Source organism: Danio rerio, chromosome 8 (genome assembly GCF_052040795.2).
Source record: "Danio rerio strain M-AB ecotype USA chromosome 8, GRCz13ab, whole genome shotgun sequence".
NCBI classification, from domain to species: Eukaryota; Metazoa; Chordata; class Actinopteri; order Cypriniformes; family Danionidae; genus Danio; species Danio rerio.
In genome coordinates, this window is record NC_141028.1 from 59100389 (window position 1) to 59172477 (window position 72089).

Genomic DNA, 72089 nt, shown 5'->3' on the forward strand with positions numbered 1-72089 from the left:
AATACAATGCAAAAAATGCTTAGTTTCTGGCTTCTTAAGGAGATAGTTAAAACCTGAAGTGTACATACACTGTATAAAAAGGCACATAACCAACAGAAAATTGTCAGATGTTAATGTGAGTAAACTTTCTCTTTTAGGTAAGTTAGGAATATCAAATGTGTTTCTGTCATGCTTAATAGCAGAATAATGAGAGAAATATTTTTTGAGAAATTGTTATGACTTTTCTTAAAAGTCAAGTTTACACACAATAAGATTATTCTGTCTCTGAAAAAGCTCAGATGATGATGTCAAGGTTTTGGAAGTTTCTGACTGATTTCTGATAGTATTGCTACACTGCTTTCTTATATGACAACATGAGGAAAACAACAAGCCAGAATCAACAACAACAAAAAAATAATAATGAAATTGATCTGAACCAATTTTGACTATTAGCTTAGCTTAGCATAATTAATTGAATCAAATTAGACCATTAACATTTTTAAGCAAAAAAAAAAATGCTAATGGTCTAATTCAATTCATTCGATTAAAGCTAGGCTAATAGTGACTCTACCAGAACAAAAAATCTAAACATCTTTTTTTAATAAATAAATAAATGAATAAATAAAAGACTCAAGCTTTAAATAGGCAATTATCAAAACTTTTTTATTTTTTATTAAACGCTATTTTCAGCTGATTTCTTGTTCTAGTGGGGTCATTATTAGCTTAGCTGAGCATAATGGATTGAATCGGATTGGACCATTATCATTTTATACGAAAACATTTTAGTAAGAAGACTCGAGCTTTATATAGGTAAATTATCAAAACTAATTTTTTATTTTTATTTTTTACAAAATCTTAATGGTCTAATCCAATTAAACTCATTATGTTAAGCTAAGCTAATAGCGATGCTGCCAGAACAAGAAAACGGCTGAATAATAGCATTTCATTAAAAACAAATTAATAAATAGAAGACTCAAGCTTTAAATACGAAATTATCCCAAAACAAAACAAATTAGGGGGATGTAAGTCAATTGTTAAGCTGATTTCTTGTTCTGGCGGAGTCAATATTAGCTTAGCATAATGCATTGAATCGGAATAGACCATTAGCATTTTGTTCATAAAATAAAAAAATGTAAAAAATCGAAGGCTCAATCTTTATATAGGAAAATTATCAAAACGTTATTTTTTTTAATCTGTTTTTTACAAAATGCTAATGGTCTAATTCAATTCATTGAGCTAAGCTAAGCTAACCCCGCCAGAACAAGAAATCTACTGAAAGGTGGAGTTTTCTATTATTCTATTTAATTTATGTAGATTTTATTTGTTTGTTTATTTATTTTTAATTCAAATGCCTTTACGAATGAGTTTTGGGTTAGGGTCAGTGCTATGGTTTGATTTTCAATAGAGGAACACTGATCTATTGAGCATAAAATAAAAGATGAGTGAAAGATTTTTTTTTTTTTGGGATGAACTAACTCTTTAAGACACTAAATTCCATTAAATTGATCAATTTCACCATGAATTGCGATTCCGCATTTCTGTAATTTATGTATGGCACATTCAATTGTCCCGAAACAACAAATATTATTAGAAAATACATAAAAGCAACAGCACATTCAGTGTGCTAAAACGCATATATTTATAATTAAGGAGCTTCAATGTGATTTTTGAACACTTCAGTGGATTTGTAAACAGCACTATTATTATTATACTCTATAATTCAGCCTCATGAATGGAAATTTGGCGTGTGACTGTGTATTTATGGTCTATTGTAAATGCTTTATTGCAAGCAGTCCAGATATCAGCTTCATGTTAAGCAGCCGACCTCAGGCACACAGCACTCGTCGTGGCCAACAAAATAACACTGAAAATGAGAAAGAAAATACAAATATTGATTCACATAAATAGCTCAAAGCAATTTTCCAAAAGTGTAGCTTGCCGGCTACCCTGTCAATAACCCTCTATGTAATTATACAGTGAGAAGGAGATGGTACAGAGCAAGAAATACACCGTATTACATTATAAATCACTTTTTAATAACTTTTTGTTTTTGAAAAAAGTGTTTTTGGGTGGTAATAATGCTTTCGACTCTTCAGAAAGTATAATACAACCATGTTTTTGGAAGCTACAAGCTAATATCTTCCCACAGTCAGGTTCTGAAAACATTTGAGACAGCTATATGTGTCAAAAGTGGTCAATGTGCTATCAGATTTGATGATCAATCAAATGATAAGAGCAGTGTGTGTGTCTCACTCTCGGTATGGGGTAATAAGAGGTGGGCGGTGCACTGAAAACAGTCATGCCTGTTAAAGTGTTGCAAACAATTTAAATGTATTCAATTTAAACAAACAAATTAAATGTAGTAATTTTCCACTTAATTTGTTTGTTTAAATTCAATAAAAATGAATGGTTTACTACCAGTTAACTTAAAAAATTTAGTAAAACCAAGGAATCATTTTTAATAATTTTTTTTCCCAGTGTGGGATCTAAAAACTTCTTCACAAAATGACTAATTTAATGTAATGGAAACAATAAAATTCACAAAAGTCGATATTTAAATGACATTTGTTGTTTGTTCAAACTACTTTCAACGAGCTGAAACAACACAATTCTCAAATTTAGAGAGGGTTCAACCCATTTAAATTTGCCAAAACTAATATGTTAAGTTAATTCCTTAATGTTGCCCTAACACAAATCAAACGTGTGGATTTTTAAGGGCCCACGCAATTTTGGGGCACCTAGAGTTATTATTAAGGGGCCTAACCGAATTTTCCTCCTTCAACTTTGTCCGCAACACTCCGCTTTTCACTTTCGTCTATGACCCACAAACACCCATGTCTGCCCTTCCCACCACCCCAGGACTTTACTTTCATCCGTGACGCCTGTCATAGCGCCCGTATCAGCCAGCGGCACCACTGATCTCAGATTTTTCAAATCAAGATGCATTTTCTAAACAAACATTAAATGTAGTTTTGTTTTCAAAAATAAGTAAAATCTAGTTTTTTTACTTTGCTCACCCCATTATCAGATTATTGCGTTTTAAGGAAAAAACATTTTATTTTGACTTTTTATTTCTGAAATCAAGACAATATACTTTTAAAGAAGTAATAAGAGATGCATTACTTTTAAAAGGAACCAGCATTTTTCTTTTCCTGTCTTGTTTCTTGTCCAAATATCTTACATTTTAAAATCAAGAAGCATTTTCTAGAAAATCAAAACTTATATGGTAACACTTTACAATAAGGTTCATTAGTTAATGCATTTACTAACATGAACTAATCATGAACAACAGATGTACAACATTTATTAATCATAATTGAACATTTACTAATGCATTATCAACATCCAAGTCCATGCTTGATAGCAGTAGTTAATGCAACGTGAGTTAACATGAATCAACAATGAACAACTGTATTTTCATTAACTAATGTTAACTAATATGAACAAATACAGTAGTAGATATATTGTTCATTGTTTGTTCATGTTAGTAAATGCATTAGTTAACATTAACTAGTGAACCTTATTGTAAAGTGTGACCACTTATTGTCTTGTTTTCAGAAATGAGTTAAAATTAAGTGAGTTATTTAAAACAAGCACAATAATAAGCTAGTAGACTAAGTAAAATAGTCTTGTTTTGGCTTTGAAACAAGATAATTTTGTTTACCTCATTGACAAATTGGATTGGGTTTGGATTATTTTGCTTGTTTTAACTTATTTTGACTCATTTGTTTCATTTATAATTATGTGGACTTAACAGTCGGGTGTTTTGTTTTGCAATTTGTTAAATGCCAAACTAAGAAAACCTAATGACTAAGTATGATTTTATTTATTTATTTATTTATTTTTATTTATTTATTTTTTTGTTTAGTTTTTTAGGGCAACAATATTTCCAGCAGAAAAGATGCCTTTTTAAAAAACAAATGAAGACAGCAGACGTGAATAATCCATTTGGCCTGACACGTTTACTGTCCTAAAATAGTTTAAATGTTTCTCAAAATATCATATTTTGTGTTCAAAAGGGAAACAAGTTTTTTTTTTTTTTTTTTTTTTACCCAGACATTTAAAAAGAATATATAAATATATATAGAGATAGAGAGAGAGAGCAGCAATCACAACACCGCGAAACCGTGATGTTTTTGTTCAAGGTTATCATACCGTCAGAATCTTATACCGGCCCATGCCTAATTTACAGTATTCATTACTTAATATTTATAAAAACAAAAAAAGACAATTGCTCTGTGTTCAAACGATTTATTTAAAATGAGCTGAAAATCACAATTCTTGAGTTATTTTTGCAGAAACTCCGTGTTATGTTCAATCCACTTAAATTTGCCAAAACTCATAAGTTAACTTAATTCTTTAATATTGTCCAAACACAACTCAATTGTGTGGAACCAGCATTTCTGTCTTGTTTCTTTTCCGAATATCTTACATATTTTAAACAAAAAGCATTTTTGACAATCAGATAATATTGTCTTGTTTTCAGAAATAATGAAAATTAATAAAGTCAAAATTGGGTGAGTTTTTCCCTTAAAACAAGCACAATAATCAGCCAGTGGACTAAGTAAAATAGTCTTGTTTGTGCTTTGAGGTATAAGAATATTTTGCTAATCCCATTTGCAGATTACTTAGCTTGTTAATCAAAACCTCACTTAATTTTCACTTTTTATTTCTGAAAAAACACGGTGGCTCAGTGGTAAGCACTGTCTTCTCACAGCAAGAAGGTCACTGGTTCGAGGCCTACAGTTTGTATGGGTGTTTCCCAGCATTGGGTTGCACCTGAAGGGGCATTTGCTGTGTAAAACATATGCTGGAATAGTTCATTCTGCTGTGGCAACCCCTGATGAATAAAGAAACTAAGGCGAAGGAAAATGAATGAGTGAATTTTTAAAAACGAGACAATATATATGTTTAAAGAAGTAATGGGAGATTGTAATACTTTACTTTTAAAAGTAACTTTCTCTGGGGACTGAACTGTGACGGAACTGAACAGAGAGGAAATAAACAACTGATTATTACTATCAATGAGGTCTAAACGTTGCTCTTGATATGGACCTGCAATCTTGTGGCTTTCACTTGCATTAGTTCTGCCTGTTATTAGCATGCAATCAAATGCATCTCTTGTGAGAACTTTTAACTTCATTGCAACTCTTTAATGTTCTTACACTTAATTCCACTTTTCACATTTGAATGAACAAACTCATATTGATTGAGTGCATTTATTATTTGTCAAGCACTCGAAAAAAAAATGTAGCTGCTTGTTCAAACTACTCATTTAAAATGAGCCGAAATAACACAATTATTGGGTTTTTTTAGACAATTTAATTGTTTTATGTTTAATCGACTTCAATTTGTTAAAATGATTAAGTTAACTTAATTGATTTATGTCGGGACAACATGAAGGACTTTTGTGCAACTCAGCATTTTTTACAGTGTATTTATTCACTGTCAAGAGGTTTTAAACCTTTATAATTGTCTTTTTTCCCCCAATGAACACAAAAGAAGATATTTTGAAGAATGTTAAACCCCTGATGTCCACAGTAACAAAAACAAATACAATAAAAGTCAATGGGGCGGCACGGTGGTTCGCACTGTGGCCTCACAGCAAGAACGTCGCTGGTTCGAGTCCCAGCTGGCTCAGCTGGCATTTCTGAGTGGAGTTTGCATGTTCTCCCCGTGTTGGCGTGGGTTTCCTCCGAGTGCTCCGGTTTCCAAACACATGCGGCATATATAGGTGAATTTAGTAAACTAAATTAGCCAGTGTATGTGTGTGAATGAGTGTGTATGGGTGTTTCCCAGTACTGGGTTGCGGCTGGAAGGACTTTCGCTGCTTAAAGCATATGCTGGAGTAGTTGGCGGTTCATCCCACTGTGGTGTACCCTGATAAATGAAGAAACTGCACCGAAAGAAAATGAATGACTGAATAAATGAATAAAAGTCAACGGCAAACCAAATGTTTCAAAATAACTTCAGGATGTGTTCAACAACAGTAAACAATGACAATTTTCATTGTTTTGCAAGAGCTATCAAGACAACTTGATGGTTTTATACATGTGACAAGACTTTTGCAGACTGTTTCAAAGTGTTATTGTTCTAATAACTAGTGACATCATAATGTTTTGGCCACATAATATGGATACACTGTTTATTTATTTACAGATACTACTCACAGCATGCTTTTTGTTTGGTGAATAAGCAAATGAGGCACTGAGTCTACACTGCAAAAACAAAATGCTTTTCTTATTTAGTTTTTGTGCTTGTTTCTATTCCAAAATCTAAGATTAATTAAATCAAGAAGCATTTTCCACACAAGTAAAAAATGTAAAGCTTGTTTTCAGAAGTTATTAATCACAATTACGAGAGATTTTCCCCTTAAATCAAGTAAAACTATTTAGTTTTTCTATTTGAAATAAGATTTTAAATTATTTGACTCAGTAGCTCAGTGGTTAGCAATGTCACCTCACAGTAAGAAGATCAATGGTTCGAGTCCCGGCCGGGCCAGTTGGCATTTCTGAGTTTGCATGCATCTCGGTGTGGGTTTCCTCCGGGTGCTCTGGTTTCCCCCACAGTCCAAACACATGCGCTACAGGTGAATTGGATGAACTATTGAGAGGAGTCTGGATGCAGACCTGGTGCAGTGCAATCTGAGCTGCATCCAATGCTTTTTAATGGGCTTACCTAACCCCACCCCTAACCCTCCCCCTCAGTGACATCACTCGCTCCATTTGAGTGCATTGTGTCTGACGTTGCATCGTTGAGTGATGCAATCTCAGCTTGCATCACAAAGGCTGCATCCAGATACTACTGACTAAATTGGTCGTAGTTTATGAGTGTGTAAGGGTGTTTCCCAGTACAATAAAGTTGGCAGATCATTCCCCTGATAAATAAAGGGACTAAGCCAAAGAGTATTAATAAATTGAATAACTTGTTGTTTAAGAAATAACTTGTTTTAACGAAATACTAACTTAATTTTGACTTATTATTAAAAACAAAGCAATATTTTTAGCTTTAGCTAGAAAATGCTTTTTGATTTATGATTTTTTTTTTAAATATTTGGATTATAGAAACGAGACAAACTCATAAGAAAAGCATTTTTATACTGTGTTATACACTTAGAAATGAAAACATTGTATTAATAATGAAATTAATGACATTACAAAGCAACAAAATATGCAAATTGGAGCATCAATCAGACAGAAACGGCAGATCTTCTATCTCTAATCAAAGACAGAATGTGCTTTATATATATTTATATATAAATGAATGTGCTGATGCTGCATTGTAACTACTGTATAAGAAATAGCTATAATACATGTTTTAAATGTACATGCTATACACGTATTGCTAGTTCTAGAATGTTTTCCCAATCATTTACTCATCTTTATGCCGTTCCAGATTATTATGACTGTATTTCCGCTGTGAAACACAAGAGAATTGCATTGTTGGTCTTTTTTAGGGATTTTCTTAGGATATCCACTTTGACTTAAAAATCTACATAGGCTCATTCTGAAAATGTGCCCACGTATACATTTCTGGAGAGCGCGAATTATGTAGCCAGAGCTACTTATGGCTGCATTTCTTCTTTTAAACGAATGCTACAGGTCGGTATGATGGCGTTCCTTTTCGGGCTACCAGCTGATCGCTTACCGGTTGTCTGCTGCCAGTTGTCCAGTGGCTTGCCGCCAACGTTGGCGGATTTGAGATGCAAATCTGAGTTAATCATGATGATGGGGTTCGAGTCTGGTTAAGAACAGTTCCAGAATGCAAGCAAAATTTAAAAAAATAATACAAACAAGCGAATAACAGTGTAAGAATGTGGAAAAATCTGAAAATGTGGTAAATCAGGCTGGATTACTTTTGAAAACACTATCGGTTGGGTTTTGTGAAGGAGGTGGGTGGGGGGATTGGTCAGTCGGTCAGTAAGTTAGACAATAGCGGCCTCTGGTAGATTTGTGCGAAAACAGCAGGTGCGAATGGCACTCGTGAGAGAAATTTAAGATTTGAAAAAGTGTACACAGTGGCAAAAACAAAAATCGGGCATGTATTTGGCGCTCTCCCGAAATGTATACAGGGGTACGTATTTAGAACGAGTTGATGGATAGTTCAAAATAGACAAAGTACTATAAAAGTAGAGTCATGTGCTATATTTAATGTGTTTCAAAGCCATACACTGCTTTTTTCTTCATCTTTTTTGTTTTGTTTATAATCCAAATATCTAAAAAAATCTTAAATTATAAAGCATTTTATATATAAGTTAAATATTTTGTTGTGTTTAAAAAAAATAATGAGTCAAAATAAAGTGAGATTTTCCTTAAAACAAGCAAAATTATCTGCAAATGAGGCAACCAAAACTATCTAGTTTTCTTATCTGACAATGTCGTCTTACCATATTGTCAGACAAGTTTGCCTGTTTTAAGGAAGAACTCACTTCATTTTGACTCATTATTTCTGAAAACAAGACAATATTTTGTACTTTAGAAAATGCTTCTTGTTTTAAGAATTTTTAGATATTTGTACTATAAACAAGACAATATTTATGTAAGAATATATTTTTTGCAAGCTAACAGGCTCTGTCAAACGCATTTACATTGAAAAACTACAGAAAAGAAGGGAATTGGAATAGAAAAAAAAACATTCTGTGTCAATAACCGAATCTGTTTATACAGAAAACAAAGAGTTAAACAGTACTGGAACAGCATGAAGGTGAGTAAATTATGACGGAATACATTTATTTTATCAGTTTTCCCAAAATAGTCCATTTCTTTGCAGTTAGTAAGACACACACTGGACAAAGACAATGAACAAAAAGTCCTTCAGCATTTCATTATGCCGTCTCTCAAAGAAAAAACCTTGCTCTAAATTGGCAAAAAGGCTTTCTGTGCCATTAAGGACTCACCATATAATGACCACAAGTCCGGCATCATTTAATTGGCCGTAGTCATTCCAGCGGTGGATAAAACATCAACGCAATTTACAGAGTCGTCCTCTGGAGAGCCCAGACAGAATAAATCTTTCCTTAATCAGTTTCAGTCCATTTTGGCTGCAAAATGCATTTCCTCCTTGGAGTTTTTGTCTTCTTTCAAGTCCAAATATTCAAAATCAAGAAGCATTTTGTAGACAAGAAATTTCTATTTAATTTTTGGTCAAAATTATGTAAGCTTTTCCTTAAAACAGGGTGAATAACCTGCCTGGGCTAAGTAAAATAATCTTCTTTTCAGTTTTTAAATTTACCAACCTCACTAGCACACAATTCATCTTCTTTTAAGGAAGAACTCACTTAATTTTAACTCATTATTTCTGACATCAAAACAATATTGGGTCTTGATTTAGCACGCATAAAATCAAAACTAACCATAGTGATTTTTGTTCAATCACATTGCTAGTTTCATCATAAACAAATTATGTGTGCATGTTATTAAGACAAAAAACAATTCTTTTCCCTTGTCATCTAAAACTAAAATCCGAAAAGGCACATCCTGATTGTTTTCAGTAAAATTTTCAGATTACATCTGTCCGAGGTATTGGGCGTGGCTAACTTACTTAACCACGCCCCTCCATTAGTCAGTTTTGACAATAACAAACAGAAGAAGGGAGGAGATGGAGTCAGTTAGGTTGTAATAAAACCTTTCTAAAAACCCTTTTCCAGATCTTTCCAAATGAAATGCCTAGTTTTCTACATCCAAGCTCACAGTGGAAAAAAGCAAGCCACACCCACTGTTTTCTCATTTAATATTCAGTTTTTCTAGTAACTGCGTTACAATATGCAATAAAAAATGGTCGCAGCTTCTGGTTTATGCGGACTTTGATTTCTTAGACTGCGTCTGTCTGAGGTATTGGGCGGGGCTAACATACTTAACCACACCCCTCCAGCAGTCAGTTTTGACAATAACAGAAGTAGTGAGGTGGAGGAGTCTGTTAGGCTGCAATAACTTTCCCCAAATTCTTTTCCCAATCGTTCCAAATGAAACGCCTACTTTACTACATCCAATCAGCTTGCAGTAGAAAAAAACAAGCCACGCCCACTGTTTTCTCATTTAATATACTGTTTCTCTAGGAATTGAGTCACAATATGAAAAAAAAAAGTCACAGCTTCGGGTTCATGCAAATTTTAAATCCTTAGATTCTGGCTGTATGAGGTTTTGGGCGTGGCTAACATACTTAACCACGCCTCCTCTAACTGTCAGTTTTGACAGTAAGTAGTGAAGAGGAGGAGTCTGCTAGGTTGTATTAACTCATGGTAACGTCTAGATTGGATGCGCGGCCGGCCGGAAGTCAATATAGCAGTGTTTTTTATGACACTATAACAATAAATAATATTTTACGATACCATGACGGTTGGGTTTAGGGTTGGGGTGGGCATTAAAAAATACAATTTATTGGGTAATTTAATAGATGGCATAACTAATACTCAGTACAACTACTGTTTTTACGTTACTGTGACGGTTGGGGTGGGGGTAGATATTAATAAAATACAAGGGGAAAGTTCTTGTTAACTTCTGGCCACAATCGTATCTGGTCTAGCAACAGCCATAACTCTCCCCAATCCCTTTTCCCAATCTTTCCAAATGAAATACCTACGTCCAATCAGCTCGCAGTAGAAAAAAAACTAGCCACGCCCACTGGTTTCTCATTTAATATTCTGTTGCTCTAGGAACTTCGTCACAATTCAAACAACAACAAAAAAAAGGTTGCAGCTTATGGTTCATGCGAATTTTAAATTCTCAGATTACGTCTGTATGAGGTTTTGGCCGTGGCTAACATAACCACGCCTCCTCTAAGGAGGAGTCTGCTAGGTTGTATTAACTCTTGGTAAAGTCTAGATTGGATGCGCGGCCGGCCAGAAGTCAATATAGCAGTGTTTCTTATGACTGTATAACAATAAATAATATTTTACGATACTGCAACGGTTGGGGTGGCCATTAAAAAATACTATTTATCGGGTAATTTAATAGATAGCATAAATAATACTTGGTACAACTACTGTTTTTATGTTACTGTGATGGTTGGGGTGGCGATCGACATTAATAAAATACAATAAATGGGAAATTATATAAATAATTCTCGTTAACTTCCAGTCACAACCGTATCTGATCTAGCAACAACCATAACTCTACCCAAAATCCTTTTCCCAATTTTTCAAAATGAAACGCCTACTTTACTACATCCAATCAGCTCGCAGTAGAAAAAACAAGCCACGCCCACTGTTTTCCCAGTTAATATTTTGTTTTTCTAGTAACTGCGTCCCAATACGCACAAAAAAAACGATCGCAGCTTCTGGTTCTTGCAGACTTTAAATTTTTAGATTGCAGCTGTCTTAGATAATGGGTGGGGCTAACATAACCACGCCTCCTCTAAGGAGGAGTCTGCTAGGTTGTATTAACTCTTGGTAAAGTCTAGATTGGATGCGCGGCCGGCCGGAAGTCAATATAGCAGTGTTTTTTATCACACTGTATAACAATAAATAATATTTTACGATACTGTGACGGTCGGGTTTAGGGTTGGGGTGGGCATTAAAAAATACTATTTCTTGGGTAATTTAATAGATAGCATAAATAATACTTGTTACAACTACTGTTTTTAAGGGAATTTTTAGATATTTGGACAAGAAACGAGACAAAAACTCAAGTAGGAACCATATTGTTTTGTAGCATTCTGAGTTAAAGAAGACAAGTGGACATCTAGTAGAGCTTGAAACGTCCCATATTAAGTCAAAAAAGTACTTTAAATGCTCTCTTTCTGTTCCAAACTGTTTTTCTTGTGTGGCTGGTAGGTGCTAGCCGAGCCGTTGCTCAAGATGGAGCCTTTAGTGATGCCCGTACTGACTGTAGACAAAGGGAAACTCTCGTAACTCTCTGCCGGCCCCCAGCAGCGGCATCTAGAAAGCAGCGACTTCAGCTCCTTCTGGAAGTTGTTGTTCAGGAATCCGTAGATGACCGGATTGACGCATGTCGAGGCCATAGCAGTGAGGTGGCAAGCTGAGAAAATAGCGTCGTGCTGGCAAACGGGAATCGCTTCGTGGTTCCAGTCGAAAATGGTGTTGAAAACATTGAGCGGGAGCCAACACAAAGCGAACGCGGCTACAATGGAGGCCAGCATGGCGTTCACTCGCTTTGAGCCTTTGGCTTTCTTCTGTCGTCCTCCGCGAGCCCTTTCAACCATATCTTTACGTCGACTGAGGCGTAGGAAAATGCGGAAATAACACACCAATATAAGCGCCAATGGTAGGCAATATTGACACAGCAGTAGAGTCGTAGTATAAGTCAACCGATTCCCCTCAGACGGCCATTGCTCGATGCAAATAAAATGATCGCTGAAGGGATTAAAAGGGAGACTTAGGTTGTGAAAAGGCGAGTTTGTGAGGATGTTGAATGATAGGAATGGCAGCGAGATGAAGCAGGCGATGATCCAGATTACTGCTACGGCCAGGTATGAGTGTCTCACGACAGGTTTCCATCCGGTGGGATGAATAATAAGCTGGTGTCTTTCCAATGCAATGAGAACCATTGAGAAAATGGAGACGGTGACCGACATGCACTGAACGAACGGTGTCACTTTGCATAACGCTTCGCCCAAAATCCAGCGATCCATTAGAGTGTAGATTATAGTGACTGGCAAGCACACTAAGCAAACGAGGATGTCGGAGCATGAGAGGTTGACGATGAAGATGTTGGTTACGTTACGCATCTCTTTCTGTCTGGTTATGACGACCACTAGGCATGTGTTGCCTACCAGACCCACTGCCAGCATTGTGCTGTATGCTACGATGAGAAACGTGGTGCTGCTGAGAGACGCTGGACAGGTCGGATCCTCTAATAACCAGGAGCTGTTGTTTAGATGAGAGCGCTCCATGTTGTAGTATCTCTTGTAGGCTTATAATCTCCCGGGAGGAAAGGAAATTGGAACTGTCCGGCCGTAAGATTGTGCTTCTTCCCAACAACAATTTTCTTTTTAGTTCCCAGGTCGTCTCATCTTGCTTTCTTGCATCACACAGAAGTGGAGATCTGTGAAACCTGTGGATAAAAGAACAGAAAACAGATCAATAAATAAATGTCTTTCGATACCTCTAAAAGTTTTAAGACACACACACACACATATATATATATATATAACAATGTGAAATTGTCGCTACTCGGTTGCATCATGTGTATCTAGGCCTGGTATGTGCTTTCAAATGTTTTAGATGTCATAACTAACTCTCTTTAAAATAGACTTATTTTTTGTGACCTTTTAAAACGGCAAATTTAATAGTGATATTGTGGTTCTCCTTGTTATAGACTTTGTAATGTGTGTAATTTGTGGATGTGTGTAAATGAAAATGTATGGGTGTTTCCCAGTGATGGGTTGCAGCTGGAAGGGCATCCGCTGCGTGAAAAATATGCTGGATAAGATGTTGAAAAGTAATTTCACAATCCCTTTATGATACAGCACGTTTTGTGCACAAAATTTATAAATTCAAAACTGTTTCTGAATTCACAAGTAAAAATCATAAATATTTTCCCAAATTAGTTGGATTTGCATATTTATAAATTGTGTTTTGAATTTATGAATTGGATTTGCATATTTCTGGGTTGTGTTTTGAACTTATTAATTGGATTTGCATATTTATGAACTTTTTTTATTTATGAATTGGATTTGCATATTTATGAGTTGTGTTTTGAATTTATGAATTGGATTAGCATATTTATGAGTTGTGTTTTGAATTTCCAAATTGGATTTGCATATTTATGAGTTGTGTTTTGAATTTATGAATTGGATTAGCATATTTATGAGTTGTGTTTTGAATTTATTAATTGAATTTGCATATTTATGAGTTGTGTTTTGAATTTCCAAATTGGATTTGCATATTTATGAGTTGTGTTTTTAATTTAAGAATTGGATTAGCATATTTATGAGTTGTGTTTTGAATTTATGAATTGGACTAGCATATTTATGAGTTGTGTTTTGAATTTATTAATTGGATTTGCATATTTATGAGTTGTGTTTTGAATTTATGAATTGGATTAGCATATTTATGAGTTGTGTTTTGAATTTCCAAATTGGATTTGCATATTTATGAGTTGTGTTTTTAATTTATGAATTGGATTAGCATATTTATGAGTTGCGTTTTTAATTTATGAATTGGATTAGCATATTTATGAGTTGTGTTTTGAATTTATGAATTGGACTAGCATATTTATGAGTTGTGTTTTGAATTTATTAATTGGATTTGCATATTTATGAGTTGTGTTTTTAATTTATGAATTGGATTAGCATATTTATGAGTTGTGTTTTGAATATATGAATTGGATTAGCATATTTATGAGTTGTGTTTTGAATTTATGAATTTTATTAGCTTATTTATGAGTTGTGTTTTGAATTTGTTAATTGGATTTGCATATTTATGAAGTGTGTTTTAAATTATTGAATTGTGTTTTGAATTTATGAATTAGATTATAATATTTATGAGTTGTGTTTTAAATTTATGAAGTGGATTTGCATATTTATGAATTGGATTTGAGCAATTATGAATTTTGTCTAGAATTTATTAATTGGATTTGCATATTTATTAATTGTGTGTTAAATTTTCGAATTGGATTTGCATATTTATGAATGGTGTTTTGAATTTACGAATTATATCTGCATATTTATGAATTGTGTGTTGAATTAATGACATTAATTAGCATATTTATGAATTATGTTTAGAATTTATGAAATTGATTTGCATGTTTAAGAATTGCGTTTTGGATTTATGAATTGGATTTGCACATTTACAAATTGCATTTTGAATTTACAAATGAAATTTTGTAAACGTGAATTGTGAATTGTAAATGTATTATTTTTGAGACTGATCTGGCTTCGGAAAATTAAGTTGCCCGGCAAAAAAACTAAAGAATTGTGTTGTTTCAGCTCATTTATTATAAACAGTTTGAAGAAACAGCAAACATAATTTTTTAAATGTACAAAAAAAATTTATTTTTGGGAGTCCACAGCTGTGTTAAAATAGGCGCAAGAAAACAAGAGAGAAACAAGCAGTACACTGTTATAAACTACAACAAAACACAGAGCTTTTCAAGTGATCTCCATTAAAAGCAAAGCAGACTGCTTATCTCAGTGTTCACAAAAATACCCTTTTAGAGAAATGGAGGAGCGCTGACAGACTGAGGCTCTTGCTCTCTTCTTTCGGGTTTCCTTTTGTTCTGCTTTTGGTTTCATAACTCGAGTGCATTCTCTTCATCTCCCTCTTTGCATTCAGCACATACAACACCACACTAACAGTGAAGTATGAAACATGCTAAATCTCTTTTTTTGGACAAACTACCTAACACCCGCCAAAAAAGAAGAAGACGTCACCCCGGCAACAAATGCCTCATACATTTTAATCCTGATCGCAGCCTGCATCATGCATTTTTAATGCAGCAACAGTGAACGTCTGATGAGTATATATAGAGTTGAAGTCAGAATTATCAAACCTTTTTAAAATGATTTGCAAAGTGTTACTACTAGGAGAGAAGTTTTTTTTTAATGCTTAATAGTTTTAATTTCTAATTACTGATATATTTTGTCCTTGTCATGATGACAGCACATAATGTTTTACTAGTTGTTTTTCGCTAGTATTCGGCTCAAGGTCCAACCTAAAGGCTAATCTAGGTTATTAGGTTAACTAGGCAAGTTAAGTTAATTAGGCAAGTTATTGGACAACAGTGTTTTTTTATTTTTTATAGCCAAGCAAAACAATCTAAAGGGTGGAAAAAGGGTGATTTGTTCGTTAGTTAGTTAGTTAGTTAGTTAGTTTGCTCGTTCGTACGTTCGTTTGTTTGTTCGTTCGTTCGTTTGTTCATTCGTTCATTCATTCATTCATTCGTTAATTTTCCTTCAGCCTAGTCCCTTCCCAGCAGGCATTCAACATGAGAAGACGTTATCGTTATCATTAGGTTAGATTTAGGTCATTACGTCAGGCGACCAAAATTCAATGTCTAGCCAGCGTCAAAGGACAACGTTAATTTGACGTCCAATTACGATGTCCGATTACGTTGCTATTTGGTTGATTTTTAGGTTGTGTTGAATAGTGACCAGGCAGCACGGTGGTGCACTGGTTAGCACGATCGCCTCACAGCAAGAAGGTTGCTGGTTCAAGGCCTGGCTTGGCATTTCTGTGGGGAGTTTGCATGTTCTCCCCATGTTCGCATGGGTTTTCTCCGGGTGCTCCGGTTTCATGCGGTATAGGTGAATTAACATGCGGTATAGGTAAATTGAATAAACTAAAATGGCTGTAGTGTATGTGTGAACGCAAGAGTGTGTGGGTGTTTCCCAGTGTCGGGTTGTGGCTGGAAAGGCATCCGCTGTGTAAAACATATGCTGGATAAGTTGGCGGTTCTTTCTGCTGTGGCGACCTCTGATTAATAAAGGGACTAAGCCGAAAACATAATGAATAAATGGATAGTGACCAAAATCCAACGTCTGATAGACATCATAGTGGTAACGTCCACACAACGTCAAGGTGTAACGTGATTAGACGTTGATATTTGGTTGATTTTAAGTTGATTGGACGTTGGACATTGACGTTGGCTCGACAATGGGCTCTGACGTCAAGCCACTTTTCATTTCCAAACAAAATCCAACAGCCCCACGACATTGGGGTACGTTGGGGTACAACGTCAATATAACGTCATGTTGACGTCCTGTGACTGCAGGGTTATTTATCAGGAGTCATGAACCACCAACTATTTCAGCATATGTTTTATGCAGCGGACGCCCTCCCAGCCGCAACCCAGTCCTGGAAAAGACCCACAGAAATATCAAGATTTTGACACTCTGCTGAAGTCTGTGAAAAACTCAATCCAAGCTCATTCTGGAAACGTAGCCCCACGGACGTTTCTGGAGACTGTAAAATACGTCATGGGAGGTCCGTATTTGTGCAGTTTTTGTTTTTGCTAATCCACGAGATGCCGCTGTGTGCACTTTTTTTGCATCTCAAATGGTTCTTGCAAGCGCGCACCAGTCGCGCGTTAAAGCCGCCAGAGGCCGCTGTCGAGCGACCGTCTGTCCGACGGAATGACTGAACGCTTGACTGAACTATTGACCGCCCAAGCCACCCTCCTCCTCCTCCTCCTTCTTCCCTAAATCCAAGCGACAATTTACAAAAGCCGTCTAGAAAAAGAAAATCCCTCGTCCGATTTTGACCCCAGATTTCACTTCATTCTCGCCCCGTTACAAACTCGTTCGCTTTGTTCTTTGGATTCTGTTTTTAGTCTTAATTTCTGAAACCGCTCTTCCCTGGACTCGAACCCAGTCATCACCGCGGCCAGCTCCTCCTCCAGGCCTCCGCTCCGCCGACGTAACACGACAAGCTAACCGGACAACCCGGTTGCAGCCCTCCACATGGAAGAGGTGAGCCGTCAGCCGGCAAGTGCAAAGAGGAGTGGCGTCACACAGCCCCATAACGTTCGCTTGAAAAAACGAAATGCACCGTACGTATGTCCGGCCATGTAAATCACGGTCTCCAGAAATGTCCGTAGGGCTACGTTTTCAGAATGAGCCTCCGTTGAGAAAACTCACACCTGAGCAATGCATGTGACTTCAGTCTCCGTATCAGAGGTGTCTTTAAGCCGCCATCACCAAAAAAGATCCTTTTATAGAAAAAATTTAATAAATTTGAGTAGTTCAGCACTTTCTCCTTGTGCCATTCCATTGTTAGTACACATAACTCATCGTTCATATTTTTATGTTTGTATTGTTTGGGTTTTTACTTTTACATGCTTCATTTCCATGTCAACAGCTCCTTTAGAAATATTATTCACAGGAAAAACAACATGACCTGTTCAATACGTATTTCCCCCGCTATAAAATCCCGGTAAACTGTCTGACAATTTGAGCAGAAAGCTGATAATTAAAGCAGCCCTCGCTCGTCCTCCTTCTCTCCATCTGTCTCGCAGATTTCCAGCATCCACTGACGCTTCTTGATGATTCCTTAAAGTGCTCTGTTTTTGCAGTAAGAGCTACTGAGCATGAACGCGCACTGGCAGATGATGAATAACCCAGGACGGTTTATCAATGGGTGAGAATGTAATTAAGAGCAGAATCCTGCTGCGTTAAACCCATCTGATTTCCTCAAGCCCGAGTGAGACTTCAACACAGCCCAAATACAAACAGCTACTGAGAATAAATCTGTTCAGTTCAGCCCCCGACAGTCCCTCATCTGGCTAATGCTATGATCAGACTACACATTAGTTCTGTCTGTTACCATAGTCACTCGGTGGCTCAGTGGTTAGCAATGTCACCTCGCAGCTAGAAAGTCGCTGGTTTGAGTCCTGGCTAGGCCAGTTGGCATTTCTGAGTGGAGTTTGCATGCTCTCCACATGTTGGTGTGGGTTTCCTCTGAGTGCTCTAGCTTCTCCGGTCACACTTTACAATAAGGTTTATTAGTTAATGTTAAATAATGCATTTACCAACATGAACAAACAATGAACAATGCATTTACTACTGTATTTGTTAAAGTTAATAAATGTTAGTTAATGAAAATACAGTTGTTCATTGTTAGTTCATGTTAACTGATGGTGCATTAACTAAGCATGGACTTGGACTTAATAATGCATTAGTAAATGTTCAATTATGATTAATAAATGTTGTTCATGTGTTGTTCATGATTAGTTCATGTTAGTAAATGCATTAACTAATGAACCCTATTGTAAAGTGTTACCACTTCTCCTACAGTCCAAAGACATGTGCTAGAGGGGAATTCGATTAACTAAATTGGCCATAGCAGGGCTCGAAATTAACTTTTTTACTTGGTAGCACTGGTGCTCCCAACTTAAAATATTTAGGAGCACCAAAAAAATTTTAGGAGCATCAAAAAAAATTTAAGAGCACCCACCAAAAATGAATGAGCACCGCTGCAAATTGTTTTTTAAGGGATTTATTGTATTTTAAAACAACATTAATAGGACTGACAAAAACCAGAAACAACTATCTAACTAATGCTGCGAAGACATTGATATTTGTGTGCAATAATTCCCAAACGAATGTCTAATAATTAGGCTATAGAATATTAATGATGATGAAAATGACAATAATAGTAACAATGAATTCCATTTCTCATTATGATACTGCCTTGAATGTGCATGAATGTAGGTTATCTGCTATAAAAAGTCTGTTACTTTATGAAAAATAATTGTATAGTTTGCATCAAACAAAAATGAAGCATTGCAGTAAGAAATATTTATTTGTACTGCTGTTTATATATGCATGTCAATTTAATAAATAATATTTCTGCTACAAAACAAAAAAAAGATTATAATAAATCATTCAATTCAATGATGAAAGCTGCAAAGCAGTCATCAGTACATACATTTTAAAAATAATAAACACCTCAAAAAAGAATAGACAAAAGAAAGTAAGTAAAGTCTCACTTCTATCACTCTTTAAAAGTTTTGGTTTCAGTTTGTGTCATTTTAAAGGTTCAGTCTGAGATGATCTTCATTTTTCTGTGATAGTGGAAAGGTGGCGAGTCAGCCGACCCAATTTATGAGCAGGCAGAGCAGGATTCTTGCGCTAACCATCGGCGCAATACTGGTCTTTGTTATGAGCCGCAGTTTCAGTGTAAACTTAGTAAAGGCGAGCTTCTTTGGCGATGATATGTACAGTATTAGATTTGACTTTTAGCGGACATTTGCGCTGAACACGCAGTGAATGCAACGCATGGAGATTCGGGCACCTTCTCCAAGAAGCGCGTACTCGATTGATCTCAGCTGGCGGATCATTATTCACCATGTGACGTGTCATGATCGCTCTCATCTGCACCTCAACTTTAGGTGGGGTTTGCAAACCTGTGTGCTTTAAGTTTTCACTCTTCAGCCGTTTGCATTTACCGTGGTCATAAAAGCTCCTTCCCTGTCATCTGACAGCTGAATACCTTGTTGGAATGACAGCTAATATGAACCAATATAGCGGCAGGGAAGAGCGATTCAGCTCGTTTTTACAAAAAATCAAAACAGGTCGCACTACAACCATTATCAGCAGTCGCACTAATGCGCCCAGATATATTATGAGGTCGCATAGATTAATTTTCGGGCGCATATGCGACCAAAATGGTCGCAATTTCGAGCCCTGCATAGTGTATGAGTGTGTGTGTGTGTGTGTGTGTGTGTGTGTGTGTGTGTGTGTGTGTGTGTGTGTGTGTGTGAATGCCAGAGTTTATGGTTGATTCCCAGTACTGGGTTGCGGCTGGAAAGCCATCATCTGCGTAAAACATCTGCTGGAATAGTTTGTGGTTCATTCCGCTGTGGTGACCCCTGATTAATAAGGAACTAAGCTGAAGGAAAATGGATGAATGAAAAACGACCCTGCGGGGATTAAAAACAGTAATTACACAAGGGTGAGAAACTGGAATGGAAACGCCAAACATGTGGGAGATACAATGACAAAATGGTGCAGGATTGAAAACAAAAGGAGAATAAACAAGAGTGCACAAAAGCTGAATAACAGGTGGCAAAAGGTGTGGGTCAAGACAATAGACAGAAGAGTCTAAATGAAAGAAAGCCACATGCTCATGCAGAACATCAGGATCGTTTCAACAAAACAAGAATAAACAATACAGAAAACCTGACACTGTGGGCTATATTTTATATTCTAAGCGCAATCCATTAAGTGAAGTTTATATATAAGGTCTTAGCTGGTCAGGCTGGAAAATGACCAACTAAATCCAGCCTGGTTTAAGTTGGACATAGCTGGTTTTGGCTGGGCTCCCAGCCTGGCTAGGCTGGTCAAGCTGATTTTAGCTGGTCATCTCCCAGCCTAACCAGCTAAGACCAGGCTGGAAATGGCTGGAAACCAGCCTGGAAGTGGCCAAAACCCCTCTAAAACCAGCCTGGTTGACCAGCTAAAACCAGCCAACCAGCCTAGCCTGGTTTAAGCTGGATTTTTCAGCAGGGGTATAATAGGACTTTGTGACACACAAATCATCTTTGATCAGAGCTGCAGCATGCAGTCCGTGATAGTAGATAAACTGCAGGTCGTAATTCAGCATGAATATTCAAAACAACACATAACCTAAAGGTTAATTGTGCAATTTCTGCATCAGATGGAACTGCGAAAAACAACGGCTGTGTCACAAATGACTACAAAACTTACCATTTTAAACACGACACCCTTCAGGAGAAGGTGTGTTAAATCAGAGAAGCGCTTGTGATTTCACCAAATGAGCCCCCGAGGCTTTGGTTCGACAGGAGAGGAATACGATTTTAGATCGCAGCTCTGCGTTCAAACAGCCGAATGACATTTAAACAGCAGACACCAGCTGCAATTATTGCATAAAGCCTGAGAGATTACATAATCACCATAACAATAATAGCTGCGATTGCCATTAATGAATAATTCACTCGATTGCGTGCATTTACATTTATTTATGATTGCAGGCTCTGTAATTTTGAGGGCATTTCGAGAAAGGCTTTTTTATTCGGTCGTTTTTTATTAAATCCACACACACACACACACACAGAGTAAAGTCAGTGTTTTGAAAGAGTCGGATCTGAGACTTTTTATAGAGAATATTTATCACATCTTATCTAATAGTTATTACTTATATATTTATACTAATTAATACTTATAAAAATGAATAATGAGAGCATAAATGAGTACACCACCTTTTAAAAATAAATGTTTTTATCTATTTTCAGTGAATATGCAATTATATTTGGTGTATTTGAACAAGTTCTAAACAATTACATCCATCAAAATATGAGTTTAGTCACCTAACATATTTAGGAATATAAATAAAATACATTTACATTCTACATTTACTATGTTTCTATTGATTTTTCCTGTTTATTAAAGAATGTTTCCCCTAACATATTCAATTTCATGTACTCAGTAATTGGGATAATACTGTGATATTCAGTTTTTTGGTTAGATTAATGTACGCTCACCGGCCACTTTATTAGGTACACCTTACTAGTACCGGGTTGGACCCCCTTTTGCCTTTAGAACTGCCTTAATCCTTCATGGCAGAGATTCCTCAGAGATTTTGCTCCATGTTGACATGATAGCATCACGCAGTTACTGCAGATTTGTCGGCTGCACATCCATGATGTGAATCTCCCGTTTCACCACATCCCAAAGGTGCTCTATTGGATTGAGCTCTGGTTACTGTGGAGGCTATTTGAGTACAGTGAAGTCATTGTCATGTTAAAGAAACCAGACTGAGATGATTGGTGCTTTATGACATGGTGTGTTATTCTGCTGGAAGTAGCCATCAGAAGATTGGTACACTGCAGTCATAAAGGGATGGACAGGGTCAATACTCAGGTAGGCTGTGGTGTTGACACGATGCTCAATTGGCACTAATGAACCCAAAGTGTGCCAAGAAAATCTCCCCCACACCATTACACCACCACCATCAGCTTGAACTGTTGTTACAAGTAAGTAAGTGGTAATTAAAGTATATTTATAAAGCACACTTAACTTCAGTTTGCCACTGACTAAAGTTATGAACAAAACCATAACACATTCTAAAACCGTAAAATAACAATAAAAATAATAAGAAGAATAATAGTATGACAGCAACAATGCACAATAATGATTAAAAGCCAGGGAAGGCAATATAATAAAAAATAATTAATAATTAGAAATAAAAATAAGCCTGGACTTAAAAATAGAGAGAAATCCAGTGGCAGCTGGTTCCACAAACATGGAGCAGCGACTCCAAAGGCTCGATGTTCTTTCAGTTTAAGTTGTGACCGAGGAATTGGAAGTAAAATTGTATTAGACGACCTAAGGCAGTGGTTCTCAAAGTGGGGGTCGCAGGACAATAAAGGGGTGGGTGGGGGGGGGGGGGGGATGTTCACTTAATGATTTTCAAAAATCTATTTATTTTTATTAAACCATAAGAATTACCATATTTTATCCATAACCAACTGAAAAGAAAAAATAGTCGTTTTTAGTTACTATATACTACTGTACTATAGTAGCTTATGGTTACTAGTTATATTGGATTGCGACCCCTGGGGTAATTACATTATATTAAAGACACAGCAATAGTGTCTCAAAACTTTCTGGCACATTTACAGCACTGACATACATTAAAAAAAATTCAACGAAGAATAGATTTGGGTCTATTGGTGTGTGTGTGCCATTGCAGGAAAGCTTTCTGTTTTAATAACCACCTCAGAAGTGTTGTGTGTCGCGAATCACTGGCATTGTTATTTTGGGGTTCGCAGGCTGAAAAGTTTGGGAACCCCTGACCTAAGAGACAGAGGAGCTGAATGTAAGATTATAAGTTTATAAATCATGTTGTTGATAAAAAATTCTAATGCTAACATTCGAATGTGGCAGCAGAAATGGAGACTCATCAGAGCAGCAACGTTTCTCCAATCTTCTATTGTCCAGTTTTGGTGAGCCTGTGTGAATTGTAGCCTCAGTTTCCTGTTGTTAGCTGACAGGAGTGGCACCCGGTGTGGTCTTCTGCTCCGAGATGCTCTTCTGCAGACCTCAGTTGTAACGAGTGTTTTATTTGCTGTTGCTTTTCGATCATCTGGAACCAGTCTGGCCATTCTCCTCTGACCTCTAGCATCAACAAGGCATTTGCGCCCACAGAACTGCTGCTCTCTGGATATTTTCTCTTTTTCGGACCATTCTCAGATGGTTGTGCGTGAAAATCCCAGTAGAAAAACAGTTTCTGAAATACTTAGCCATGCCATGTTCAAAGTCACTTAAATCAGCTTTCTTTTCCATTCTGATGCTCGGTTTGAACTGCAGCAGATCGTCTTGCCTATGTCTACATCCTTAAATGCATTGAGTTGCTGCAATGTGATTGGCTGATTAGAAGTTTTTGTTAACAGGCAGTTGGACAGGTGTACCTAATAAAGTGGCCGCTAAGTGTATATGGACAAACAAAATATTGTAAACAATCCTCAGGAGTTAACTTAAAACTTATAGCTGTGAGGAGTGTACTTGTTTCTGCTTTTTATGCACTGTACAATATATTACACTTTATGTTTGTAAAACAATATTATACAGCGAAAAAGAATAAACAACACTAAGAAAATTGAATAAATATATCATCCTGAGTGTCTCAGTAATGGACACGTTTGTCTAAATAGAAATACCTAGCTTCAGTATAATTAATAAAGATCCCAAATGGTTACTGGAGTTAACACAGAAGTGACAGTAAATCAATGAGGGAGTCTCAGGCCAGATGCGGCTCACACACGGCTGATAATAAAGCTCATTATTGCCCACTCGATCCCCTGTCTCTAACCGGCCCGCTCTAAAGAACGCTGATTGTTTTCAATTAGGAGGCGAGACTTTGTGAATCTCCTCCTGGGCGAGAGTGTGTTGAAATGAAGCAGATAACCTGTTCTATATCCGAGACAAAGAGCAGACGATGCGCCATTGGCTGCGCACAAAGGTTATAATCAGCACAGCATCTTCCCCTCAGTTCAGTCTCCATGACTCTGCGTTCACAGAGACAGACATGCTGAGGGTTTATGTCAGGCACCTGCGACACATTGATGAGGTTTTAATTGTTCTATTTGGTTATTTGCTGTGTTTGTTTTGGTTTTGACGCCTGAAGGAAAATGTTGTGACTTCTGAAGCTTCGATCTGATTAAAAAACAATTATAAATTTCATTAATATGAATGAATAGTCTGTAATGGGAATTGGACTCAGGAATGTAATGCTCTAAAACACTTTGTGTGTGTGTGTGTGTGTGTGTGTGTGTGTGTGTGTGTGTGTGTGTGTGTGTGTGTGTGTGTGTGTGTGTGTGTCACAATCCCAGTTCTGTATTTTTTGACTTTTATGACTTGTTTGGTGCCCTAGGCAAAATGCTCCTTGCAGACAGTTGTGGAGGATATTACTGTCCACAGGGATCAATGAAGGTGGAGCGAAAATGGAGCACATCCACCATGGACTTATCGGCCCACACTGAATGACTGATATCCCTGTCTTAAAGGACTAATATTGTTGCTTGAAATGACTGATAGTCCCACCTTAAAGGACTGATTACCACGCCCTAAAGTACTGATAGTCCCGCCTCAAAGGACTAATAGCTCCACCTAAAAAGACTGATAGCCCCGCCCTTAAAGCTGATAGACCCGCCTTAAAAGACTGATAGCCAAGATCTAAATGACTGATAGTCCCACCTAAAGGACTGTAGCCCTGCCCTTAAAAAACTGATAGCCCTGCCCTAAAAGCCTGATAGACCCGGCTTAAAGGACTGATAGCCCTGTCTTAAAAGCCTGATATACACGTCTTTAAAGACTGATGGATCCGCCTTAAAGGACTGATAGCCCTGTCTTAAAAGCCTGATATACACGTCTTTAAAGACTGATGGATCCGCCTTAAAGGACTGATAGCCCCGCCCTAAAAGCCTGATAGATCCACCTTAAAGGACTGATTGCCCCGCCCTAAAAGACTGATAAATCCAACTTAAAGGACTGATAACCCCGCCCTAAAAGCCTGATAGATCCACCTTAAAGGACTGATCGCCCCGCCCTAAAAGACTGATAGCCCTGCTTTAAAGGACTGATAGCCCCGCCCTAAAATATTGATAGACCCACCTAGAAACAAATTGCCTCGGGGGCCAGGTTCAGCCCGCGGGCCGCCAATTGAATTTAGTATAGTGAAAAAAATACTTGAAGTCAATGGCCATTTTTTACCCAGCATTCTTCAGTAAATCCTCCTTTATATTCATCAGAAGAAAGAAACTCAAGTAGGTTGAGTAAATGACAGAATTTTATGTTGGGGTGAACTGTCCCTTTAATAAAGTCTTTTTTTTTTCTTTTTCTTTTTTTGATTGCTGTTACTCTGATTAGTTGAAAAAAGAGCAACATTATTGTCTTATAAAGTAAAAAAATGATGTGCATAATTATAAAAGTTAAATCAAAGGGTTTACAACCCAGCAGGCACAGGACATCAACATAATGACAGACTGACGATATAGCCCAACGTCATGAGGACATTGCTTTATGCTTGGAAATGTGGATCGGTTTGACGTCAGAACCCAAAAACAGGTTAATCTCCAATGTCTAACCTACAATCAACCACATATCAGCTTCTAATGATGTTCCAGCTTGACGTTGTGTGGACGTTACCACTATGATGTCTATCAGAAGTTGGATATTTGTTGCGATACCTGACTAGTAAACATCAGTATTTGACGTCAATATGACATTAGTTTAAGATGTTGGCTCGTTGTTGGATTTTGGTCACTTTCTAACACAACCTAAATCAACCAAATATCAACGTTATTTGACATCATTATCGGACATCAAAATAACATCCTTAGACGCTGGCTAGACATTGAATTTTGGTCACAAACCTTATCAAAACCTAAATCTAACCTAATTGTCACAGCTTGACATTGTGTGGACGTTACCACTATGACGTCTATTAGACATTGGATTTTGGTTGCCATACCTGACAAAACAAATGTCAGTATTCAACGCCAATATGACGTTGATATTGGACCGATGTTGGATTTTGGTCACTTTCCAAAACAACCTAAAATCAACCAAATATCAACGTCATTTGATGTCAGTATTGGACATCAAAATAACGTTGTCCTTAGACGCTGGCTAGACACTGAATTTTGGTCACCTGACCTCACAATCTAAATCTAGCCTAATATTAACGTCTGATGATGTTGTGTGTCTGCTGGAAAGTAACCAATCGCTTTTTACTGTGTACTTTTTTACTTTCTATGGTTTTTATATGATCATCAGTCACACAACTGATTATTTTCATCTTCGTAACCTCCTGTGGTTCAGTCATGCTTTGTTAGTCATTGTTTGTATTTTTCTTTTTGCTGTTTTGTCAGGGTTCCTCGGAGGTCTTGTTTTTCCTGGTCTGGATCACCTGTGGTTTCGTCTTTTTTTAATTTAAGTTGTGTGTGTGCTGTTGGACTCGCTCTCAGCTTTGTCCCTTTGCATCGGTACAATAACAAATGCTTTTTTCTTCTTCAGTGGTTCAATGTAACTGTAGTATAATCAGCTTTGATACATTTTCTTCATTGAAGGCAATTATAAGTAACATGACAAAAAAGAGGAAATGTTTTTGCTGTTATTAAATGATGAATTAATAAGTTTTAAATATTGTTTTTAATTTAGGAAAAATACATTAAAATAATGAATAGTAGGATTGTTATAAAAAAAAAGTGCTATTTTAAACTTTTCATTCATCAACAGAATCTTGAAAAAAAGTTTCCATTCTTTTTTACCAAAATTTTCTTTATTAAAACACTTTTTATGGCTTTTATCATAAAAATTATGGTTTTAGTGTATTTTTTGCAGATATAAATGCAGACATGTAAGATACTTTATATATATATATAACCCTAACCCTAACCCTAACCCTTATTATATATATATATATTACAGCATCTTATCTTAATCAAAAACATCTTAAATAGTGTATATAAAAATAATTTATTTATTTACTTACTGCTTTAATTACTTACTGAGTTACTGACCTAATTACCTTTGGACTTAAATACTAACTTACTGTCTGACTTATTTTCTTACTGACTTACTGACTGACTTAATTACTTACTGACCTACAAAACACAATTACTGACTGATTTACTGACTTAATTACTTACTGACTTACAGACTTGCTGACTTAGTTACTGACCTACTTAGGACTGACTTACAGACTTAATTGCTTACTTACTGACCTAATTGCTAACTGACATACTGACTTAATAATTTACTGACTTATAGATTGATTTACTGACTTAATTACTTACTGACAGACTTGCTGACTTAGTTACTGACCTACTTAGTACCGACTTACAGACTTAATTGCTTACTTACTGATCTAATTGTTAACTGACTTACTGACTTAATTATTTACTGACAGACTTGCTGACTTAGTTACTGACCTACTTAGTACCGACTTACAGACTTAATTGCTTACTTACTGATCTAATTGTTAACTGACTTACTGACTTAATTATTTGCTAACTTATAGACTGACTTAATTACTTACTGACAGACTTGCTGACTTATTTACTGACCTACTTAGTACCGACTTACAGACTTTATTGCTTACTTACTGACCTAATTGCTAACTGATTTACTGACTTAATTATTTACTGACTTACAGACTTGCTGACTTAATTACTGACCTACTTAGAACTTACTGACTTAATTGCTTACTTACTGACCTAATTGCCTAATGACTGATTTAATTTCTTACTGACTTATTTAACTACTGACTTTCTGACTTAATTACTTACTGACTTACAGACTTGCTGACTTACTGACCTACTAAGTTACTGACTTAATGATTTAAATACTTACTGACCTAATTACCTACTGACATAATCCCTTACTCACTGACTTAATTACCAACTTATTTATTTACTTAATTACTGAATGACTTACTGACTTAATTACTTACTGTCTTAATTAATGACTTAATTCCTTACTGACTTGTTGAGTGACTTACTTATCTACCAAGTGATTTACTGACTTAACTACTGACTTATATATAGCTTATTGACTTTATTACTTATTGACTTGAGTGACTTACTGACTTAATGATTGACTTGCTGACTTAATTATTACTGAATACTGACTTATTTACTTACTGACTTACTATATTTACTTACTGACTTATTTACCTACTGACTTAATTACTGACTTGCTGATTATTTACTTACTGACTTAATTACTTATTGACTTAATTTCTTATTTACTTACTGACTTACTATATTTACTTACTGACTTATTTACCTAATGACTTAATTACTGACTTACTGATTTTTTACTTACTGACTTAATTACTTATTGACTTAATTTCTTATTTACTTACTGACTTATATGACATATTAAAAGACTTTTTAGAAATCACAGTTTGGCTGCAAAATACAAAATTAGTCACTTTAAATTAATATTCTTGGTTTCTATCTATTAAGTTTTGAATCATTAAATAAGAATAAAACGTAAAATTTTTGCTTATACTTATATTTGATGTTTTCCCAGTAGGGTCGCGGGCATCCGCTGTGCAAAACATTTGATGGAATAGTTGGCGTTTCATTCCGCTGTGGCGACCCCTGATTCCTAAAGGGACTAAGCTGAAGGAAAGGTAAAAAATGAATATTTAATATGCTGAATTATATTTATATAAGCTGAATCCTGGGTTATTTCAATCCAGTTCTGGGTGTAATATGGTCTGAACCAACAGCTTAATTTGTTAAGATTAAGTAAAAGGACCAATGATTAGTTAGTCCGTGTGACCCATTTTGGGTTTAAATAACCCAGCATTTTACTTTCACAAAAACCTATCTGTGCATATAAAATCACTGCATTTAGAGCTCAGGCGATTGGCTTGAGAAGTTGTGAAAAGCTGTCAGATTTCTCAACTCGTGCAACTGTATATAGCGAACGACAGCCATTGAAATGAATGAGAATGCTAACAGATCTCTCCAGGTCTTATCTAGTTTTTAGAAACGAGCTGCCACGCTGCAAACAAACAAACAAACAAACAAAAAAAACATGAATTTTCCAGCAGTTTTCTGAACTCATTTGTGGATTTGCTGGCGCAGGAGCTAAAACTGCAGCTCCAGGGTGTCTATGGACTTCTGTTCCTCCAGAAGCGCAGGTATGAATTTTTAAGAGCGTGGCTTCATGACTGAGAAAGCAAAATGAAGTAAGCCGATGTGCTTGTGAGCAGTCACTGGTGTCAAAAGTATTCACATTCATTACTTGGCTAGAAGTATAGATACTAGGGTTTTAAAAAGGCTTCTGCAGAAGCACTACAAAATTTGATAGATGCAATGACAAGTTGCCTGTAAGTATTTTAATGGCGCAAAAAGTTTTCAGAGGTGATTATTGGAATGTAAATGTAAATCCAAGCTCACACTGTTAACGTAAGTTACACAGTATTTAACGGTATTTTAAACTGCATTTTACTGTAGGACTGTTATGCAGCAGTGTTTATTTTCTAGTGGCATTGTGAAAATTACTGTATATGTTGCAGTAAAGATATACAATACTGTAAATAAAGTGGGTGACACTTTACAATGACCATTACCGCCGTGTGTGGCGCCGCCGCAGCACTAAGGGATTAAGAACATGTTTTTAGGTGTAACAGCAGTTTGCGACTATGCCACCAGGGGGCACAAAGGCTCAGAAAGAAATATACAGTAGCTGTAAATACCCTGCTACTTGTAAATGAACATGAAAGAATTAAGCAAAGCATTATAATTCCTTTATTAATCATTAAAAACTTGATAACAAGCTTTATAATCATTGTAAGCTTGTTAAGTGCATTCATTTTGGAAAATAAAACTAAAGAAAGGAAAACTTAAGTGAAAGCACAAACATACATACATACATACATACATACATACATACATACATACATACATACATACATACATACATACATACATACATACATACACAGACAAATAAATAAATAAATAAATAAATAAATAAATAAACAAATAAATAAATGAATAAAACAGTGTTTAGCCGAAATATAGAGAGATGTACAGCGTTTGTTACTTTAAAATGATAGGACTAGACAGTCAATAAATATGCTTTTTCATTTATGTTTTCATTTACAGTTTTCCTTTACATTTTCTTTGTTGATTATATTTTACTTTTTCATTTTATTTCTTGATTATTGTACATAAATAATAAATGAATAATTAAACAGGCCTAAATAATTATTTATTTCAAGACATCACCAGCGAAACACAAAGAAATGGTCCGGCGCATATTCTAAAGGGCTCTGACGTTGAATGCTACTTCATCAGAAGCATATAAATAATTGACCTACCCTTTACTATGGTATAATATAAAATACATTTCATGGGATGTCTATTTCTAACAACATAATTTTGCAAAAGCAATGAATCAAAAGCAAAGTTGTTTCACATGTCCAAGACTTTGATGAAAGGCTAAAAAAAAATCCAGTCCACAATTACTTTTTATACTGAAAATATGTCATTTAGTAATCAGGGATATGATTTGTGAATTTGGTGATTAGAGTAAAAAAATTTTTAGATTTTCTAAGCAATTTAGTGGTTTTGATCAGGACTGAGGTTGATTAACAGATTTATGCAAAAATAAAAATCTGAAAAAAAATATCTGATGCATTTTAACAGCGATTTTAGTGAATGTTTTCATCCCGAATATAACAAAAGGGTAGTAAATTGTAAATTTCCACAGGGGGAATCGTTGAGTGTTTTTTTTTTATTCAAAGCATTTTCCTTTAAAAAAAAACAAGTGTTAAAATAAGGTTTGTCAGCAAAAATCATTCTGCTAGCTGAAACAAAAAGTTTTGGCCAAATTAATACTTAAAATCACCCCAGAGTGGATGAAAACATCCCCAACAGTAAATAAGGGTTAATAGGCAGGTAATAAGCCTAATACTGACGATTATGTTATCATATTTACTAATCAATTCTTTTTCGAACCATAGATTACCCAACACTGCTTGCAATACTTTACCAGAATAAACGCCTCTCTGTCTGAAATATGATCATACCTGGTGTGTGTTTGAAGTGGAAGTGCCATTGCCTTTTATTTCAGACACTCTCAGATCACTCAGAGACTTTGGAGCATCAAAAAGCGTTGCATTAGCATGCGAAACGCAAAAAGAGTGTGTGTATTTATAACAGAGCTCGCCATGGGCAAACACACACCCTGAGATAGCAGGGGGCTTCAAGATGAGCTTTTCTTTGCTTTGATAGCGCTTAGTCCCACAGCGCTAGAGTCGAACCAGAAACATCCCATAAACACGCATGTTTTTATTAAAGTTAATGAACGATGGCATGACATGAAGCGTGGACAGAAATTCATTAGCGCTCTTATAATGTAAAATGTAAAGAGGACAATCATGGTTTGCATTTAAAAACAGCACGTCTCTGGGTATGCCAAGAACAGAAACAGCGTGAGGTTTACTAAACAGTGGGGGTCAAAAATCGGACACTGCCATGAACATCTGGAAATTCTTTATTTTTTTTTTTTGTCCTTTAGAACCTGGAGTCATTTTGACAGATTAAAAATAAAGAATATTAATTGCCTCAGAGCAAGAAGGTCACTGGTTCAAGTCTCGTTGGTATTTCCAGTTAGAATTTCTGTATGGAGTTTGCATGTTCTCCCCGTGTTGGTGTGGGTTTCCTTTGGGTGCTCCGGTTTCCCCCACAGTCCAAACACATGCGCTATAGGTGAATCGAATAAACTAAAAAAAATCTGCATCCACTTTTGCTATTTTAAGGACAGAAAAATACACTGTGCGCACGGTCTAACAGGGCTGTGCTTATTCTCTTAATGAGTTATGGGCGTGTTTTAGAGCATATCCTGCATTAAACCAATCAGATTCTCATCTCTCATCCCCTTTAACAGTTAATTGCGTCATGGTGCATTTGCTATTTACTTAGCTGACTTTATAAGTGTGCAAACCGAACCTTTCACTAGCAAAAAAAACAGTTAAACAGAGTATCTGCAGCGCGAGGATAAAGAACGAGCCTCCTCCATTCAGCCTCTTTACTTTCTCTTTACTTTTACTCTTTACTTTACTCCTTTACTTTCGTGGAGTAAGGAAACGGTGTAGAACACACTCCACTGAAGACATCCATTGCTGTGTGTATTAGGCAATGTATAAGCGTTTGGACCCACATAGGCGCATAACTAACACACTCTACGCTGGACTTTAGAGCAGTTTGGTCAATGGTGCAGTCTATTTTAGTCCGTCAAAATAGCAACGCGCCAACAATGTGCCTTAACACACCTCCTTTATAGACCAGCACACCCGTGAGTCCACAAAGTGGTGCAAATGGATTTGCCATTTAAACAACGTGGTGCAAAATGCGAAAATTACTGTTTCGCTGGACTGAAAATAGCAACAAATCGCACCAAATACATCTTGCGCCTTGTATTATAGGGCTCTTAATTTTAGTGTACAAGTCATGCTAATAACAAACCTTTAACTAAGTCTTTTATCTTAATAAACTACTAATTGGCTGCTTACTGATGCATAGTTTGGTACAAGTTTGGGTTTAGGGATGTAGATCATACTAAACGGGTAACATATTAATAATAGGCAAGTCAGTAGTAAATGGTGTGAATTGTTATTTAAACGTGTTACCATAGTTTGTGCTGTAATATTTCACCCTACCCTAAAAAGAAAAAAAATTAACTACTATTAATTTAACAACTGAGTAATACAAATCAGAAAAAGTTAGGACAGTATGGAAAACGCAAATAAAAAAAGAAAGTAGTGATTTCTGAATGTACTTTGACTTGTGCTTCATTGCAGACAACACAACAAAAACTATTTAATGTGTTCCTCATCCTTTCAATTTTTTTTAATGAACAAGCATTCTAATTTTGGTTCTTGCAACACTGTGTGACGGTCCATCCCAGATGCCTTCGAGCCCAGAGTAGTCAACGGTGCTACTGGACACTGTTAACATAGGGCTTCCTTTTGGCCCAATACAGTTTTAACTGGCATTTGTGGATGTAACTACGTATTGTGGTACTTGACAAAGTTTTTTCGGCAGTAGACCTGAGCCCATGTGGTGATATGGCTTATAGATAAATGAGGATTCTTGATGCAGCGCCACCCAAAGGATTGGAGATCACTGTTGTTTAGCTTAGGCTTGCACCCTTGTCTTTTATGCGCTGAAATGCCTCCAGATTACTTGAATCTTTTAATGATGTTCTGTTGAAGGTGAAATACCCAAATGTCTTCCTATCTTTTAGAGGAACATTGTTTTTAACTTTTCAATCATTTTCTAACGCATTTGTTGGCAAACTGGCGATCCTCGGCCCATCTTTGCACCTAAAGGATTAGACCTTTCTTAGATGCTGCCTTTGTACCAAATCATAAGTACAATCACCTGTTGATATCACCTGTTTCAACTCACAGCATTATTTAATCAGTTTACCTGATTACCACCCTAAACTGCTCCTGTCCCAAGTTGTTTTGGAGTGTGTTGCAGGTCTGAATGACTGGAAAAGACACATTTTTACTAATGAAATGGAGTTGACCAGACAAAACATGAAGCAATTTGTGTTTGTATTGTCTGCAATGAAATTGTAACGACGGGGAATGACACATACAACTGGGGTAAGATCCAATATGCAGGTTTATTCGTTGTCAGGCAAGCGATGGTCAACACAGGTGTAAACGGGTATATGTAGGCAGTCCAGAATCGTAGTCAAACACAAGCAAGAGGTCAAAAAGGCAGGCGGCAGGCAGGAAGAACAGGATAAACAAGGCTAGGTCAAAACACAGGAAAACAAGACAAGGAAAACGCGTTGTAATGTCACTAATAGCAAACAAGACTCGGCAAACTGGATGGGTGAGTGTGTGGCTTAAATAGTGTGTGCAATCAGTCTCTGACAATCCTCATGTGGTGTGAATGTAATCAGTTTAGATGAGGAAGCATGTGTGTGCATGTATGAAAATGTAGTCCATCAAACGCGGAAGTGTAGTCCATGGTTTGGTGAGTGAGAACCAGCGATCTAAGGAGTACGATCGCTGGTTATCGTGACAGAAATACAAGTAGGTAAATTTAGAAATCACTACTTTCTTTTTTATTTGTGTCTTTCATACTGTCTCAACTTTATCTGATTTGGGGTTGTATTAATTAATTAGTGTTCAAATTTGCATTAAGTTTAGGGTTAATTGTGCATAATTAATAGATATTACTGTAGTATAAGTGCAATGAACATAACAAAGACGGCTTAAGATAAAATGTTACTAAACAAAAGTGTAATTTGCATACACTGTTAAAACGTTTGCTTTTATTTATTAGAGTTTACAGGATGTTTAATTATGCAATTAGTTCAATTCAACAAAACAGACAACACATACACATGAATTACTTAATTATTAACGATAGATTGCTTTATGGATGTGAAAAATGCCCCGGGAAATCAAATTCAAAAGCAAATTGAACAATTAATTTCTGCTTTGATTAAGCAGGTCAAATAAAAATCCTTAAACTACATGGAATGATCGATTCAAACCCTGTTCCACAACAAAAGCCAAAGAATATTTGAATATACAGATATCAAGTGTGAACAACTAGTTTGACAAAAGCTGGCTTCAAATGCAGGCAGAATTCAACAAATAGGGGAGAAAAAAAATCAAGAAGCATGAGCTCACGCACATACACATATGCTATTTTTAGCAACTCTGAGATGTCTTGTGAATCTGACTACATGGGCTCATTTTTAAGACACTCTGAGACAAAACAAGAGGAAACAGAAGACATGTCATTCTTTCTGCACTCATTTATACCTTTTTCACAGCAAATGTGTTTCTTTTGAAGGTGTTTGGCGGGTGATAATGAGAAGGGTTGCGTGTCAGATGACATTTATAATGAATTTATAGTTTGCCCCGTTTGTTCTTCGGATTCCTCAGTGTTTGCATCTTTCTTTGATACCTTGGGTTGTTAGAGATTAATGGTTTTCTGAAGAGAAACACAGGCCAATTAAAAGGAGCACGCTAGTTATGAATATCTAGCTCTCGCTCGTAGCATTCACATGGTGGAAATGACTTTGAATTTTCACTCATTGTGTGTTTTTTTTCGAGCCAAGCACTTGTGTTAAGAGGCTAGCTCTTGCTGAAAGAGCCATTAACTTGAGATGAAAAGATATTTACATATTTCTCTAGTAATAGATGCAGAAGCATGAATAATGACGATGAATCAAGTCAGCATTAAACTGCTTTCTTCAACACACACACACACTTACGCTGCTATGACTTGCCGTAGAAGTCTATTGTGTTCATACTAACTGCATTTACAACTTTTACGTTTTCAGATACACATCATGTAGTATTTGTAACTTTTAATTTCCCTCATGGAGATTACTGGTAGAAGAAACAGAGAAGACGTGTAAAAGGTGAGAGAAGAGCAGTGCAGGAGAATAAAATAAAATAAAATAAAATAAAATAAAATAAAATAAAATAAAATAAAATAAAATAAAATAAAATAAAATAAAATAGAATATGACAACAAAAGAAAAGAATAAAAACCTAACATACCAGAATTTGTAAAGATAAAATATAATAAAAGAGTATCTAAGACTAGAATAGACTTCACTAAACAGAACCAGAATAGAATAGAATAGAATAGAATAGAATAAAATAGAATATGACAACAAAAGAAAAGAATAAAAACCTAACATACCAGAATTTGGCAATATACAATAAAATAAAATGTTACATATGACTGGAACAGAACAGAACAGAACAGAATAGAATAGAACAACAAAAGAACAGAATAAAAACCTAACATGCCAGAATTTGGCAATAAACAATTTAGTAAAATGTTACATAAGACTGGAACAAAACAGAATAGAATAGAATAGAATAGAATAGAATAGAATAGAATAGAATAGAATATGACAACAAAAGAACGAAGTAAAAGTCTAAAATACCAGAATTTGTCAAAATAACTTGCATTAAAAGACTAAATAAAACTAGAATAGATCCTACTAGACTAGACTAGAATAGAATAGAATAGAATAGAATAGAATAGAATAGACTAGAATAGAATAGAATAGAATAGAATAGAATAGAATAGAATAGAATATGACAGCAAAAGCACAGAATAAAAGCCTAACATACAAGAATATGTCAAGATACAGTTTAACAAAAAAAAGAGTACATAAGACTATACTGGAATAGACTTCACTAGGCTAAACTATACTAGAATAGGATAGAATAGAACAGAATAGAATAGAATACAGAGGGAATAGAATAGAATATGACAGCAAAAGAACAGAGTAAAACCCTAAAACAAAACTAAAGAATGAAATAAGAGCCTATTAGACCACAATTTATCAATGTACAATAAACTAAAAGAGAACATAAGAACATAACTAGACTAGACTAGAATAGAATAGAATAGAATAGAATAGAATAGAATAGAATAGTATAGAATAGAAAAGAAAATAATAAAGTAAATCTTAACATACCAAAATATGTCAAGCAATAATATGATAAAAGAGTGCATAAAACTATACTGGAATAGACTTCACTAGACTTATCTAGACTAGAATAGAATAGAATAGAATAGAATAGAATAGAATAGAATAGAATAGAATAGAATAGAATAGAATAGAATAGAATATGACAGCAAAAGAACAGAGTAAAAGCTTAGCAGAGTAGTATTTGTCAGTACACTACAGCATATAATAAAAGACTACACTAGAAAAGAACAGAAAAGAATGTGACAACAAATGAATGGAGTAGGAGCCTAATAAACTGGATTTTGTCAATATACAATATACTAAATGAAAACATTAGACTAGACTAGTCTAGACAAGGCTAGACGAGACTAAAATAGAATAATAAAATACAACAGAAAAGACCAACATCAATATAGTAAACAATTAGAATGAAGATCAGAAGAGATAATCAGAATGAAGCAGTACAGGATAATAGAATACAACTAAAATGAAATGAAATAGATCTTGACAACCAATAAATGAGCAAAAGCATGAAAGACCTGAAATTTAGATAGAACAGGACAGAGTAAATGAGCACATTAGAAAATTGCAAAGCAGAATAGAATAGAATAGAACCGAAATGGAATAGAACTTGACAACCAATAAATGAACAAAAGCATGAAAGACCAGAAGGTTTAGATATAGAACAGGACAGAATAAATGAGTACAGAAGATATGAGAATAGAATAGTACAAAGCAAAATGGAACCATAGAATAGAATAGAATAGAATAGAATAGAATAGAATAGAATAGAATAGAATAGAATAGAATAGAATAGAACACACGCTGTAAAAGAGACTAGAATTTGCATATATACAATTATGTGGAACAAAACTGTTGCCTACAGTTTAAAATTAAATTTAATAGAACAAAACCATAGAAGAGACTAGAGTTTGCATATATAATCATACAGAATAAAACTATTACCGATAGAATATATAACAGAACAAAGCCAGTATAAGAGACTCGAATTTGCATCTATACAATTATACAGAACAAAACAGTTGCCTACAGAATAGAATAGATAAAAAAACTGTATAAGAGACTAGAATTTGCACATATATAATTATACAGTATAAGACTAATGCCAACAGAGTAGAATAGAACAGACCTGAAACAGTATAAGAGATTAGAATTTGATCCTATAAAATTATACAAAATACAACAGTTCTCTACAGAATAGAATAGAACAAAAACTATATAAGAGACTAGAATTTGCACATATATATAATTATACAGAATAAAACTATTACCCATAAAATAAAACAAAACAGAAAAAAAAACTAAATAAGAGACAAAAAATGACAATATAAATTTATCCAGAACAAATTGTTGCCTACAGGACAGTATAGAAAAATAGAATAATATAATATTCTTTCAGAATAAAAATAGAATAGAATAGAATAGAATAGAATAGAATAGAATAGAATAGAATAGAATATAAAAGACCAAAAATTAAAAGACTAGATTTTGCATATATATAATTGTACAGAACTATTGCCTGAACAGAACTACAACCGTAAGAGACTAGAATTTGACCATATAAAATTATACAGAACAAACCAGCTTGCCTACAGAATGGAACATAATATAATAGAATAGGATTAAAACGCACACAGGATGATCAAAACCCAAAAAATAAACTACTGACAGCTAAAATCAGCTGGTCGGACCTGAGCTGAATATGATCGGAGTTTCTCCAGCGTCACGCAGATCTCAGAAAGTGTGTAACATCTTTCAGACCCTCCGCACCCATTAACGAAGCAGGCTGAATCCATAAAGTCAGAACACACACGGATTATTTGCGCTAAATGTTTCAGCTGAGTTCCTTTTCATACTAGTGAACTCTTAACGCGTCTTACCGTGAAACAGATCCGCCGCCGGTGACCGGAGCTCCACATGCACGCGCGCGACTCTCCTGCGCACGAGTAACCGGTGGTTTGAGAAACGCAGCTTTATCAACCAAACCTGAGGAGGAGGAGGAGGTGCCTTTAGATAGCGAGCGATCTGTTGACATTGACCTCACTTCCTTAATGTTTGAACTTCCAGAGATCCATATGCTATAAAAAAATTAATAATAGGTATAGAAAAATGGCTTATTCATTCATTTTCTTTTCAGCTTAGTCCCTTTATTAATCAGGGGTCCCCACAGCGGAATGAACTGCCAACTTATCCAGCATATGTTTCACGCAGCAGATGCCCTTCCAGCTGCAACCCATCACTGGGCAATGCATTATATCCCCGTCAAAACGTTCACATCTTTTTTACCAACGCAAACCCAAACTACAAATCTCCTTTTTTGCACTAATAGCACATTTTTTTGTAAAGAGTTCTTATATCTTATAGTTAATTATGATTTTGAGCTATTAAAGGGATTAAATGTGCATCAATTATTAATCTAAACACATGCAATATAGCAATAATAACAGTCCAAAGACATGCGGTACAGGTGATTGGGTAGGCTAAATTGTCCATAGTGTATGAGTGTGAATGCGTGTGTGTGGACGTTTCCCTGAGATCGGTTGTGGCTGGAAAGGCATCCGCTGTGTAAAAATGTGCTGGATAAGTTGGCGGTTCATTCCACGGTGGCAGCCCCGGATGAATAAAAGGACTAAGCCAAAAAGAAAATGAATTATTGAAAAAAAAATGTATATATATATATATATATATATATATATATATATATATATATATATATATATATATATATATATATACATGTATATATTGTGTGTGTGTGTATGTATATATGTATATATGTGTGTGTGTGTATGTATATATATATGTGTGTGTGTGTGTATGTGTGTGTGTGTGTGTGTGTGTGTGTGTGTATATATATACACACACATGTATATGTGTTTGTGTGTGTGTGTATATATAGGTATATATACATGTATATGTATGTGTGTGTATATATTTTATATATATATATATATATATATATATAAATATATATATATATATATATATATATATATATATATATATGTGTGTGTGTGTGTGTGTGTGTGTGTATATATATATATATATATATATATATATATATATATATATATATATATATATATATATATATATATATATATATATATATATATATATATATATATATACAGTGGTGCAGTGGGTAGTGCTGTCACCTCACAGGTTGCTGGTTTGAGCTTCACCTGGGTCAGTTGGTGTTTCTGTTTGGAGTTTGCATGTTTTCCCCATGTTGGCGTGGGTTTCCCCCGGGTGTTAGGGGGAGTTGGGTAACCTAAATTGTCTATAATGTATGTGTGTGAATGAGAGTGTATGGGTGTTTTACAGTGATGGGTTGCAGCTGGTAGGGCATCTGCTACATAAAACATTTGCTGCATAAGTTGGCGGTTCAGGTTATTTATCAGGGGTCATCACAGCAAAATGAACCACCAACTATTCAAGTTCAAGTTTAATTTATTTATATTGCACGTTTCCAACTAACACAAGGCTACACCCTCAACCCCCTCCCCCCTCCCCCCTTGCTATGGCAAATGCAAGTTCGCCCCTGTCACACAACCAGCAATCGCTTCCCAGAGGATCGCTGGTTCTCACACAAACTCTCATGACTACATTTCCGCATTTCCCAGGACTACATTTTCATACATGCACTGCTCCCAAACACGCACGCCTGTTCATTCATCTATCCTGATTGCAATCACCAGCTGGACCTTGTTCACAGACTGATATTACTCCATTTATAAGCCACTCATTCACGCTTCCAGTTTGCCGAGTCTTGTTTGCTTTCTAGTGACATTACAACGTGTTTCCCTGTCTTGAATCTCCGTGTCTCGATCCTAGCCTTGTACCCTTGTTATCCTGTTTAGCCACCTGCCTTTCGACCTTTTGCCTGTGTATATCGACTACGATTCTGGACTGTCTATACATACCTGTTTGCACCTGATGACCACTGCTTGCCTGACATTAAATAAACCTGCATATTGGATCTTACCTCCTGTTGTCCTCTGTCACTCCACCCAGTCGGTAACAGCCCCTACTTTTTAGGTGGGCCTTTGGGATTTTTAATAAATACTGATCAGCGTAACGCAAGTGTCTGGATGGAGTATCAGTTGGGATAAATAATGGGGGCCCAGACTTATAGGGATTAGACTTGTAGGGCTTTCTACACAGAGAGAAGGATTTTAAATTCGATTCTTTGTGTCACCGGTAGCCAATGGAGAGACCTCAAAATAGGAGTGACGTGCATATTTCGGGTATTTTGTTAACAATCTAACTGCTGCTTTTTACACTATACCAGGCGAGCAATCTGAGACTTAGGCAGCCCAGAGAGAGATACAATAGCCTAACCAGGAGGTTATAAGCACATGTATTGCAATTTCTAGAGAACGTGAAGGAAGAGAGGACTTTATTTTAGAAAGAAGGTTGGAGTTGGTAGAAACTGTTTCCAACCACAATCGAAATATGTTTATCAAATTTTAAGCTCTGATCTAATGTTACGCCCAGGTTACCTACCCTAGATACTAGGGATGTAACGGTATTGTAAATACCGTCATACCGCAATATTAATTTTTTTTCGATATTACCGAAGTCGCATGACTCGGTAAAACTATAGGTCTTCTGAGAAAATTTGCTCAGGCGAATGAAGCGAACGGGAGGTAGCTGAAACTTCATTTCCCATCAGCCCCGGCGTGGCCATAATCCTTTGCGGTCTGTTGTCGCTACAGATCCAGTAATGCGGAAATGGAGTGTGCTGCTAGTAGCGGAGATGAAAAAAAGATGGAAATGATCGAACCTAAAGCGGGTGTTGTCGCCGCGCGCGTGCTGAATAGCGGTGCTGTCACGCGCGTTCTGATCAGCTGTGTTGTGGCGCGCGTATTGTAAAGCGCCGAGGGGGGGTTGAGCGCGCATACTCAAGAGAGGTGTTATCGCGCGCCTACTGAAGGGCTGGACTGGACGGAGGTTGTGTCGCGTCGCGGGGGCACTTTTGATCGTTTTGGAAGGGCATTTTCTATCCAAGACTAAAAAGGGCATGTACACTGCACAGGTTGAGCCCTATGTGTGCACGTGCCTGCAAGTTGGGGAATACGACTAATAACAGTCATGGGGACTGCAGAAACACAGCACACTGTTCAGATTGATGCAGACATTGACTTGTACCGCAAAGAGATCTCTATCTCACTCATGGTTTGTCCTCTCAAGTGGGGGAAAGACAATGCACAACGTTACCCCACTGCTGTCAACATGGGCCAAGTCATATCTCTCTTGTCCCAGAATCCTCAGTTCCAAATGTTTTTTTCTGTTGCAGGGGACATTGTAAATACCCAGAGATACCAGCTTTTACCAGATTATAGTTATATGATAATTTTCCTTTAAACCCATCTCTATCTAAGTGAGTGATTAAATGTTGAATGTGATGAGTTTTTAACAATACTAAATTGAAACTTTATTTTTTTTACATGTTTTAATAATTTTTTGTTATTAAAATTGAAGTTCCTGTTTCAAAGCTTACAGATAGATGGCTAATTTGTATGTCATTGACACTTTTGGCACTTTTTTGGAGTATTTTCAAAAGTTTTTTTTTTTCCTGTAAATGATTCAATAAATACCGTACCGTGACATTCATACCGAGGTATTACCGTACCGTGAAATTCTGATACCGTTACATCCCTACTAGATACTATTCCAGCATATGGATGCCCTTCCAGCTGCAACCTAGTACTGCACTACGACCAATTTAGTTCATCCAATCCACCTTTAGCGCAATATCCGGAAACCGGAGCACCCGGAGGAGCCCACGCCAACAAGGGGAGAACATGCGACAGTGCTGACCACTGAGCCAGCGTGTCGCCCATGTCTGTGTGTGTATAAAAATAAATGTCGTTTTGAGAGGATAATCAAACTGACAGTTATGTAACTGATATCAATAATGGGCTCAGTGAACTGTACACTTTAAAAGCACAGTGTGCAAACATTATTTATTTCTTTTCTTAAATGGTCGACTTTAATGGTTGATTTTATGACGCCTCGTCATTTATATTGAGAATAATGGATGACTTCTCTGGCAGGCGTTTGCAATTTTCACACATTTTTAAAGCAATCATTGAATTAAAGGAATATGTTTCTCCCAAAGCACATCTCAGTATGTTTGCTGCTCATCCGCACTGTTTAGCAGTCTGGTGAGATCCTATAAACAACCACATTAAGACACAATTAATCTTGAGACATCAAGGAAATGTAACGCTTATAGAGCCGGTGGCACAGTCCCATTAGATCAGTGTCATTAAACACACACTGTGTTTTCTGGAACAATCCATAATACTCTTATAGAGACTCTCCTTGTTCAAATGTTTGATCTGTTTTATCTGGACCTACCTTGGGCTTCCTGGTGCTCGTGCAATTGACATTTTCATGTAATGTTGTTTTTTTTCCCCCATTCGCAGACCACCACTTAGTACTGAGCTTGTTTTTAAATCTGTGCATTTCTGGATTTCCACCTACAGGTGCGACCAGACAGCGAGTGTGGATTGAAGTGCGTCACTTGAAACTATTTCATGGAGGGAACAAAAATATTCCTCTGGGTCACAGGACAAAGGGTAATTTCGCCAAGCACAACATGATCCTAGATCAACATCTTGTGCGGTCAAAGAGAAATAGACTTTACTTGCGCTTCATTTACTCATGAAGGCTGATGAGAATCATATTTACCAGCTCTATAGTACCCAATCATGAAGAATCCTGTTGAATTGATTTCTGCATTTGTACATTGTGTTCTTAGAGGGATGCGCATGGTCAGCAACAATACTCAGGTTCTCCGTGCAACGCTCTCTTAGTACTTAAGAGGCTCAAAGTGTGCCAAGAAACCCTAACATTATTACAACACATTATCCATTGATACAAGATAAGATGGATCCATGCTTTTGTGTGTGTGTGTGTGTGTGTGTGTGTGTGTGTGTGTGTGTGTGTGTGTGTGTGTGTGTGTGTGTGTGTGTGTGTGTGTGTTTTTTTAAGTCAAATTCTGACTACTATGTAAATGTTGCAGCAGAGGTTGCCAAGCAATGCCACTCACTTATAAATGCCCAATGTAGTCAGTCAGTGCATTTACATGCACATTGTTGAAGGGTTAGTTCCCGCAAAAATAACATTTATTTACCCTTAAAGGGTCACGAAACACCAAAACACATGTGTTGAGCTGTTGACAGTGGTATATGTGTCCCACACTGCTGAAAACACTATTAGGACACCTATATTTCACTAAAAAGTGTAAATTGGTTGTTTTTGCGTTATTTCAAGCAAATTCGTACTTCCTGTTTGAAACGAATTTTTGAACGGTCACGGTCATGACATAATAGCGTGTATTCCAGCGTGCAGACTGGACGTCTGTGCCAGAGTGTGTCTTATTACGTCTTACAGTTTGCTGCATTAATGCATGAGTAAGGCTTGGTTCAAACCAATCAGTGCGCTCTATTGTGCAACTTCATTAATATTCATTACTGTCACAGTGTTTAGACGACAGACACACCATGTTGTATTGGCAAAACAAGCGTGAAGTGTTGCTTTTATAGTTTGCTGCCGTTAAGTTTCGTTTTTATTTTCTCTCTGTGAGAGCGCGGCTGGAGTCACGTGTGGATTAACAGTGTACGCGACGCTCGACAACAATAACTTACGTGTCAAAGGAGGATTATTGTTTACCTGAGAGCTGTTCTCATCTGCAAAGATCCGGATTCGCTTGTAGTCTCCTCTTAATAAAGACGCGGCTCTAGTTGCTGGTGATTGTCCTGTCTCTACAGATTTGGTAAGTGAGCGACCAGTGCTGTTTGTTTATTCAGTTTGTTCGTATTGAACTAAGTTAACTATTGCACCGAGTGTAAACATGTTAGCACCACAACCAAACTTTAACCTCGTGTAGGGTTTTCACCACATTTAGTGACCGGAATAACACACGCGGCTTTCTGACGCTACCTGCCGTGTGCATCTAAGTTTCCGGGAAATGCGAAGGGGGTTTTTTTTCTCTCATTTGCCGTGCGGTATCAAACATTGCATGAAAAATACACGCTTAGAGCAGTTCCTCGAATCAAATATCGCGTTTGTCGCGAGGGGCATGAATGAATTCCCTGAATGAAAGAGCCAAACTGCAGTTAAAGTCCACCATTTAATAATTTAGCAAATAATTCGATTACAGATGTCCATGTAAACACCATCACTTTCTCCCGTGTGTGTGTTTTGACTCTGAAACTCGAGCGTGCCCAAATAGACACTCCCACACCCTCCCACTTTAGTTCCTCCGACACTCCCCCCTAAACAGAACTGGACACGCCCACTTTTCTGACTTTTTCCAAAGTAGAGATGTGAAAACACCCTGCTGAAATGAGGGGGTTTCATGGCCCTTTAAAGCATCCTAGGTGACTTTCTTCTCAGTCGAATTCATACAAAAATATTTTTTAAATGATCTTGGGCTTTTCCAGCTGTACAATATCAACAAAAAGAAGTAAATCCCATTCATAAAAAATGTGCCTCGTGTGCTTAGGGAGTTGATTAAAGGTGTCCTTTAGTGAATCTATTTGTTTTGTAAATAAAAAAAAAACATCCATATTTAAAACTATATATACAGATTTATAATATGTGTTGTGTAACTTATCCTTTTTTTATTGATAAAATTTCCCTGTAAATATCATTAGTGTGAAAAGGAACAAAAGTTGTTGTCATCATGCTGCCCCCTAGTGTTTATTTTACCTAAAATCTGCAGTCAAACTTCTATTTAAGTATGTTTTTGCAGTGTCACAAAAATGTAGGATGAAGACTGTGTTGCAAAAAAAAATAGGTTGCCAACCAAGAAGCTGAGCAGGTGCCCCAAATAAAGTGAGCGCTGAGTGTATTCTGTCATTCAAACAGTTCTTTAAAGGAGAAATTACCTTTGAAATATTCTGAGGCTTGGAGGTGTTTGATATTTATGATAATTTTCTAAATATTTACTCGTTAAAATATTCATTTTTAGGGAAACTGGTAGTGAATAAACGTGTATCAGTAAGAAACAAATCATTTTTGCCATAACATGAGAAGCTCAGTCAAGGACACTGCATTTCTTTCCCTCGACAGCTTGTCATTTAAGAAGGCGAACAATCGATGAAATCTCAGTATGTACGTAACCTTGATGTCTGTCACATTTGTCGAAAATAGATAAGTCCTTTAAAGCACACATCCACATCATAAACACTACAAAGCATCTTCCAGGGTGTGTGTGAAGTCTCATCCTGCGTTTGTTGCCTCCTGAATTGGGCTGTATGTGGGAAACGAGGCTTTCTCCGCAGCGCCCGTGTGGAGGAGTGTTCACGTGGTCTCCACACTCATCCCACGGGAACGGCATGTTAACATGTGCAACACCGAACTCACCAATCTCTCTGTGAGTCAGGCTGAAGTAAAAACCAGAGAGCGGCCAGAATCCACCTCTCAGACTGTCAGCGGCTGCCAGAGCCAGAATCACCACAGGGAGACTGGAAATAGCTGATGCGTTTCACTGGTTTTAATTGTTCCTCTCAATGTCTAAGGCAGTTTTGTACTGATTGATTCTGTGTAGATTATTCTCAAATGACTACATTTCCCTCAATCCTAGATACATTGTAAAAAAAAACTCATGATTCATTTACTTGTTTGAATTTCATTATACAACACAACAACAATACAATACATGCAGCCACAAAAGGCAGTGATTTGTGTTGTAATTTTGGGAGAAATATAATGAGTACAAAAGTATGAAGTTCTGTTATTATAACCTTCAGATTTACTATGGTAATTAATACGGATATGGCAATGTATTGGTGGCACAGATCTGCTACACTTCTGCTGCTGCTTTGATTATTGGTGCAGAGCAAATACAGAGACTTGCTACTGGCAGTATATCCACTGACATGCTGTCTGAGAATATAACACACTGCAAACATAACATACATGTAACCCTCTAACAAAGCAGCAGAGCATGCCAAAGATAACTTGACTCGGTGTATAAACAAGCAGTTGCATTACCAAATATCCTTATAGCCACACATGAGATGACTGAGACCGCACAATTTAAATAAACTCCCCAAAAACAAGCAGATCTATGAAACTATGTGTGCCTGGGCTACCTTGCAGACAAGCTTTACTTTAGTGCACTAGACTATGTGTGCCTGGGCTACCTTGTCAACTGGTTCAACTTTATTGCATTAGACTATGTGTGCCTGGGCTACTTTGGTGAATAGTTAACACTAGTGTACAAGGCTATGTGTACCTAAAGTGCACTAAAGTTAGCTACCTTGCTGATCAGATTGACTTTAGTGCTTCAAATTATGTGTACCTGGGCTACCTTGTGGACCAACTTAACTTTAGTGCACTAGACTATGTGTGCCTGGGCTACCTTGTCAACTGGTTCAACTTTAATGCATTAGACTATGTGTGCCTGGGCTACTTTGGTGAATGGTTAACACAAGTGTACTAGGCTATGTGTACCTAAAGTGCACTAAAGTTAGCTACCTTGCTAATCAGATTGACTTTAGTGCTTCAAACTATGTGTACCTGGGCTACCTTGTGGACCAACTTAACTTTAGTGCCAACCGGTTTACTTCTTTAGTCGACTACACTAGATGTGACTAGGCTACCTTGGTAAATGACTTAACACTAGTGTACTAAAGTGCACTGAAGTTAGCCACCTTGGTGACCAGTTTAACTTTAGTACACTAGACTATGTGTGCCTGGGCTACCTTGTCAACTGGCTTAACTTTAGTGCACTAGACTATGTGTGCCTGGGCTACCTTGTCAACTGGCTTAACTTTAGTGCACTAGACCATGTGTGCCCGGGCTATCTTGTCAACTGGTTTAACTTTAGTGCACTAGACCATGTGTGCCCGGGCTATCTTGTCAACTGGTTTAACTTTAGTGCACTAGACTATGTGTACCTGGGCTATCTTGGTGAATGGCTTAACACTAGTGTACTAAACTATGTGTGCCTGGGCTATCCTGCCAACCAGCTCAACTTTAGTGCACTGGACTATGAGTGTCTGGGCTACCTTAGTGAGTGGCTTAACAGTAGTGTACTAGACTATGTGTACCTAAAGTGCACTAAAGCTAGCCACCTTTAAGACCACCTTAACTTTAGTGCACTAGACTATGTGTACCTTGTGGACCAACTTAACTTTAGTGCACTAGACTATGTGTGCCTGGGCTTCCTTGTCAACTGGCTTAACTTTAGTGCACTAGACTATTTGTGCCTGGGCTACCTTAGTGAGTGGCTTAACACTAGTGTACTAGACTATGTGTACCTAAAGTGCACTAAAGCTAGCCACCTTTAAGACCACCTTAACTTTAGTGCACTAGACTATGTGTACCTTGCGGACCGACTTAACTTTAGTGCACTAGACTATGTGTGCCTGGGCTACCTCTGTGAATGGCTTAACACTATAGAACCAGATTATGTGTACCTAATGTGTGCTAAAGTTAGCTACCTTGCTGACCAAATCAACTTTAGTGCACTAGACTATGTGTGCCTGGGCTACCTCTGTGAATGGCTTAACACTATAGAACCAGACTATGTGTACCTAAAGTGTGCTAAAGTTAGCTACCTTGCTGACCAAATCAACTTTAGTGCACTAGACTATGTGTGCCTGGGCTTCCTTGTCAACTGGCTTAACTTTAGTGCACTAGACTATTTGTGCCTGGGCTACCTTAGTGAGTGGCTTAACACTAGTGTACCAGACAATGTGTACCTAAAGTGCACTAAAGCTAGCAACCTTTGAGACCACCTTAACTTTAGTGCACTAAACTATGTGTACCTTGTGGACCAACTTAACTTTAGTGCACTAGACTATTTGTGCCTGGGCTACCTTAGTGAGTGGCTTAACACTAGTGTACTAGACTATGTGTACCTAAAGTGCACTAAAGTTAGCCACCTTAGTGACCACCTTAACTTTAGTGCACTAGACTATGTGAACCTTGCGGACCGACTTAACTTTAGTGCACTAGACTATGTGTGCCTGGGCTACCTCTGTGAATGGCTTAACACTATAGTACCAGATTATGTGTACCTAAAGTGTGCTAAAGTTAGCTACCTTGCTGACCAGATCAACTTTAGTGCACTAGACTATGTGTGCCTGTGCTTCCTTGTCAACTGGCTTTACTTTAGTGCACTAGACTATTTGTGCCTGGGCTTCCTTGTCAACTGGTTTAACTGTAGTGCACTAGACTATGTGTGCCTGGGCTACCTTGGTGAATGGCTTAACACTAGTGTACTAGACTATGTGTACCTAAAGTGCACTAAAGCTAGCCACCTTTAAGACCACCTTAACTTTAGTGCACTAGACTATGTGTACCTTGCGGACCGACTTAACTTTAGTGCACTAGACTATGTGTGCCTGGGCTACCTCTGTGAATGGCTTAACACTATAGTACCAGACTATGTGTACCTAAAGTGTGCTAAAGTTAGCTACCTTGCTGACCAGATCAACTTTAGTGCACTAGACTATGTGTGCCTGGGCTTCCTTGTCAACTGGCTTTACTTTAGTGCACTAGACTATTTGTGCCTGGGCTTCCTTGTCAACTGGCTTAACTGTAGTGCACTAGACTATGTGTGCCTGGGCTACCTTGGTGAATGGCTTAACACTAGTGTACTAGACTATGTGTACCTAAAGTGCACTAAAGCTAGCCACCTTTAAGACCACCTTAACTTTAGTGCACTAGACTATGTGTACCTTGCGGACCGACTTAACTTTAGTGCACTAGACTATGTGTGCCTGGGCTACCTCTGTGAATGGCTTAACACTATAGAACCAGACTATGTGTACATAAAGTGTGCTAAAGTTAGCTACCTTGCTGACCAGATCAACTTTAGTGCACTAGACTATGTGTGCCTGGGCTTCCTTGTCAACTGGCTTAACTTTAGTGCACTAGACTATTTGTGCCTGGGCTACCTTAGTGAGTGGCTTAACACTAGTGTACTAGACTATGTGTACCTAAAGTGCACTAAAGCTAGCAACCTTTGAGACCACTTTAACTTTAGTGCACTAGACTATGTGTACCTTGCGGACCGACTTAACTTTAGTGCACTAGACTATGTGTGCCTGGGCTACCTCTGTGAATGGCTTAACACTATAGAACCAGATTATGTGTGCTAAAGTTAGCTACCTTGCTGACCAGATCAACTTTAGTGCACTAGACTATGTGTGCCTGGGCTACCTTGGTGAATGGCTTAACACTAGTATACTAGACTATGTGTACCTAAAGTACATTAAAGTTAGCGAGCTTGCTGACCAGATCAACTTTAGTGCACTAGACTAGGTGTGCCTGTGCTTCCTTGTCAACTGGCTTAACTTTATTGCATTAAACGATGTGTGCCTGGGCTACCTCTGTGAATGGCTTAACACTAGTTCCTGAAAAAAAATTAACATATTTTTATTTGTCCTTTATTTGTCCTGAAAGTATTTTTAGATATTTTGGACAAGAAACAAGACAAAAGGTCTAAGTAGGAAAACCCTTTTTGCATCGTCTTCCTTTGGTGAACAGTGTCATCTTTTATTACCGCTGCCAGTAAAACAAAATGATGAACAACCACCTAGCAACCACTCTGGCAACAGTTTTTGTACGAACAGGCACTACTCACATTTCCTTCAGAAAAAAATATCCTTGTGAACAAAATGCAAGTATAAACTGACACTGAGTTTTTGGTAGTTATACAAGTTTATCTGCGTCTGTCGCTGTCAATTCCAAACTCGAAATAGGAGTTGCATTGGATTGTTGCATGAGTTATTTCACCGCCGAGCCATAATTACAAGCTTCAATTCAATCTGCTCGTTCGACACATACTCAGACAGAGCGAAATGAGAAAAACAGAGTGTGAGAATGTGTTTCACGGAGTGTGTGGAAGTGCGAATGATAGATAGTGTGTGTCAGAGCGAGGTTTCCTCAAGGTGAGAGCAGTGACTGACAGTTTTGCTGAGGCTGGATCAGATCACAGCCAAACCCGGGAGAAAGGAGCATGTAAGATGTCTTTGTGTGTGTGTGTGTGTCCTGAGAGGTGTCAAGAAATGTCCAGCTTAACATGCCAGCAATATTGTGTTCAAGCCATGCTTCATAAATAAATGCACTCAAATACTATTTCTGTCATACAAACAACATGCTATTGTTTCAGCACAATATTTTTCAACATGTTTGCATTCATTTACTTTAGAAATTACATTATCATTCCAATTTAGTTCAACCAAGAGTCGAAATATACACTATTATGCTTTAATATATAATAAAGATAACATTCAAAATTGACTGAGAAACACAGCATATTGTCACTTGACACTTTTGTTTGAGAAAAATGTGATATTTTTACTTCACTACTGTACTTACACTAAAAAAAGAAACATATTCTAACATATAAGAGTTATGTATTCTGATTACATATAGAATTTCCATCCATTTTGATTGCATACTTTACACATAATTAAACATAAACATACTTTAAACATAATAAATGAAACAAATAAGAACAGCATTTATAGGTAATTCTTCAACTACGGCCACTTTTATGTCCTTTAATCATATATTTAAAAATATATACAGTTGATGTCAGAGTTATTAGCCCCCTTTTGATTTTTTTTTAAAACTATTTCCTAAATGATGTTTAACAGAGCAAGGAAATTTTCACAGTATGTCTGATAATATTTTTTCTTCTGGAGAAAGTCTTATTTGTTATATTTCGGCTAGAATAAAAGCAGTTATTATTTTTTTAAACACCATTTTAAGGACAAAATTATCAAACTTTAAAAGTTATTATGACTATTATATTTAGAAATGTGTTGAAAAAAAATTATAAATTTAAAATAAATATAAATATAAAATAAAATAAATTAAAAATTTAATAAATATAATAAATATAATAATTCAGGGGGGCTAATAATTCTGACTTCAACTGTATATAATTTTGTTCAAATTCCTCTTTCTTTGACAAACTAACAATAAAATCTACTTTTAAAAAAATTACTACCTTTCTATTATATATTTTCATACTATTCAACCTCCTTTTAGCTGTCAAAATCCCTGTTTTCACCTTGTCACACACCCAGATTTTTAAACTTGATTGAAAATAAAATTTTAAAATATTATTTATCTGGTATCTATTCATGTATCTTAATTAAGCACTTGTGAAATAATTTAAATATTTTATATTTATTAACGTGAGACTATTATCAATAATGTTTATACATAGTCTAGTACATTAGTGTTCAGCCATATACCAAGGTAGCCCAGGCACACATTGTTTAATGCACTAAAGTTCAGCCGGTTGGCAAAGTTGCACGGGCACACATATTCTAGTGCACTAAAGTTAATCTGAATAGCAATGTTGCTAACTTTAGCGCACTTTATGTACATATAGTCTGGTACACTAGTGTTAAGCCATTCACCAAGGTAGCCCAGGCACACAAAATATAGCGGTCAGCTGACAATGAGAAAAGAAGCAGAACCCATCAGCGGCATCACATCGCCTCATTTCGTTTATTTTAAAGATGAAATGCAGCCATGCGTACCTCTGGCTACATAATTTGCGCTCTCCGGGAATGTACACGAGGGTACGTTTTAACAACGAGCCTGTGTTGATACACTGGTCAATTAGTGCTTTTGAAAACACTATCAGTTGGGTTTAGGGAAGGAGGAGGGTGGGTCAGTCAATCAGTTAGTCAGTCGGTCAGTCAGTCGACAGCGGCCTCTGGTGGATTTACGGGAAAACAGCTGGCATGAATCGCACTCGCAAGAGAAATTTGAGATGTGAAAAAGTGTACACAGCGACCTCTGGTGGATTTGTGAAAACAAAAACTTGAAAAAAAAAAAAAGCTCCTGGGTGGTATTTGGTGCTCTCCAGAAATGTATATAGAGGTATGTTTTCAGAAGCCTGAGCCTGTGTTGAAACTGGAAGGATTAGACATTCCTGCAGTAAGACTATAAAAACTATTGAATAGGGTATATGCCGACCTAGTGTTGTTCGCATACTGATAAACTTCCGGTGAATGGTTTTTGTGATTTTTTTTTTTACCATCTTATACGGTTACTTTTACAGCATCGATGTTGTAAATCAAATAAAATATGTTGTAATAAATAATTATAATAGACTTTGGGATTCATTTAGTTGCTCAAGCGTAAAACGAGACAAAAAGCCATTTACTCGCACGCGCCTGTCAGAATCGGCAGGTTAGCACAGAAACTCCTTTGAATATACTGGGGTAAAATATATGTTCATATAATAAAGACATGACAGTGAAAATGTAATTTAATGCAGCACTTTTTGTCCAATCTGAGACCCACTTTATATCAGATATCACTCAACCAGTGGAGATCACTGAATTTGAAAGAAAACAGACCTTAAACGCATCGATTTTGCAATGGCATTCAGTTCACCGGAAGCGGTTAACCCAGGTTACTGGCAAATTAAAAGTCCTATTAGCATGCTTCAGCATAAACCCTATACACAATACCTTAAAAATATTGTTGTTGTAGAGTGTTTTTCTTGAATATTCACCTCATTATAGTAATGTTGACTCTATAGAGGGTTTTCATTCATGTCACCGTTTCATTAGTTATCCATCTATTGATACTTGGATGTAAACAACAGCATGGATTGCTCTGAAATCTACCACTGAATACATTGTTCTGCTTATTAATGCTGAGTGTTTATGTATGATATGCATGTTTCTTATTCTAAACCATGAAAACAACAAACCGTGTAACCTGTTAAGTCATTCAGAGAAGGATTTGACAATCTCAATTTAATATGCACTCTTCTGCTTGATTAGATAACATTTGGCAGTCTAAATGTTTTCCTTTCGAGCCCGACTGATTAGAAAAGGCCAAAATATATAGCAAAATATGCACGTTTCAGTCGGTTCGGTTGCATTGACTGATATAGCTAACTGATTACACATTGTGAAAACACTGTATATGGTATAAACATTGTTTTGAAGGATTATGAATGTGAAAAAGGTCTAATTATTTGCTTCACAGAGTGCTCCATGCCTGAGGTATTTTTAGACCAAAATGGATTTAGTTTTTTGGTCAAAACACATTAGTAACATGGGTTTAAAAGCTCTTACTTGTTTTAAAAAGGTGGCTGCTAATAAATGGCTAAATGCGACTAAAGAGGACATTACATTTGATTAAACCGAACCTGTACACACATCTACTCACAACCCAGAATTACACAACGTTTCCTAAAAGCGATGTAAACATTAGCAATCTTGTAATTTGGACAGAAAAACATTTGTAGAGCTACATTTTTAGCATGAGTAGTTGTTTTGATTGATATGGTCATAATGATGATAGAAAAATGTTCAATATAATGTGCATGAAATGCTTTAGTAATGTTTTAAATACCTTTCTGAGATCGTTAATATAACCCGAGACAGAAACATTATGAAAAGTTTTGAATATCTGCACTATTATTACGATCACCAGCATTTGAGTGTTTGCAGATGGCTGAAGAACTACACATATAGGCCACTTTAACGTACTACATATCCCATTAGGCACCTCACACACACACCAGTTCTGGATCACCCCTGATTACTTGCAAACACCTGTAGCTCTTGTAGACTGATTACATGGACTATATAAATTCATATACACCTTACATTTATACAGACATTGCTAAGTCTTGTTTTATGTTAACATTAGCAATTGTTAGCCTTTTCTGTGATTTTGACCCCTGTTTTGTTCGTTGTTTCTGTTGTTTTTCCGCCTGTCCTGGCCATTTACATGTTACTCTGACCATGACTTTATTAAGCTTTAAGTGACATTTAAAGGCTTAACTGGGTTAATTAGGATAAAGTAAGTGTAATTAGACAAGTAATTGTGTAAGTTCTGGCTGGCCCACTCAAGGACATTCACCGAGTTGTTGTGAAGCCACTCCATTGATATTTTAGCGGTGTGCTTTGGGTCATTGTCCTGCTGGAAGATGAACCGTCGCCCCAGTCTGAGGTCAAAAGCACTCTGAAGCAGGTTTTCACTCAGGATGTCTCTGTACATTGCTGCATTCATCTTTCCCTCTATCCTGACTAGTCCTCTGCTGAAAAACATCCCCACAGCATGATGCTGCCACCACCATGCTTCACTGTAGGGATGCTATTAGCCTGGTGATGAGCGCTGCCTGCTTTTCTCCAAAGGTAACGCCTGGCATTCACTTCAAAGAGTTCAATTTTAGTCTCTTCAGAGCAGACAGTTTAGTTTCTTATGGTCTGAGAGTCCTTCAGATGCCTTTTGGCAAATTCCAGGCGAGGAGTGTCTTCCGTCTGGCCACTCTACCACACAGGCCTGATTGGTGGATTGCTGCACAGATGGTTGTCCTTCTGTAAGGTTCTCCTCTCTCCACAGAAGAACGCTGGAGTTCAGACAGAGTGACCATCGGGTTACTGATCACCTCTCTGACTAAGACCCTTCTCCCCGATCACTCAGCTTAGATGGCCGGCCAACTCTAGGAAGAGTCCTGGTGGTTCCAAACATCTTCTACTTACGGATGATGGAGGCCGCTGTGCTCACTGGAACTTTCAGAGGAGCAGAAATGTTTCTGTAACCTTCCCCAGCCATGTGCCTCCAGACAATCCTCTCTCTGAGGTATGCAGACAATTCCTTTGTCTTCATGCTTGGTTTGTGCTTTGACATGCACTGTCAACCCTGGGAACTTATATAGACCTGTGTATGCCTTTTCATATCATGTCCAATCAACTGAATTGACCACAGGTGAACTCCAATGAAGCTGAAACATCGTAATGATCAGTGAAAACAGAATGTACCTGAGCTCAGTTTAGAGCTTCAATAATAAAATAAGTAAAATAAATGAATTTAATCCGTTTTGGAGTAAGGCTGTAACATAACAAAATGTGGAAAAAGTAAAGGGATTTTAATACTTTCTGGGAGCGCTAAATTTAAATTTTGTAAATGTGAATTGTGAATTATTAATGTATTATTTTTAGACTGATCTGGCTCCATAGGATCTGGGCCAGTTAAAATCTAAATCTTGAGCAAATTGGCAATAAAACAAAATAACTATAAGTCGGAAGAGAGCGTGTGTGTCTGAACTCTCTGTATCTTAAATCTATCAAATCGACCCCATCTCTGCGAGTACAACTCACTGCAGTGGAAATTAAAGTGTCACTCTGGGTCAAGAGCTAGAAGAAGAGGAATGTGAGAAAAAGATGGTTAAGAGGGGACGGAAGTGCTAATCTGATAACCCAGCCTTTAAATAAGGATCAATACAGGCCGAATGGAAATCTCAGGAAATCATTTGACACTTTCACACCTACCTACACATTTTGCAGCGCGCGCATACATGCAGTGACAGACTTATTTATCACCCCTCACACCATCTTATTAACAATCTGGCAGTTTTTGGGGGGAAAGGTTATAATCTATAGTTCAATATTCCAGACAGATGACATTAAAATTGCCTGTTTGGTACCTGAGGGGAATTCTATGTGTACTTACAAATGACATTGTTATTGCACTAGTGGCAACGTCAAAAAAACATTACAGCTCATATCTTGGCATTCGGACTGTTGAACTGGGAACCTGTTTCCCGACAGCAAATTAATTTTGACAAGATCAAGCTGGCTGGTTTCAAAGCCTCCAGGTCAAGACATTTCAAGATGTCACATAGAACTGAAGGGTTTATTAAGATTTGTCACTGCGCCCTGGTTTGGGGTAAAAATATCAAGGAGTGTAGCTCTTAAACAAGGATTTCAGACACATTAAGAAGACATTAGTCAGACTTTGCAAGGATAATATATCAGCTTGCCATCAACACAGCAGCTCTGTTCTAAATTAGTAATCTTTAAGCTAGAGATATGCTACTGTAGCTAAAAATAGCAAGTTTTTTATGTTAGCATGTTGCTAAGCTAAGCTAAACCTTACTTGCAATGAAATAAAATGTATTATAGTCAAATTACTACAAACTACAATGTACTGTTTATACTTATAAACTGCAGATGTGAATGAAAATTTACTCTACAAAGCAGCTTCAGAAAAAAATACTTAAATGTATATTGATTGTGAGTACTATGAGAATTTTTTCTGAGAGAATATTGCAATAACGTTGCTGGAAATGAGCTTTTACTGTTGACAGAACCTTGCCAAAACCTTCCTACAGAGCCAGATCCGCCAGACTCAATTCATAAATGCACAAATCCCATTCATAAATTCAAAACACAATTCATAAATGCGCAAATCAAATCAATAAATTAAAAACATAATAAATAAATGCACAAATCTAATTTGTAAATTCGAAACACAACTCATAAATGGCAAATCGAATTGGTAAATTCTAAACGCAGTTCGTAAGTACAAAAATTAAATTCATTAATTCAAAACGCAAATCATAATTCAAAACGCAAGTCAAATTTACGCAAATCTGATTCGTAAATTTAAAACGCAATTCATAAATGCACAAATCCAATTCGTAAATTCAAAATACAGTTTGTAAATACACAAATCCAATTTGTAAATTCAAAACGCAGTACGTAAGTACACAAATTCAATTCATAAATTCAAAACGCAAGTCATAAATGTGAAAATTCAATTTGTAAATTTAAAACGTAATTCATAAATGCACAAATCCAATTCGTAAATTTAAAACACAATTTGTAAATACAAAACCCAATTTTTTTACATTTATAACATTATTCATAAATGCGCAAATCCAATCAATAAATTAAAAACATAATACATAAATGCACAAATCCAATTTGTAAATTCGAAACACATTTTATAAATACGCAAATCGAATTTGTAAATTCAAAACGCAGTTAGTGAGTACACAAATTCATTTCATAAATTTAAAATGCAAGCCATAAATGTGCAAATCCAATTCAGAAATTCTAAACGCATTCATAAATGCACAAATCAAACCAATAAATTAAAAACATAATACATAAATGCACAAATCCAATTTGTAAACTCAAAACACAATTCAAAACTGCGCAAATCGAGTTCGTAAATTCAAAACGCAGTTCGCAAGTCTACAAATTAATTTCATAAATTTGAAATGCAAGTCATAAATGTGCAAATCCAATTCATAAATTCAAAGCGTAATTCATAAATGCACAAATCCCATTTGTAAATTCTAAACACAATTTTTAAATACACAAATCCAGTTCATCAATTTAAAACACAATTTATAAATGCAAAAATTTTATTTGTAAATTAAAAACACAATTCAAAAATGCATAAATCCAATTCAGAAACTCAAAACGCAATTCATAATAGCTTAAATCCAATTCATAAATTCAAAACTCAGTTTGTAAGTACACAAATACAATTCGTTAATTTAAAACAAGATTCATAAATGCGCAAATCTAATTAATTTGGGGAAATATTTATAATTTTTACTTGTGAATTCACAAATTGGTTTCTGAATGTTTTTAAGTGAATTTGTATATTTGTGAATTGTGTTTCGAATTTACGAATTTGATTTTGTAAAGGTGAATTGTGATGTGCATGTATGAGATTTATTTTTTGGCAAATGTATTATTTTTGATCTTGCTCCATACCTTCCCTGTTAGCTCATGTTACATGTCCAGTTATCTTGTCTCCCTCTTGTCCACAAAGAAAGGTACAAATACATCCAATCACTGTAGTACATTCACATAATGAGATGTGGATCATTGGTGAGAGGTCGGCAGTATGAATAGCTCCCTATTAAGCCCACAGTCTACTGAAACTACATTGTATTCTAGTGCTGCCTGCTAACAAAAAAGATGAACCGGTAAGATAATTACAAGTCTAGATATGGCTCTTAACTATAGTCCAGCTAAATGAAGCTCTATGTTTAGCTTTTGTATGGAGTTTAATGGATAACTCGGGTGACAGTGTTTTCATTGTGCACAAGTAACATCATGAAAACCAGAAGCCTAGCAACCATTATAATGATTATTTTAAAGAAATGTGGTCTGCTGCACGCTTCAGGTCGCCATTGCATTCCTATTAGTTTACACCAAGACGAAACAAGTCAAGGTGCAAATGTTGGGAAAGAGAACCAAAATGATGCTGAGGACAGAACAACCATGGGGAACTTGTTTTAAAGTACAAGAGGAATCTTAAGACTCTTATTGGTGAGGTTTAAATGGTGGGAGAGATGACCATAGTGTAGCTGGAATATTGGAGGACTGAGGCAAAGATGGAGGCTTGGAAAGCCAAAGAGCAACTACTGGGAGTGAAGACAAATGTAGAACCAAATGGATGAAGGATCCCAGAACTAAATCTCAGAAGCAAACATACCGCCCAAAGATTTGTTAGAACCTGTAGGTCAAAGGCCAGAGGTGAAGCAATAAACTCTGAAGTTCACAGCAGAACCTCTCAATCTAAAACACACAATCCTTTGACCAAAGATGGATTGGACTGTTCAACAGACTTTGGTAATGCCAGTGGATTTGGAGGGCTAGGGACAACTTGCGATGGACAGCATGAAAGATAGGGGTGTAAAAATTAATTGTTTCTTCGGTGCACCGCGATGCAGACGCGGACAATAAGGTATTGGTTCAGTAATAATCATTACCGGTTATTATGTACTGACGTCATTTATCTCCTATGCGCTCTGTCGTGAGGGAGGTGAGCGCAAGTATTTACAACACTCAGGCAACTCAGGGCCGGCCTGTGGCATAGGCACCAAAGGCAAATGCTAAGGGCGCTGTATATCCAGAGGGGCGCCAGAAATGAGCGCGGTTCAGTTGGTTTTGTTTTCGATTTTCCTGACACACTTTCAGTTATAGACGGCATTCACTCAAAAACCTCTTACCCTAAAAAGATCTAAAGTGTGTTTCCTACAAAAAGACAAAGCTGGATATGTTTCACAGCTGTCTTTCTTTTTTTTCGCACAACATTACGAGCACTGCTCCGTTTAAGCCCTCGCAATATGTGTTTTGCCGGGAGAGCTCGCGCTGAGAGGAGCTGTCAGTAAGGGACCGTCGGAAAAGTGCTTCTTTTTTCGGTTTTTTTTTTTTTTCAGTTTTTTTCGTTTTTCTGCTCCGCTCACCGCGAGCTCTCCCTGTTGCGAGGGCTTAAGTGCGTGTGCGTGTGTGTGTGTTTTTGTTTGTTTGCTTGGTGCTGTCTATGTTTGTGTATGTGTTTGAATGAGAGACAGTGTGGTGCTGTGTGTCTGTGTGTTTATACAGACAGCTTGTTATAGCCTCCCCCCTGAAATATATCACTGTACAGCGGATGCCCTTCCAGCCGCAACCCATCTCTGGGAAACATCCACACACATATTCACATACACTCATACACTACGGACAATTTAGCTTACCCAATTCACCTGTACTGCATGTCTTTGGACTTCGGGGGAAACCGTAGCACCTGGAGGACACCCGGAGAACATGCAAACTCCACACAGAAATGCCAACTGGGTCGAGGTTCGAACCAGCGACCCAGCAACCTTCTTGCTGTGAGGCGACAGCACTACCTACTGCGCCACTGCCTCACCTGTAAATTTTCAGTGGAGTTATTTTTAATAATGATAGATTACTTAAATACAACAATTATCATTGCATAAAAGCATTTTTTACAATAATATGATATGTTCAATTTAATAATCATTTTACAAAACATATCCTCTATAAAAATTAGTAATGTGAACTAATCATTTTTAGTAAAGACTACTAATCCCAACCCAAACTCATTCTGGAAACGTAGCCCCACGGACGTTTCTGGAGACCGCGATTTACGTGGCCGGAGGTACGTACAATCGCGTTTAGTTTTTTTCTAGCGAACACTGCGGGGGGTGTGGCGCCGCTCCGCTCCTCCTCTTCGCGCTCACCGGGCGACGGCTCGCCTCCGAGTGTAGGGCTTTCCCGATGCAACCAGTTTATCCGCTTAGCTCACAGCGTTACGTCAGCGGAGCGGAGGTCCCGGAGGAGGAGGAGGAGCTGGCCGCGGGGACGACGACCGGGATCGAGTCCGGGGAACAGCGGTTCCAGAAATCAGGTAAGACGAAAAACGGAATCCGAAAAATAAGGGCGAGAACGCAGCGGGATCCGAAAACGCGGTCGAAATCGAAGACGAGGGCTTTTGCTTTTTTTTTTCTGGACGGCTTTTGCGAACCGTCGCTCGGGTTTAGGGAAGGAGGGGGAGGAAGATGAGGGCGGCCAGGTCGGCTGATCCGGCGGCTTTTCGTGCGAGAACGGCGCGGGCGTGAAAGGCGTGCGCTCCCGAGAGGCGCCCGAGACGCGAAAAAGCGCGCACAGCGGCCTCTCGTGGATCCGCGAAAACAAAAACCGCTCGAATACGTACCTCCCGGGACGTATCTCGTGGTCTGCAGAAACATCCGCAGGGCAACGTTTCCACAATGAGCCCGGGCTGACTAATCCAAATTTGATTTGTCTTCTACACCCACTAAAGATTTGATGTTAATACAGCTTAACCTATTTAGTTGAATATATGTCAAAACTAAACTTATTTCGTGCAACGGGTTTCCGCGCAACAATCTAGTAAAGTCAACTAATTCGGGTTTACAGTGTAGGCAGCAAACGCTTGAAAGCTAAGCAGGACCAGTGGTGAAACCTGAAGACTGTGTGGGAGAAGAAATGAAGAATAAACTTGGACTGATCATGACATCTAAAAAACAAGCTATACTAAAGATGTGTTCTGTGATAAAACAGTGTTATTGCACAAATCAGTTTCAAATCACTGACTAAACTCACCGAATCAGACTCAAAATTGCAAATAAAAACTCTACTATAAGTGAAATATGAAAACACAAGCAGTTATGTTATGTGAAAAATACCTGGACAGGTCACAATTCCTGGTGCAGTTTTTAAGTACACGCATGACCCACAGCTTTTTTTTTTTCAACAACTTCCACAGATGCTATTCTTTCAGAATAATTGAAGATATGGTCTTCAGCAGCTGACAGCTCTATGAGTATAGATAATCCAAAGCCTGTGAGCTGAGACCAGTCCAGTTTGAAATTTTTAATGTGAAGATTGAGATAATAAAGGCACGCTGGCTTTTGCAGAAAATCTCACACTGGTTCACAGCTATCGTTAGATATGCAAAAGAGGCTCCTCATACATAAACAACATTCTGTTCTGAGCAGCACGGAGACTTGTGTTGTGTCAGCTGCAGTGTAAATCAAAAGGCATCTCCAGCTCATAACCCGCACAGACCTCGGTATGAAGGCGCTGGATGCCCGTCATCTGCTCTGTCCTCTGGGGAACTGTAAGTCACAGGTTAATGTGACTTCACAATGTCAGTTTAACAATCTGTATGTATCTGTATGAATGTATGTTTTTTTTTCCTAACAAGCCCAACTGGGAAGCATTCCACTGCTTTTAGAATTGTTTCCGCTCCCATTCTTTACCTCATTTTTCTTATATTGTCATATATATATGCTTTTACTTTTTCTGTTGTGCTGAAACAACTGGATTGTTGAATTAAATCCCTATGGAAAACACATCAACATTTGTCCTTGTTTCAGGGTCTGTATTGCTAGATATACACAATAAGCAAAGAATGAATGCAGCTGCTGTTTCATGCTAATTTTAAACATAATATTTATTATTAAATGAAAAAAATAACATATATACATATATACAGTTGAAGTCAGAATTATTAGCCCCCCTGTTTATTTTTTCCCCCAATTTGTTTAACAGAGAAAATATTTTTTCAGCACATTTCTAAGCATAACAGTTTTAGTAACTCAATTACTGGGTTATTTTTTTCTTTGCCCTGATGAAAGTAAATAATATTTTACTAGATATTTATCGAGACACTTCTATACAGCTTAAAGTGACATTTAAAGGCTTCACTAGGTTAATTAGGTTAATTAGGCAGGTTAGGGTAATTAGGCAAGTTATTATATATCGGCGGTTTGTTCTGTAGACTATCGAGAAAACAAAAATGAGCTTAAAGGGGCTCATAATATTGTCACAAAAATGGTGTTTAAAAAATTAAAAACTGCTTTTATTCTAGCCGAAATAAAAGAAATAAGACTTTCTCCAGAAGAAAAAAATATTATCAGACATACTGTGAAAATTACCTTGCCCTGTTAAACATATATTGGGAATTATTTCAAAAAATTAATAATTCAAAGAGGGGGCTGATAATTCTTACTTCAACTGTATGAAAAGGCACTTGTCCTAATTGCATTAAAAAGTAGACTTCTTAAAATTGTATGACTCCCCTTGAGTTAAACAGTTGGGTTTAACATTTTTGAATCCATCTCAGAGTTAGACTGGAGCACTTTTAACTTAGCTTAGCATAAATCATTGAATCGGATTAGACCATTAGCATCTTCACCTAAATTTATCAAAGAGTTTAGCTAATTGAATGAAATAAAAACATTTTTATTGGACAAAACTGTCCCGTCCTGTTGTGGTTGGTGGGGAGTGGTGTGGTTTGGGCCCCTAACACCCTATTCACACGGGGCGTCAGCGTCAACGCTTCCCATTCACTTTGAATGGGTGACGTCAGGCGTTGCCGAACTGCATTGTGGATCCGTCGGCGGCACTTCAGAAGCGTTCCTCGCTGCAGAAGTTGGGACCAGCTCAACTTTTCAAGCGCCGACGGAAGCGTCAGCCAATCAGATCGCTGTATGCAAATACACCAGCTCAGACAGTGGCCTATTGCTGACTGAATTTCATTGGCTGACGCTTCTATGACGATCGTTTCAGCTCCAACTTCAGACACGCCCTCTGTCAAGCGTTGACGCTGAAGCCCCGTGTGAATAGGGAGTAATAGCATCTCTGGTGGCCCTAAAACGACATGGGCCCTTAGAACCGTCCCTGGTTATTGTTGTTGTTTTAGAATCTGCATCATGCACAGGTGTTTGGGGTTGCACGTTTTTGCCCATACGAGTGAAAGACATAAAGAAGTGAGAGTCCGCATAATGGCTATGCGTTGGCAGCAGATGTTGGGCGAAAGTCAGAGCAGAAAACTCATTACACTAGTAGGGAAAAGAGAATACAATGATTTCTAAATCTATCCCCATGGAATTACTCAGCGTATAGTTTTCTGACTTTTAATTGACACACTGTCAAGCCATAAGATTGTCTGTTGAACGTTGACTGGCATAGCACAGAGTTAATATAATTGGCATCATTGTAAGAAGTCTACTGTCTAATGCAATCAGGACAAGTGCCTTTTCTAAATCCCCCTGTTGAAGCCTGCACCAGGCCAGAGTGCTTTGAGAGTGGTTCACTGTTAATGAGTATGAGCACACTTGTGTTAGCAACAGCCATCATCACATCTGGCCGGCTTCACATCTGTGTATCTTAAAGGAACATTCACTTTTTTTTACAATGAGCTTATTTTGTGAGTCACCCAGAGTTAAACGGTTGAGTATAGCATTTCTGAATCCACCTCAGAGTTAGACTGGTGCACTTTTAGCTTAGCTTAGCATAAATCATTGAATCGGATTAGACCATTAGCATCTTTCGCAAAAGTGATCAAAGAATTTAGATAATTTTTCTAATTGACTCTTGACTACTATGTGTATTATGTATACTACATTATGTACTAAGACTGATGGAAAGTGAAAAGTTTCTAGGACGATATGGTTAGGAACTATACTCAAATTCTGGTGTTATGATCAACAAACTTTGTTACTGTACCATGGCTGTAGTAGAAGCAATCATTTCACGCAGTGCCTGAAAATAGTCCCCAGAACCAAGTCTTACACTTGCACCACCAGTTAGAATCTGTAGAATATCATTGCTCTTGCTGCAGCCATGGTACGGCAGTAGTTTCTTGATCATTACGCCAGAATGAGAGTATAGTTCCTGTATCATATCTATATGTGGAATATAACTTTGAATTTTCTGTCTGTTTAGTACACAAGTAACTATAGAAGAGTCAAACTTTAACTAGCAAAATTACCGAATATCATTTTGAAAATTTTGAAATGAGATGCTAATGGTCTAATCTACTTTAATTCACTATGCTAAGCTAAACTAAAATTGCTCCTTTCTAACTCTGAGATCGGCTGAATAGATTCAAAAATGGTAAAACTCAACTGTTTAACTTTAGGGGAGTTATAAAATGAGACTATTTCCAAAAAAGTGGAGTGTTAAACCATTGAGTTTTACCATTTTTTAATCCATTCAGCCGATCTCAGAGTTTAGCTTAGCTTAGCATAAATCATTGAATTGGATTAGACCATTAGCATCTTATTCAAACATGATCAGAGTTTAGATAATTTTCTGAAAAAAGTCCCCAGAACCAAGTCTTACACTTGCACCACCAGTTAGAATCTGTGTATTATCATTGCTCCTGCTGCAGACATGGTACGGCAGCAAAGTTCCTTGATTTTTACGCTGGATTGAGAGTATAGTTACCGTATCAGTCTAGAACATAACAACTTTAAATTTGCAGTCGGTATTAGTCCACAAGTAACTGTAGAAGAGTCAAGCTTTAAATAGGAAAATTACCGAAACTCTTTTCTGAAATTGTTGAGTGAGATGCTAATGGTCTAATCCAATTCAATTATCTATGCTAAGCTAAGCTAAAAGTGCTCCCGCCAGACCCAGAGATCGGCTGAATGGATTAAAAAAATTATACAACTCAAATGTTTAACTCTAGGGAAGTTGTAAAATTAGCCTATTTCCAAAACAGTGAAGTGTTAAAACAGTTGAGTTTTACCATTTTTTATCCATTTAGAAAATCTCAGAGATTTGCTTAGCATAAATCATTGAATCGGATTAGACCATTGGCATTTCTCTTGAAAGTGTTTAAAGAGTTGATACATTTTCCTATTTGATCCTTGACTATTATGTAATTACATTATGTACTTAGACTGACAGAAAATTTAAAGTTTCTAGGCTGATATGGGTAGGAACTATACTCTCATTTTGACGTAATAATCAACAAACTTTGTTACTGTACTATGGCTGCAGTAGGAGCAATGATATCCGGCAGTGCCTGAAAATAGTCCCCAGAACCTAGTCTTACACTTGCACCACCAGTTAGAATCTGTGCATTATCATTGCTCCTGCTGCAGCCATGGTACGGCAGTAAAGTTCCTTGATCATTACGCCAGAATAAGAGTATAGTTCCTATATCAGTCTAGAACTTAGCAACTTTTACTTTTCATAGAAGAGTCAAGCTTTAATTAGGAAAATTACCGAAACTCATCTCTGACATTTTTGAGTGAGATGCTAATGGTCTAATCTGATTCAATTATCTATGCTAAGCTAAGCTAAAAGTGCTCCCGCCAGACCCAGAGATTGGTTGAATGGATTAAAAAATGCTACAACTCAACTGTTTAATTCTAGGGGAGTCATAAAATTAGGCTATTTCCAAAAAAAGTGGAGTATTCTTTTAATGCAGAACATTCTGGATCATACCTAATCACTTGAGCTTGAGAACAGGCCTTAATTCACTTGCACAGATCAGTATCCTAAAATCCTGAATTACTGCAGGAAATAAAGGCCACGGCAAATTCAAGCATGATGTATTCTCTGTCTCATCAGCGTGACAAATAGAGCCTAGAGAACTGCTCAGGATTGTTTTGGTAGACGTAAAATATGTGTGGTTGAGGTTCATTTGTTACTTTTAATTTTCCTTGTCAACTTGTGTCGTTTATAAGCTATTAAACTGCCTAGCTAAAATGTACTGAACTATGTGAAGGAAAAAGTGTGAATATGTAAAGACCAAATGCCTAAAAGGTATATGATATCGTTTATTCACACACACACTCATACTCATACACTATGGCTAATTTAGTTTACTCTACTCCCCTATGCATGTGTTTGGACTGAGGGAAACCGGAGCACCGGTTTTCATAACATATCTCATATTATACATTCAATATCATATCATATTATAAGTGTGATATATTGTATTTTATACTATGTAAATGATGTATTTTAGTGTTACCAAAAGCTAGTGTTGGCGGCACGGTGGCAGAGTGGGTAGCAGGATTGCCTCACAGCAAGAAGATCGCTGGTTCGAGTCCCGACTGGACCAGTTGGCATGTTCTACCCTTATTTGAGTGGGTTTCCTGTGGTTTCCTCCAGGTGTGTATGGCTGAAAGGGCATCCGCTGTGTAAAACATATGTTGGAATAGTTGGTGGTTCATTCCGCTGTGGCAACCCCAGATAAATAAGGGAAGGAAAATTATTGAATAAACTGAAGCTGAAAGAAAGTTACTGAATAAATGAAAAGCTTTAGTGTTACCAAATTAAAAAGGCTGAAACCTTTAACAAAATCAACTGATAATCTTCCAACACACAACTTTTTTTTTTATTTCATTATTTATATTTACTATCTAATAAATGACCTCTCAAGACTGTGTTCCTGAATAATGCATGTTAAAAACAGCTACATAAGCAAAATTATCTATGCTAAGCTAAGCTAAAAGTGCTCCCGCCAGACCCAGAGATTGGTTGAATGGATTAAAAAATGCTACAACTCAACTGTTTAATTCTAGGGGAGTCATAAAATTAGGCTATTTCCAAAAAAAGTGGAATATTCTTTTAATGCAGAACATTCTGGATCATACCTAATTACTAGAGCTTGAGAACTGGCCTTAATTCACTTGCACAGATCAGTTACTGAATAAATGAAAAGCTTTAGTGTTACCAAATTAAAAAGGCTGAAACCTTTAACAAAATCAACTGATAATCTTCCAACACACAACTTTTTTTTTTATTTCATTATTTATATTTACTATCTAATAAATGACCTCTCAAGACTGTGTTCCTGAATAATGCATGTTAAAAACAGCTACATAAGCAAAATTCTGTGCAAAAGCACCATCCTCTGTTTGTTTGTCTGCGTTGAATAAAACTGCGTTCGCTCTGAGGACTGGATGTGCTCCAAAACCATGAAAACAAGACCTGCATGGGCTAATAGAGAATAAGGCTTTATCAAGATTACATTTCATTAGAAGACTGAGAAGTAAATGCAACTCTCCAGTGATTCGATCTTCTTTCTCTCTCTCTTTCCTCTTGCATTAATCTTGATTCCTTTCTACTTTTGTTTTGTCACCTGGCAGCGCATGCTTGATAAATGTTAAGTTATGTACATCATTTATCATATTCACTTCCATTTGAGCACATCAGGGATGGAGCCGAATTCATAATTGACATAAATTGATTCATAAATTAAAACTGGGAGTTGCAGATTTTCTAGGTAAAATGAACGCTATGGGGGCAGTATGACAACAAAAAAAAGCTTGTTCCTTTTCGCACTGATGATATTTCCAGTATGAAAACCCCTTCCTGCCTCTGAATGTTAAAAAAAAATAGGTTAAGACTTTTTATCTAAGAACTGCGTGATGCAAACTTTTTTTTCTCAGATTTGAGATGTAAACTCAAAATTACAAAGTAATAAAGTCAGAATTTGGAGATATAGTGTAGCAATTATGAGTTATAAAGTTAGAATGTTAAGATATAAAGTCACGATTTAGGTGTAAAGTCAGAATTTTAAGATATAAAGTCACAGTTCTGAGTTATAAAGTCAGACTTTTGAGATATAAAGTCACAATTCTAAGTTATAAAGTTAGAATGTTAAGATATAAAGTCACGATTCTGAGTTATAAAATCAGAATTTTAAGATATAAAGTCACAATTCTGAGTTATAAAATCAGAATTTTAAGATAAAAAGTCACAATTCTGAGTTATAAAGTTAGACTTTTGAGATTTAAAGTCACAACAACAGTTATAAAGTAAGAATTTTGAGATATAGAATAGCAATTACGAGTTAGAAAGCCATAATGTTAACTTATAAAGTCGCTGTTCTGCCATAAAATCGTAATTTTAAAATATAAAGTCGCAATTCCGAGTGATAAAGTCCTAAAGTTGAGTTATAAAGTCAGACTTTTGAGAAATAAAGTTGCAATTCCGAGTTAAGAAGTAAGAATTTTGAGTTATAAAGTCAACATTTTGACATTTATATTAGCATTTCCGAAGTATAAAGTCTTAAATTTGAGTTATAAAGTCAGACTTTTGAGAAACAAAGTCACAATTACGAGTTTTAAAGTCAGAATTCTGAGATAAAGCCAACATTTTGATATATATTAGCAATTCCGAGTTATAACATTTTGCGATATAAAGTCGCAATTTTGAGTTATAAAGTAAAACATTTTAAGATATATAAGCAATTCCGAGTTATAATTCTAATATAAGGTCACAATTGCTCAATATAATTTCGATTTTCATCTTCCTACAACATCAACCTCTCCTCCAACCTCGCATATTAATTATTGTGCTGCAGTTTATCCAGCCTGATCTCAAGGAAAACGTAAGTATTTTACATTTTGTCAGTTTAGTGACTAATTCGTACGAATTCATACGAATTCATACGATACATTTAGTCGTACTAAAATGTACGATTCTAAAAAGGAGGCCCTAGGCACCTAACCCCACCCCTAACCCCAACCGTCATTGGGTGATAAGCAAATCGTACTAAATTGTACAAATTAGATCCTACGAATAAACCATTAAATCAAAAATTTACGAATTACCGTGAGATTACGTTGACTCTAACTGATGTTCAAAGCAGTGACTCAGCACAGTTTTTTGTTTGTTTGTTTGTTTGTTTTGTTTTAGGTTGTTAATATATTAATTAATTTAGTTTAAGCAGCCTTTTCTCTCTAGATTTCATGCATTTTCCCTCATTTTGTGTCCTCTTCTCCACACACACTTTTTAAACCAAAGTTACATCCACTTACACTGTAAAAATGTATTGTTGCTTACTTAAATGTTTTGCTTGAACCAACTTTACAAGTAACTTATCAGTTACGCTGACTTAAAACATCAAGTTTAATTTCGTTCAATAAAAAAATAGTACATACCTGATTAACATTCTAAATTAAGTTCATGTAAAAACATATGTTGTCAGGACTTAATTTTTTTACAGTATGTATCTTCAAATGGACAACTTTTCTGGCATGGTCAGTTTGCTCAGTAGCTCACCTTGTACGATGTTGCGCTGCAGAGTTCTCGGGTTAGAGTCCAGTGAAGCACACTCAAAAAATTCAGTTTGATCAAAATACTTATTTAAAACTAGCTGAAACAACACAATTCTAAAAACTTTTGGGGACAACTTAATTGTTTTATGTTCAATCCACTTAAATTTGTAAAAACAAATAAGTTAATTTCTTCAAAGTAACGTTTTTCAGATTCCCAAAACAATGTAACCAGCAAATTCTAATGAATTTATCTTCTGACGCATGCAATGAAATGTACCCAGAGCAATGCATTTTAATTTTTGAGGTCACTGGCTTGTCCTTTTTGATATTTTCCAACAGAAATAAGAGTTTTTTTTACCCTCCCAATTATTGGTGTTAATCTGGCACCATGGTGGTGATATTCTTAATTATCTGACAAGTCCTATTAACTTTTCAGCGTCTGCTGGCTTTGTAGATTTCCATTCTAAAATGACTCTCTGACCACATGAAGGCAAAAGTTCATGAAAAACAAATGCAAGAGAGGACAAAATAATATGGTGAATCTCAGCGGTCAATAGGTTTATACTGAAGTTAAGCAGCATTATTTGTTGCTGGTGTTAAAATGCAGCCTTTGTAATGACGTCAATTTAGTTAAACAATCCAAAAGAATTTCTCATCGAGGCACAAAATCTAAAGTTATTTCCTTTCTTGCCGTCTCCTGCATATTTGTGCACACGTTTAATATAAAAAGAGCTGAGAACATGCTTCCACTCCCCTAAGATCGGACATAAGAGGACCGATAAGGGTGAATGAGTCCATAGCGAATGGCTTTGCTGTTCTGCTATCAGCCGTTTTGTGCTGAATATTGTCTTTAATTGTGTATGTGTGTGTGTTTGTGTGCATAGCGGATCAATATAATGTGCTTTGTTGCCTAGAAATAGGACTGTGAACCTTTTAAAGATGGCACAACAAAATGTTCAAAAACAGAAAGCACAATTCTGACGTCCCCAGGACCAAAACACAATCATTTAGAAACACAATTAGGTGGCTCATTTATTTGATCCAAACTGGTAAAACTTTCAAATCAATGACATTACTTATTAATTATGAGCTCTTTAAAGAATTGTAATTTAGGTTTAAATGTGTTTTAGAATATTTTGCAACCTATATCCTTATCATACATGTGTGTGTGTGTGTGTGTCCAAAACTGACTAGTACTGCTATACTTGTGTGTAGTGACGGATTTAACCAATAAGCAAAGAAAGCGGTCGCTTATGGCCCCAGGATATCTGGGGACCCCAATGAATACCTTCATTCATTTATTCATTCATTTTCTTTCGGCTTAGCCTTTGTTTTAGATATTACCACAGTGGAATGAACTGCCAACTATTTAAGCATATGTTTCAGCACACAGCGAATCCCCTTCCAGCCACAACCAAGTACTGGGAAACACCCATACACTTTCATTTACACACACTACGGCCAATTTAGTTAATTCCTCTATAGCACATGCTTGGATTGTGGGGGAAATCGGAGCACCCAAAGGAAACCCACGCCAACGCGGGGAGAACATGCAAACTCCACACAGAAATGGCAACAGAACCCAGCCGGGACTTGAACCAGCGAACTTTTTGCTGTGAAGTGATTGTGCTAATCACTGAGCCACTGTGCCGCCCCCAAATAAAAACCTAAGTTTGTATAGTTTTATATCATTGTTTATTAACGAATTAAATTTTAGCGTAATTGCTACATCCATGCAGCTACGTGAGAACAGCAGGAGCGAATGGCACTCGCGAGAGAAATTTGAGATCTGAAAAAGCGTACACAACAGCCTCTGGTGGATTCGTGAAAACAAAAACAGGGGAAAAAAATGTATCTCCTGGGACATATTTGGTGCTCTCTAGTAATGTATGCAGGGGTTCATTTTCAGAATCAGCCTGGGTTGCTTAAATGTCTTAACCTAATCAATTTGTGTTCAGACGGCATGAATGAATAGTGTAAGGGGATAGAATAAACAGTCTGTGCAGTAGAAACATCATTACATAGGGAAGTTCACATGAAGATAGCTGTTTGCGTGTTAAAATGAATCCTGCTAAATAATAGAAATGTATTATTTTTAACAATAGAAAGGTCCTTTTGTAAAGAGGTCTGCTTCAAAACCAATAGGTTGTGGAGGTTTCACAGACGCATTATATGAATTATAGCACTGCAGCATACAGTGAGCACATGCTGAACATGAGCGATGTTGAGAACCGAGAACAAATTACATTGGGGACACTTTGTTTTCTGAGCCCTGGCCAAATGCATT

General features: G+C 36.8%; 1 protein-coding gene across 2 annotated transcripts; it reads right to left on the minus strand.

Moving 5' to 3' along the window:
• Positions 1-6096: 6096 nt before the first annotated feature.
• npy8br (neuropeptide Y receptor Y8b) lies at positions 6097-38860 on the minus strand. 2 transcript variants are annotated; one of them, XM_087262744.1, is made up of 2 exons: positions 38793-38860; positions 6097-12989 (listed from the first exon to the last, which is right to left on the minus strand). In XM_087262744.1, exon 2 carries the CDS (start codon positions 12826-12828, stop codon positions 11701-11703), a length of 1128 nt encoding a protein of 375 aa, XP_087118870.1. In that variant the 5' UTR covers positions 12829-12989; positions 38793-38860; the 3' UTR covers positions 6097-11700.
• Positions 38861-72089: the final 33229 nt, after the last annotated feature.

What these genes read in the sequence shown, in the direction of transcription:
- npy8br (XM_087262744.1), bottom strand. Translation starts at nt 12,828, where the DNA reads ATGGAGCGCTCTCATCTAAACAACAGCTCCTGGTTATTAGAGGATCCG.